This window comes from Phyllobates terribilis, unplaced genomic scaffold (assembly GCF_046119375.1).
Source record: "Phyllobates terribilis strain yellow unplaced genomic scaffold, ASM4611937v1 Scaffold_8__6_contigs__length_399053987, whole genome shotgun sequence".
Taxonomy (NCBI): Eukaryota; Metazoa; Chordata; class Amphibia; order Anura; family Dendrobatidae; genus Phyllobates; species Phyllobates terribilis.
Window position 1 is genome coordinate 295,332,048 of NW_027362768.1, and position 72,089 is coordinate 295,404,136.

General features: G+C 46.4%; 1 pseudogene; it reads right to left on the reverse strand.

The window, feature by feature from the left end:
• Positions 1 to 18,591: 18,591 nt before the first annotated feature.
• Positions 18,592 to 59,399, reverse strand: LOC141156628 (eukaryotic translation initiation factor 3 subunit L-like; annotated as a pseudogene).
• Positions 59,400 to 72,089: the final 12,690 nt, after the last annotated feature.

Here is a 72,089-nt window from a genome sequence, read left to right on the forward strand (position 1 = left end):
GCCCCGCCTCACGTCCGGACGTTGCGTAAGGTCCTGGAAGGAGCCCAGCAGACGCCGACGTCACAGGAGCGCGACGGAAGGTCCTCAACCCTGACGATCCACTGCGGAGCCGCGGCCTACGGAAGAGGATCATCGCAAGGTAGGCCACGGTCCACTAGGGGGGAGGAAGATGTCGGATACGGAGGAGAGCTTCACTGCCTCAACCCCCGCCAGCGCTACCGCTGCTGCAGTTATGCCCTTCACCATGCCCTATATCCCGGGAGCAGCTTGGCTACCCCAGTACTCAGGGGAGTCACATACCCTGCATGACTTTAGAGAAAAGCTGGATAGCCTCTTCCAGGTGTACCCCCTCACAGAAGAGCAAAAAGTGAGCATCCTGGTGGCCCAACTAACCGGGGCAGCCAAAAGGGAAGTAAAATCCTGGCCACCTGGGAGGAAGACTGTCGCAGGGATACTAACCCGGCTGAAGGACACCTTTGATACCAGCACCTCAGCCGAGATTAAGCTTAGATTCTACGGGTGCAAGCAGCGAGCGCATGAGAGTATAAGGGACTATGCACTAAACCTACAAGAGGCCCTGAGGGCCATAAAGCAGACCGACCCTGATGGGGTGGGAAACGAGGACAGGCTGTTGACTGAACAATTTATAGAGGGTTTATATTGCAATGCCCACCGAACCCAGTTGCGGGCAATGGCCTTACAGGATCCCCATCTGGACTTTGCACAGTTCAAGGACAGAGCCATCCGGGTGCTCCGAGAACCGGCACCAGGTGGCGTTGTGACCCACAGACGCCCCACTACCACTTACTACCAGGAGGCGGCGCCCTTGTCAGCAGGGCCTGTGGGAGCTGATGCGCAGGCTTTGGACAATGACCCGGCTCCAGACCTACACCATCAGGTCCAAGAGCTAGCTAAGAGCGTTGCTGCGCTAACCCGAACTGTGCAGTCTTTACAGGTTTCCACCCCAGGGAAGATCCAGCTGGCATCCGGACCGGAGGACATCCCGTGGCGTCGACCAAGGAGGACCCCACCGGCCAGAGGAAGACCCAGTGACCGATACAGTGAGGACGGACGACCCATCTGCCGCCGCTGCAATCAACCCGGACATATGGCAAGGTACTGTTCTTTAAACGGGCACAACCTGGGGTAGAGGGCCAACCCCCAGGAAAAAGATCACCAGGCCCATCGAACTGGCGCGACAGATATGTGGGAGGACGTCCAGTCTTGCCTGTGGTACTGGATGGCATTCCCATGAGTGCCCTACTGGACACCGGGTCACAGGTCACCACCATCCCGTACGTGCTCTTCAAGCAGTACTGGAATGACTCGGATATTACCCGCTACCCCGACGACGACTTGAGTATCATCGCCAGCAATGGTCAGCCCGTGCCACAGATCGGATTTAAAGAGGTGACCATCAAAATTGGTAGAGTCGAACTGGCCGCACAGGGACTGATCATTGTAGATATCGATAAACATGAGAGTCACCCAAAAATAACTCTAGGAACTAATGTAATTGAAAATTGTCTTGCAGAGGTGATTTTCCTTTTACAGCAGGTTGCCAAGAATGCCAGCTCCGGCGAGCAGCGGGTGCTCCAGAAAGAGATCCGGGCACTGATGCAACGGCAACAAGTGGAACTCTCCGGCGGTGAGATTGGTAGCGTAAGAATGTGTGACCCTTTTCCTATTGCCATGCCCCCAAAAAGTGAAATGATGATTTGGTGCTGGGCAGCTATTGGTCTGAGAGGTAGAGATTACCAGGCAATGGTAGAACCAGTTTACTCAGACAGTAGGCCCACCATTTTGACAGCACGGGGGGTGGTCAATGTACGCCATGGGAGGGTGCCCATTCGCATGATAAATATCGGGGAGAGGGAAGTGTACCTGCCCCGGTATGCCACGCTAGCCAAATTATATACCACTAATCAAAGTTCTATACAATCTGTGGAACCCTTGCCTCCATCTCACCCGGAGGAAGGTAACGGCTCTAAGAAAGACATGGAGGACTGGTGTCAGCAACTACATTTGGGTACTGACTCCACTCCCTCACATCAGAAACAAGGAGTCTATCGGGTGGTTCAAGAGTATGAGAGAGTGTTTAGTAAACACCCGTTAGACTTCGGGCGAGTCAAGGGGGTAGAACATCGCATCCCCACGGGAGATCATCCTCCCATAAAAGAGAGGTATCGACCCGTACCCACTGCACATTACCAACACGCCAAGGGGATGCTTAGAGATATGAAGGAGGCTGGGGTAATCCGGGATAGTTGTAGCCCCTGGGCAGCCCCATTAGTTTTAGTCAAAAAGAAAGACAACACCATGAGGATGTGTGTAGATTACCGGAAAATCAACCGTATCACACACAAGGATGCGTACCCCTTACCAAGGATAGAGGAGTCATTGGCTGCTTTAAGATCTGCTAACTTCTTCTCTACCTTGGATCTCACTAGCGGGTACTGGCAGGTTCCTGTAGCAGAGGCGGACCGGGAGAAGACCGCATTCACCACCCCGATGGGACTTAGCGAGTTCACCTGCATGCCGTTCGGACTCTGCAACGCACCAGGAACCTTCCAACGCCTAATGGAGTGTTGTCTGGGCCACAGAAACTTCGAGACGGTCCTGTTGTACCTGGACAATGTCATCGTATATTCCAAGACGTATGAGGACCACCTGAAACACCTGGCGGAAGTGGTCGAGGCTCTGGCGAGTTACGGCCTAAAGGTGAAACCCTCCAAGTGTCACCTCCTGAAACCAAAGGTGCAGTACCTGGGACACGTGGTGAGCGCTGACGGAGTGGCTCCCGACCCCGATAAGATCACCGCAATTAAGGGATGGCCAAGCCCCTCCAGCGTAAAAGAAGTGCGGCAGTTCCTCGGGTTGGTAGGCTACTACCGAAGGTTTATTCCCGGTTTCACCAAAAAGGCAGCACCTATGCAGGACCTCCTGATAGGCCAGTCCCGGAAGGCCAAGAACCAGAAGCCGCCCTTCAGATGGGAAGAGCTGGAAGAAGAGTCCTTCCGCCAGCTGAAGATGGCCCTCACGGGGGACGAAATCCTGGCGTACCCGGATTATAGCCAGCCCTTTATCCTCTACACCGACGCCAGTAACATCGGGCTAGGAGCCGTACTGTCCCAGATCCAGCAGGGGAAGGAACGAGTAATCGCCTACGCCAGCCGAAAACTGCGACCCACCGAAAGGAACCCCGAGAATTACAGCTCATTTAAGTTAGAGTTCCTGGCCGTAGTATGGGCAATCACTGAGCGCTTTAAGCATTACCTCGCTTCTTCCCGGTTCACCGTGTACACGGATAACAACCCGCTGACACACCTGGACACGGCAAGACTCGGTGCCCTGGAGCAGAGGTGGATGGCCCGTCTGTCCAACTACGAGTTCACAATTAAATACCGGGCAGGACGCTCCAATACCAACGCGGACGCCCTGTCCAGGATGCCCAACCTGCCGGACGGAGGAGAAGATCCGGAGGGACTGGAAGAAGTTGAACTCCCTGCGTTCCACCGTCATGGGACTATTCAGTATTCCCACCGGGTAAGGAGTAAGCAGGCTGCTACGTTGAACCCCTTACCCCACTACAACTGGGCGGAAACGCAAGACAGCGACCCTGCCGTCCGACTGGTGAAGGAGATGCTGACTCGGCCGGAGGCTCGCCTTGAACCAGACGCTCCGGAGGAAGCCAAACAACTATGGGCAGAGAAGAGTCGACTGTTCCTTTACAAAGGGAAGTTGTGCCGCAGAATGGTTAACTCCCGGACGCATGAATTACTCTGGCAAGTAGTGGTGCCACGAAGAGACGCAGCCATGGTGATGGAGGCATACCACGACGGAGCTGGACACTTTGGGTGGAAAAAGCTGGAGTTCCTGCTGCGCGAGCGGTTCCACTGGGTAGGCATGAGGGGAACCATCGAGAAGTGGTGCAGAGATTGTGGCCCGTGCAACCTGAGAAGGAAGGACCGAGCCAGCCAGAAGACTCCCCTGCAGTCCATCGTCACCCGGCAACCGTTGGAACTGGTAGCCTTGGATCATGTAAAACTGACCCCAAGCAGAAGTGGCTACGTCTACGCGTTAACCATCGTGGATCATTACTCCCGGTTCTTGGTTGTCGTCCCCGTCAAGGATTTAACGGCTCAAACAGCAGCTAGAGCCTTCCAGCAGCACTTCTGCCGTCCACACGGGTACCCGGACCAAGTGCTGACGGACCAGGGACCTGCCTTTGAAGCGGAGGTCTTTCAGGAATTCTGCAATCTGTATGGCTGCCGGAAGATAAGGACGACACCCTACCATCCGCAGACTAATGGACTTTGTGAAAAAATGAACCAGGTGGTAATGGATCTTCTAAAAACGTTGCCCCTGGAAGAACGCAGTCTGTGGCCTGAAAAGTTGCCCGATCTGGTGGACCTATACAACCACATCCCGGTAGGTTCCACCAACTGTACCCCGGCTTACCTAATGAGGGCAAGACCTGGTAAGTTACCTGTTGACCTGGAAATGGGAGTCCTGACCCCCGAGGACACTTCACCAGAAACAGACTGGGACACAGAGAGGCAGCAGCAGTACCGGAGAGTACAGGAGAGCGTGGAGCGAAGTCTCTGTCAGGCTAGGGAAAGACAAGAGAAAACTTACAACCAGTATGCTCCCGCTGTTCCCCTGGTACCCGGAGAGCAGGTCTTGAAGAGGAAGAGACGGCTCCACAAGTTGGACGACCAGTGGGAGAAGGACCCGTACACCGTACTGCCCTCAAGCCACGAGAACCCGAAGGTCTGTACCATCAGTAAAGACGGAGGGGAAACCACAGCCATTGTATCCCGGGACCACCTGAAGAAGTGTCCCGAACAACTGAGGAACCCTGAAGAGGAACAAGAAGACCATCGACCCGTGGAAGAAAGGGAAGATATGGTTAGTACCGTGCTCGGGGACTTTCCTCAGTCTTGGACTCAAGTCAATGGTGCAGTTGTGGTACCCGTACTCGCCTTCCTCCAACCATCATCCCAAGAACCTACGGAGCAACGGGTAGAGCTGGAAGAACAGCCGGTCCAGGAGGCAGAAGACTCCACACAAGCAGAACAGGAGAATCAACCCTCTGCTTATAGTGAGCCTGCCGTACCCCTAGTGAGACAAAGAGCCGGTAGACAGCTGCCCAGTTTACCCTTGACAGCTCCTACACCCTGTAGTTCAGGGCCAGACAGTCAGCTCCGTAGGTCCACTCGGGCCACTAGAGGCCAGTTACCCGCACGCTGGAGAATTTAAAGTGTATAAATTGTTTTATCTGTGTTTTTCTGTGTCTTGTTGCTTGTGTATAATTTTGTGTTTCTAGTTATTTTTAGGAAACCTTGGTGGATTTACCGGGAATCCTTGTATATAGTTGGAGCGTAACCCAGGATGGACTAGAGACTGTTAAGGACTCGGGGTAGGACAGACCCCTACCTGGTTACGTCTCCCTGTGTTGGTGAAATGGACACCTTTGCTTTTCTTCAAAGACTGCATCCGGTTGCGGACACGCCGTAACCATCTTATGTGTTTTTCTTATAGTATTGTTATAGTTATACTTTGTTATGTTTTTCTAAATGTGTTTAGTCCCGGAGTACTAAATTTCACTAGGGGGGAATGTGACACCCCAGGGGTCTGGTTGCCACAGTGATAGAGATATTATGTCTGAGAGCAGGTGGGAGGTCCTTTGGTCAGGGATCCTGTGCATGCCACACCTCCTGCCCAGTCTTGGGAGGGGAAGAACTTCCCCTGTAAAAACCCGGGGCTGAGGCAGGGTGAGTCAGACAAGGAGAGTGGAGAAGAGAAGCAGCATAGGAAACAGCAGAGTTACAAGGAGTCAGGGGCTGGCAGCTACAGAGCTCGCCCTGACTAAGAAGATTCTTTACCGGACCCGGAGTCCGAGGCTGTGGGGACTAACTCCTACCCAGCAGCAGAATCCGTCGGGCAGGGGATTCCAGGTCCTCTGGCCCAGAAGCCCGAAGGCACGGTCACACGCGTGGGACCAGCACCGCCATCGTGGAGCGGAAGCCATTAGAAGGCCCCGAGTCACCGGCCATACGGGTGAGCACCACACGGTACACTCAGGGACGTGGGCTACTTACATCAGCTTCTAGCAAGGTAGCCAGAAGAGTACAGTCAGTTTGGGAGGCCTACAACTACGCCTGGCCAGGGGAGATCCCATCTGCTCAAAGACTGACCAGGCCCCGTTTGCTAGCAAGTACTCCGGGAGGGTCTGTCGTTGTTACCAGTAAAGACCCTGAACTACACCGTACCGTCTCTGAGTGGTTCCTGCTACCCCCATCATCTACGTCGGCTGCCCTGAGGCCATACCCCTCCCGTTGGGGGTTATACGATCACGCTGCACAATCCTACCACCGGCCTCAGCGGTCTGCCCTGCAGCAGCAGCTTCCTGGCTGCACTCAACGGGTGGCGTAGTCATCAACTATTTACTACTAATAGACTGCCGTCTAGTTTGACTCCCTGGGCACGGACCGGGTCACCGCCACGAGATTACAACCCTCCACGGCTCCGGCTCCGGGTAAGCTCCCGCGTGCGCACCGCAGCGCGACACAGGCCCAGGGGCGCATCACAAGCAGACTGGAGATTTATAGGTTCAAGTCCCACGAGACTACACAATAAAGTAAGTAAAAATGTATTAGAAATTGATATGAGTTTATAGAAGTGTGAGTATGTATGTATATATAATGTAAATGTGTATATATATTTTTCTGGTACATAATATGTAGGCAGTCCTCTACTTAACGAACATTTGGCTTACACGCAACTCGTCTTTATGATAGGAAACATAAAAAAATAACTCATTGCTCACCATCCCTATGCCACCCCGCTTCCCACCGTCCAGTCCTTTTCTTTCCGCTGTTGAGCATCTCATCTCCGGTCTCTTTACTATAGGTCAGGACTTTGTCCATCTCCAGACATCAGAGATCACGGCACAACATAAGATGTTGGCGCGCGTCTTGCATTCCCAACCTTACAACACGCAGTGATCTCCGAGGACTGGATGCGGCTGTAAGTCCTGACCTATAGTGAAGAAACCAGAGGTACCGTGCACAATGGTGAATAGAAGAGGACCGGACAGCGGGGTGACTGGAGAAGTCAGCGCTCAGGTGATTTTGGAATTTTTTTTTTTTTTTTGCCGGCCATATTCTAACTTCTACAAATTGGTGTTATGAACAAACCCACAGAAGCAATCTAATTCGTAACCTGGGACTGTGTGTGTCACTACATGATGGCACTTATTTTATTGTTGGACTACCAACCTGGCCACTGGACCAGAGTCCTATCATCCTTTTTGCTCATGTATAGAGAGAGACGCATAGAGAGTTTTCGGGAGGGGAAATAATGAGCGCAAACACCGTTTTTAGGGAGATAAAAAGGTTTTCTGTCAAGTTGTAATGTCGTATAGTGTTAATTATTTGAGTTATCCAAACTAAACATTTTCTGTGAACATTTATACCTGTTAAGGAGCTTTTAGCAGCAAAGTGTGTGGTGGCACAACCCCTTTAAGTGTTATATATATATAACATACATACAGTACAGGCCAAAAGTTTGGACACACCTTCTCATTTAAAGATTTTTCTATATTTTCAGTGCTAGTGCACAGTTCTCTGCACTGTTCACGGCTGTCTGCGAGGTCTCTGTGTGTGAGTGGAGCTCACGCTGTAGTGTGTTCTGCAGCCACGTCCGGTTGTAGTCCGCTCAGCGTGCGTCACTGTCTCATACATTGCTCATTTTTCTTGATTTCTCCTATTAGTGTGGTTCCATCCGTATCCAGCTAGATTGCTTCCAAAAACACTATATAGGAGTAGATAGAGGAGCCTTTCTGCAGCCTTGTGCCCTGCAGCCCCAGCCAGATTAGTATTAGCATATTTTTTGTAGCCTCATCTATTGAATTGTGGGTTACCTTCCTGCATTGTAATAGCTACAAAAAGTCTGTGATACTATCGGTTTTACATCTTTGGGCACATCCAGTGTCTTTTTGTGAAAAAAAATGTAAATAAAGTTCACCAAACACTCCACTTTACAGTTGTGTAGGCCACATTAGCTCATATTAAAGTCTAGTCCACACTTTAGAAAATTAGTGTTTCTTATACCTGTTAGCAGCTGTTCAGGTATAAGCACACTAAGCCCTTAGTACTTTTCTGCCTATCTTTATCAGTCTACCAAGATGAAGAAGGCAAGGAGTAAGGCGCATGAGCGTGGAGTTTCTGCAGGGAGAGGACGTGGGGATTCTGTGCCTGCTGCGGGCACCAGTGACTCAGCATCCCCCAGTTTTACCAGGCAACAGTCCTTTATGCGCAGCTTTGTAGGAGGTCGCTCTACCCCACTGCTGCGGGAGGACCAAATTGAAGCCGTTGTCGGATGGATGGCAGCTAACGCATCGACTTCAATTAGTTCCAGATCCTCTCAGGTCCTGAGCACTGAAGAGCACCCATCTGTCTCTTCACCACCTGCCAAATTGCCCAGGCAGTCAGAGAGCCCTGGACAGGAGCCATCTCTACTTCTGTTCTCTGAATCTCTTGGCTTGGAAAGAGGGGGCCAGCCAAGCAAAATTCTAGAATTAGAAGAAGAGGTAGTATGCAGTGATGCGCAACTGCTTTGTCTCTCTGAATCTGAAGAGGCGGGAGGGCCAGTGCCTATGGTCAGCACACCTCAGTACGCATCTGATGATGAGACTCAGGTGCCACTTTCTGGTACGTACTGTGCTCTCGAGACTACCCAGGAGAAGCAGTTGTTTCAAGAGGGTTGTGTAGATGATGAGGTCCTTGACCCATCATGGCGTGAGGTACAGGAAGGTGGTGGGAGCAGCTCTGAGGAAGAGATTCCCCGAACGGCCCAGAAAGGAGGGAGAGGGAGGGGGCAGACTTGGTTGCCTATAGCCTCCACTTCGGCACCCATTAGGAGCATGCATCTTCCAAAACCCAAAACTGGCGCTCCCAACACTTGCAGTGCCTGGTCCTTTTTTGACACAGTTGCAGATGACATTTGCTTTGTCAATTGCAAGCTGTGTAATCAGAAAGTGAAAAGAGGGAAAAGTGTCAGCAACCTCAATACCACAAATATGTGGAAACATGTGCGGACCAAGCACGTGGTGGAGTTACAAAAATACACTGAAGACCTAGGCCAACCTACAGCGCCACCTACCACCTCTTCAGCTCGTGTTGTAGCCTCTTCCTCCAGCTCACACACAGCTGGTTCGGCTTCCTCACAGGATCGCCATGGAAGAACCTCTGGCACTGTTGTACAGAGACACAGTGTCATTCCACACACAGCACCACGTTCCCTGTCATCCTCACACTCCCAGGCCAGTCTACAGCCATCGTTAGCACAGGCATGGGAGAAAAGGCGCCCATACTCGGCAAACCACCACATAGCACAGGCTCTGATTGCTGGCATTGCTAAACTACTGTCCCTTGAAATGCTATCATTCAGGCTGGTGGAGACTGACACCTTCCGTAACTTGATGGCATTGGCAGTCCCACAATACAACGTGCCCAGCCGCTTTTATTTCAGCAGGCAAGCCGTCCCTGCCCTGCAACAGCATGTGGAGGGAAAAATTAAACATGCGCTACAAAACACCGTCAGTAGCAAGGTCCACCTGACCACCGATGCGTGGACAGGGACGATACCTTTCCCTCACTGCCCATTGGGTAAATGTTGTGGAGCCGGGTACTGATCTTGAGAGTGGCGCTGTACGTGTTCTGCCAACTCCAAGGATTGCAGGAATCCAGTCTGTAGACATTGACTCCTCCTCGTACTCCAGTTACTCTGAATCAGCGCTGCAGGAGCCGTCACGGTCTACCTCCACATCGACCCGTGAACACCTGTTACGACCGATATGAGCACAGCCGTGGCCAAACGTCAACAGGCCGTATTGAAATTAATTTCTTTGGGGAATCGAAGCCACACAGCGCAGGAGCTCTTGAATGCCATCAAGCAGCCGAGCGACGTGTGGTTTGTGCCAGCGAATCTCCAGCCAGGCATGGTAGTATGTGACAATGGCCGAAATCTGGTGGCAGCTCTGGGCCTAGGCAACCTCACTCACATCCCATGTCTGGCACATGTGCTCAACTTGGTCGTGCAGAGTTTTTTGAGGGACTATCTGGATCTTGATGCACTGCTGCACAAGGTCCGCATAGAGTGCGCTCACTTGCGGCGTTCCAGCATCGCAAGATCGTGCATTGCAGCTCTGCAGCGCCGATTACGCCTTCCAGAACATCGCATCATATGTGACCTACCCACCAGGTGGAATTCAACATTACATATGTTGGAGAGGTTGTGTGAGCAGCAGGCAGCAGTAATGGAGTACCAGCTGCAGCAGGCGCAAACAAGTCGCACTGCGCGCCGTTCACACTTCACCACCACTGAGTGGGCCTCTATGAAGGACATCTGCCACGTTTTACGTGCCTTCGATTATTCCATGCAGATGATGCACTAGTCAGCGTGACTATCCTCCTTATCTGCCTGCTTGAAAAAACACTGCAAGCACTAAGGGAGGAGGTTTTGGAAGAGGTGCAGGATGAGGAGTCACAAATGCCATCTGCTTCTCTACAGTCTGCGCAACGTGGTTCCTCACAAAGGCCTAGGCAGGGGACACTTTGTGAGGAGGATGAGGAGGAGTCAATGGAGGAGGAAGACATCTCTCCAGAGGAATGGAGGTACACAATGCTCTAGTAGTCAGTATCTAGAGCGAGGGTGGGGTGATGCAGAGCAGGCAGAGATCACGCCTCAAGCAGGGGACAGCGTTTCTTGGCCAGTTGGCAGTCTGCAGCACATGGTTGATTTCATGCTGTAGTGCCTGAGAAACGACCGCCGCATCGCCCACAATCTCAACACGGCTGATTATTAGGTGTCCACCCTCCTAGATCCTCGCTACCGGGACAACTTACAAAGCCTCATAACACCGTTGAACCGGGAGCGTAAAATGCGGGAGTACCAAGACACACTGGTGCATTCCATCATGTTCTCCATTCCACCTGAGAGCAGTGCTGCTAGTGCTTTACAAAGCAGCTCAGTGCGTCGAGGCAGTGGAGGAAGCTCTGCACAAAGAGGGAGCAGAAGCAGCGCCTCAGCACAAGGCAAGACCAGTATGGCCCAAATGTGGCAAAGTTTTGTGTCCCCGCCACAAATGTCTACACCATCACAGACGGCTCCAGTCAGCAGGAGGCAACGTTTCCGTCAGATGGTGACAGACTACATGTCTTGCCCTCTCAGTGTACTCCCAGATGGCTCTTCCCCCTTCAAGTTTTGGGTCTCTAAGCTGGATACATGGCCAGAGCTTAACCAGTATGCATTGGAGGTGCTGGCTTGCCCTGCTGCTAGTGTATTATCGGAACGCGTCTTTAGTGCCGCAGGTGGAGTACTAACAGACCGTCGCATGCGACTATCCTCCGATAACGTTGACCGGCTTACTTTTCTGAAAATGAACAAGGCCTGGATCTCGCATGACTTTGCCAGTCCTCTTCCAGATTAAATAATTGGTTGTCAACAGTATCCAGGTCTCCTGTTGTGTTCATGTTTCTACCACCTGAAATGTAATCCCTGGGCTCCAACACCGCTAGTTGCTGCTCAGAAGTGCTGTCTGCATAGCCAACATTTCTCCAGTATTATTGGGGTTCAGTAACGTCAGCTGATCCCCTGCTGTGTGTCCGGCAATTTCTCCTGCTCTGTCCACATTGTCACTAACACTGATTTTAAAGTTGCTCCAATTAGGCCTCTGTCTGGCTCCTCTCTGTTTTCAGTATTTACCCTGGGTTCCAGCACCGCCAGCTGTTTCCCTGCAGTGTCTTTGGCACCGGTACTCCCTCCAGCCCATCCTGGTTCCAGCATGCCAGTTGTTTCCAGGTAGTGTCAACGTCACTTTGCCTCCAATACGTTGTCCTGTCGTGTTGCGGTCGGGTTAGCCGACTCTATGGTGCCTGCAGTTTAGGTGACTCCTATGTGAGCTGCTGGATCTGGCAATGAAGGCTGGTTCCATAGTGCCAATAGGACAAGCACCCCCTGTAGGACTGTGGGTTTCGGTAACTCCGGCCGGCTCATGGCCTTGCAACTTTTTTTTTCATGGGTACCTTCCGCTGCCCATCCGAGTTCCAGTACCATCAGCTGGTTCTCGGCAGTGCCTTTGGCTTAGGTGCCTCCTTCTCGGTATCCGAGTTCCACCAACGTCTGCTGGTCCTTGGTAGTGGTTTCTGGCACAGGTACATCCTGCTTAGTAACCAGGTTCCAGTACCGTCAGCTGGTCCTCGGTAGTTCCATTGGCTCTTGTACCTTCTGCTACCCATCCAGGTTCCAGTACCGTCAGCTGGTTCCAGGCAGTGCCTCAGCCTTCTTGTACCTTCTGCTACATTTCCAAGTTCAAGCTTTTTGAAATGGTTTTTGGTAATCACTCTGGATCTCCCTGACGAGGACCCCGAAGACGAGGACCCTGAAGACCACCCCGAAGACGACGAGGATCCCCAAGACGACCCCGAAGACCACCCTGAAGACGACGACCCTGAAGACGACGACCCTGAAGACCACCCCGAATATGAGGACCCCGAAGACAGCGACCCTGAAGACCACCCCAAAGAAGACCAAGAAGATGACCCTGAAGAAGATGACCAAGAGGACAAAGAACAAGAAGACAACCACCAAGATACAGAAGAACAAGAGACAGAAGACCAAGAAGCAGAAGAACAAGAAGCTGCAGAACAAAAAGCAGAACATTAAGCATAAGACTAAAAATCAGAGCAAAAGATATTATCTAAATTATAAGCAGAAGAAGACTAAGCAGTGTATGGGGTGAGTCTGTTCCTCCTCATGGTGCCCCTGGAAAAGACCTGCTGCTGCAGGCCAAACTGAACGCGGACAAATCCTGTTGTAAATCTTTTGTGACAGGCAGAACGGAAGGTGTAATCTTCAAACTTTCATAGATAAAATGGGAGATTACTTCCATAGGGGATCGCACTTCCCACATTGAAAACAAGATGGAAGAATATGCCAGAACGATCAATGCCTTGGTAGATGAAAATGAGGCCCTCAGGGAAGAGATGTCTCGAGTCACTGATAAAATTTATGACTTAGAAGATAGATCCAGACGTAACAATGTGAGGCTTAGGGGAATCCCTGAAGAAGTGCCAGATAAGGATCTCTCTGAGTTCATGCGACGCTTCCTGGTGGCTGTATTACCTGAGGTTGCCCCTAATGAATTAATGGTGGACAGGATTCACAGAACACCGAAGCCCAGACACGTAGATCCTACCCTGCCTAGAGATACCTTGGCACGCATTCATTTCTTCACTACGAAGGACATGTTCCTATACCAATTAAGGAAAACCCCCAGGCTGCCTGAGGAATTTCAAAATCTGCAGGTCTTTCCAGATATTTCTGCGGCTACCCTGGCAAAGAGAAGAGAATTTGCCCATGTGTGCAGGGCATTGAGAGAGGCCGGCATACGGTATAGATGGGGATTCAACCCAGTAAAACTACTAATACTCCGTGACAGTGGCGTGGTAGCGTGTTTTACCCCTAAACAAGATTGGTTTCCTGGAAGATTGCCTATGTTCCTAGACAACCTGCTAAGGGCAAGAAAATTGTGTAGAAATGGGTATCGACCTGAAAGAGAGGCGAGGACGCTATCCTGGCTGAGATGGAGCTGTTAGAGGATTGCTGACCTTTTTTTTTTCCCTTTGTTCTTGTTGTTCGGCGGAAGCCTTCTAGTTGGTGATCCTCTGGACTGTGAGAAATCTTGCTGAGTGACAGCGAGATTTGAAAATCTCACGGGACCCCGTGGTCAGATTTATGTCTGAAGAATTTACTTTTTTGACTGAAGTTTTCTCTGTTTTTTTCTGTGGACTTTTTTCCGCTGTGTTTTTTCCTTCTTTTTACTGTTTTTATTTTTTTTCCAATTTAACTTGAGGTGTATTTCCCCTATTGATGTAACTGCTGATTGTTCTAAGAACATATGTGCTTTTTTCAGTGAATGGCTCATGAGGGGTAGTGTTGGGTGGGTTGGGGTGGGGGTGGGGGAGGGGGGAGAGAAAAATTGGATTTTTGTATGCGGCTCATAACAATTTCCTCCTTTATGTGTAACTATGAGTATACAATTTCTCTCGTTGAATGTGAAAGGGTTAAATTCACCTGCCAAACGCTCTATGTTGTGAAGGGAGGTGAGGAAATCGAAGGCAGACATTGTGTGTCTGCAGGAGACGCATTTATTGGCAGCTGATAATCATAGATTGCATCAGGCACAATTCCCCCATATATTCTTTGCAAATGCCCAGACTAAGACAGCAGGAATCTGTATTATGATAAAAAATTCGGTGGCCTTCCAGAACATTCAGATGTGTGCAGACCCCATGGGTAGATACTTGGTGTTGGTGTGTACATTGAATGGGACCCCTCATACGATTTCAGCACTATACGCCCCAAATTCTGCCCAACTCCCATTTGTGCGAAAAGTCCTCTCTACCATTTCAACACTTAAACAAGGGGAGGTTATTGTATGCAGGGATTTTAACATGCCAATGGATGGTACTTTAGACTGCTCATCTAGATTGGGTCGCCCTCGGAGAGAATTGGGCAAGTTGGTCCATGAATTTGGTCTGCACGATTTTTGGAGATACTCTCATGTCAGTGAAAGGGACTATACTTTTCATTCTCTCCGACATGGGTCACATAGTAGGATTGACTTACTCCTAGTAGACAATAGAGCTCTCAATAGATGTATATCTGCGGAGGTTGGAACGATTACGTGGTCTGACCACGCACCGATCTACCCGTGTACATCTTGCGCACCAATTCAACCCAAAACCACACTGGCGACTAAACACCTCTTTATTATTGAATGACTCTATAATGACAAAAGCAACAGCAGAATTGACATCTTATTTTGAATTAAATGACAATGGCACAGTTTCCAACGAGACTTTATGGACAGCGCACAAAGCGGTGATACTGGGAGTCTTCTTACAACAAGCGTCACAATTGAAAAGAAAGAGGAAGCAACATAGGAATGACCTCCTGACTGAGTTGAAAAAGCTAGAAATATTAAATAAAACCTCCCCCTCACCGGCTACCACTGAGGCCATATATCAGCTCAGATTTAAACTGCGCTCTGATATGCTGGCAGTATATGAATATAACCTCCGCAAGTTCCAACTTAGTCACTACGCCATGGGAGATAGGCCGGGAGCCGTTTTGGCCAGGCGGGTCAAGAAAAGGGCTGCAAAATCCAGAATAGATCATCTACGGGACTCGAAAGGGTTGATAGCCAGAAGTCCGAAGGACATAGCTACAGTCTTTGCTGCATACTATAGATCTTTATATAACCTAAAAGATGATGTTGATACCCCACAGCCACAACAGATATTGATCAATATTTGAGTGATTTGAAGCTCCCGAAGGTTTCCCGGGAACAGTTACAAATATTGAATGCCCCCTTCACAGAAGTAGAACTGAAAGATGTTATTAATTCATCCAAATGTCACAAGACCCCTGGCCCAGACGGCATGGCTAATGAGTACTATCGTGGTTTCCAAAAAATTCTTACCCCATACCTTATCAGGTTATATAATACCTGGAGAGACTCGGGAAAGGTAGCAGTACCTAATTTGGAGGCTACGATCGTCAAATTGCCTTAGCCTAGAAAGACCCCCGATTCTCCAGGTAATTTTAGACCAATAGCACTTTTGAATAGTGATGTAAAGATCTTTACCAAGCTCTTTGGCTGTTAGACTAAATCGTGTCGTTCCTTCCCTGATATCCTCGGATCAAGTTGGTTTTGTAGCTGGTAGGGAAGCTAAAGATGGTACGAGGAGGATGTTGGATCTGATCAGATCAGAGTGGCAGAGTTGAGCGACCTCCCCAGTGCACTCCTGTCGCTAGATGCTGAGAAAGCGTTTGATAGGGTGCACTGGGGATACCTTAAAAGTGTTTTGCTTAAATTTGGACTAAAAGGACCTATTCTGTCTGCTATTAACGCATTGTACTCCACTCCTTCCGCTAAGGTTTTGACGTCTGGTTTCCTCTCTGAATCCTTCCCCATAACAAATGGGACATGGCAGGGCTGCCCCTTATCTCCAGTCATATTTGCTTTATGTATGGAGCCCTTGGCTGAAAAGATTAGAAATAACTCAGAGATTTCGGGCATCTCGGTGGGGGGGGTCCTCCCACAAAATCGGTCTTTATGCAGACGATGTGGTTATCCCGTGCACTGATCTGGACAGGTCCTTCTCTGCCATTATGTCCGATCTCAAAACGTTTACGAACATCTCGTATTATAAACTGAATGTAGCTAAGATGGTTGTCCTGCCGATTTTTGTTCCGTTGTCACTTAGGCAAAGACTGGAAGGGGCATACCCTTTTCAGTGGGCGCAGGAAGGAATGACGTATTTGAGTATCAGCTTAACCCTTTCAAAACAATTAGTGGAAGTAAATTTTACTAGACTGATAAATACGGTGCGGGAGGAGCTGGCGGTATTACAAAACGTTGTTGCATCGTGGATAGCCAGGATAAATATTTTTAAAGTGAAGGTCCTTCCAAAAATGTTATACTATTTTAGGTGTATCCCAATTAAAATCCCTTCTAAAATCATAAATACCCTTCAAAGACTGGCTAATAATTACGTTTGGGACAATAGGAGACCGAGGGTGTCTGGTAGACTTTTGTATTATCCATATGACATGGGAGGGATGGGCATGCCCAATCTCATAGCCTACTATACAGCGGCGGTCTTGACGGGAATCAGGGACTGGTGGAACATGGACAGTGGCCACAAATGGTTGCAAATAGAGTACTTACTTGCCCGAAACCATTCTACCAGATTGATATTGGAGACAGAAGTAGTGAAGCAAAGCACTATGGTCGCCGTGTTACCAACATCGGAGGCTACTATGCATTGTTGGAGGAATTTGGCATCCAAACTGCTGTTACTCCCCAGGACTGAGATCTCTTTACGAGCTCTAGAATATCATATTCCATATATTAACCTTCAACGTTGGGTGACAGCTGGAGTTCAATCGCTAGCAGACCTGTTGGAGGACAATGTAATAATTCCTTTTGATAAACTAGTTATGAGATTCCCGGACCTACGGCCCTTGTTTTACCAGTATTGCCAAATAAGGCATTTACTTCACTCTACACAGACATCCCCCTTTTTTATTCTACCTAAGGATAAAAGAGCTATGGGTTATTTTCTCCACTCTAAGACCGGTTCTAAGGGGGTTTCTATACTTTATAGGGCTCTAAACGACCCAGATCTGGACGATAAATTGACGTATATGACTCGTTGGGAACAGGATCTAAGAATTTCGACGGACCCTCAGGACTGACGGGATGGTTTGGATGAGGTCCAGCGAGTTTCGTCGTGTTTAAACCACCTAGAGCAGCTTAAAAAGACGCACATGAGGTGGTACTACTACCCGGCACAGATGGTACACTTCGGGTCTGAATCATCATCTTTATGTTGGAGAGGATGCAATGGGGAAGGCTCGTTGGGCCACATGTGATGGTTTTGTCCAAAACTTCAATCACTATGGGGGGCATTGGATAATTTGATATGGGATGTACTGGGGACTCACCTGGAGATAACACCTAGTATGGGAATACTTCATATAGGATTAATGGATGTCCCCTGGGAAATTAGAGGAATTTTGTCACATATTCTGATCGCAGTTAGATCAGCTATCGCGGCTAAATGGAAAGGAATGGGCATCCCTACGGTGGGGGAGATAGTGACCAGACTAAACACGAACTGTCAATATGAAAGGGCTCTGGCACACACACTCAAGGCAAAGAAGAAAACTGATAAAATATGGGAACCTTGGTTAAACAGCCCACTGTTTATACATGGGAACGTTGAGGAAGCGAGATATTTTGTGCGCCGTTCTGAGTTTGGGTGACGCGCGGGACGATTCTGGGCCCCTCTCCCTACCTTGCACCTCCGATCTTGCAATAGAGAAAATATGAGCCATGCGACATTCACAGCTCACAGTGAGCTTGGTGCCTGTAGGCGGGTGTATACTGCGGAGGAGGAGCCATTTTCATTTTTTTGCATAGTGTCAACCTCCTAGCGACAGCAGCATACACCCATGGTCCTGTGTCCCCCAATGAAGCGATAGAGAAATATGAGCCATGCGACATTCACAGCACTTACGGATATAAATTATTTCTCACAACCATCTAATATATGGGGAGTTTAATGTAATTAATCCATTTTTTTTCTTTTATGGATATGTATTTTCCTTTTATTTTATTTTTATACTGTTCATTTTGTACATTTTGTAAGCCCAGAGGTTGGGGCACAGTTTTGGGCATATGTTGGCCCTATAGATTGTATGTTCTGATTTTTGTGCAAAATTCAATAAACACATTGTTTAAAAAAAAAAAAAGGATTAGATTACCTAAGATTAGCGTGCCTACACAAACTACGTGGTGCAGAAAACATGGCTAAAGGCAGAAAAACATTTACTCTGTAAACTGGTTTTGAAAGTTTTTAGATTTTTTATTAAAACATTTAAGTCCACTTGATAGCGCCAGCAATGTGTGGGGAGATGTAGGTTGACCTTCAGTCCTTATAAATATCTTGTCTACTTGAACTGCTTTCAAGGTTTCTGGCTCATCTTCTGCAAAGTTTTGTCTAGCTGTAAAACAGAAATCTAAGTTTCAGTCACATAATACAGACGTACTGAAGAGGCTTTAGAGGCCTCACCTGCACTCTTTAACGTGCATTAAACTAGTCCAATATGGCATTCTTGTCTAAGTTTTTGGATCTGTGCATATCTCTAGTAAAAAATCCTTAATGAACCTTGGCAGTAAATGAAAAAGTACAATGATATAATTTCCAATTATTAGACTCCAATAATATACTATACACATGTGCACCTGAAACCAGAAGAGCTTAAATCTCCGAATACAGCTACATAACAATTAACCTATTAATCATAAGATTAAAGGGAACCTGTCAGGTCAGATAACGCTATTAACCTGCAATAGCTTTATGAGGGTGCCCGGCAGCAGTACTGAAAATGCAGCACCCAGGAGAAAATTAACTTTATTTCTCCCGGGAGCAGCCGGCTTTCAGTCATACCAGCTTGCTAGCATGGCTTCAGTTACCTCTCACAGCACTGTGAACCTGTCACCACGACACAGCATTTTGACTGACAGCTGTCACTGATGAATCGCAGAGCCTGCTGTCAGTCAGTGCCGGTCCATGCTTACAGCTGCTGCTCTCAGTGCTGTGAGCAGGGACTGTAATTGCTCCAGGCTTGACGGAAAGCCAGCAGCTCCATGGAGAAATAAAGTTCATTTTCTCCCGAGTGCAGCACTTTCAGTACAACGGCTGGGCACCTTCATAACGCTATTAACCTGCAGATTAAACCTATATCTGCAGGTTAATAGAAGTATCATACTTGACAGGTTACCTTTAAAAAGAACGCTAAATCTAAAGAAAGCATGGTCACAGGAGTCAAATTTAGAGCTTTTTTTTTTCTTTGATTTAAAGGGGTAATCTTGTTCGGCTCACTTCCGTATCGGTAGGTGAGCAGATATCTGACTGGCGTGCCTGAGCGGCAGGTATTGGGCACCTGTCCCATTCTAACTAATAACCTTATGTGGACTACCTGTATGTCCATTCTAGTGAAATAATTCCAGTTGGCATCAGAGATGAATTTCAGCTTGTGCAGGCAAGTGAGGAGAGGAGAACGATATCAGCCACAGATGCCCACAAGCTGTAAGATATCTGAAGGTGTGACATCAACGGCCCCACTCGCCTCCAGATACAGCAGTGAGCGGAACCGCCTTACTGCTTTACAGCGCTAGAACATGAGCCCTTATAATTATAGCAAACCCTCACCTCTTCAAACTTGTGTATCTGTCGTATAAAGAAGTCTCAGTAGCGTCAGGCGACTTTGGTATCTGCAATGTGAATCATGTCCTAAAGGAGAATGGAATCAAAATAAATTGAAGAAGGTCAGTTACACATAATATAGGAACGACAACAACTATGCGGATAAGACAAAAACCAGAATGCCATCCAATGTATTATTAAATGTGTAAAACTTGGATAATCACACAGCTGAATACTGTACCTTATCTATGTAGAAGTCCACTTCTGATGCGGACTGAAATTCTCCCTCCAGTGCAGAAATGCCGCTAGTCCACACGAGGTTCTTCATCTTATGCTTGAAAACGAGAAGCTGAATGCGAAATTCCTGTTCTGGTAAATCCAAGAATCCTGCCAGCTTGGCCACGGGCATAGTGGTATATAACTTCAGGAAACTGGGAGGGAAAAAAAAAAGCAAACATGGTGAAAACGCAATTATGTGAGGTCTCTGGACATCTTTCTACCCCAACATTCTCCGCTCGAAGGAATGTCCCCAGGACGACATATGATCAAGCACTTTGCCGTTTAGGTCTTGCTGACTCTTGCTTTGTAAAAAATAAACAATATATATTATTGTGCCTGCGTATGATCCTGCATTGGTACAACATGGGCTCATTGGATACTATAAGCAGGACATTCAGGATAATTCAGCATACTGCTGCGTGCAGAGGCGCGATGTGGCATCTTACACCAGTTCCAGAATGGAGACGCACCTGCGGATGGTGGACAGCTGTGCCTGCTGCTGGACTTCATCCAGAAAGACTTTAAGTTGCTGAAGATAAGGTTCTTTGTGAGAGTTGGGGTGAACATTATCATACTTGGGGCAGGCGTAATTAAAGAGCTCTTCATAAATCTGTGCATCGCTGATGAGTAGAAGAAAATTTACACGTGGTCAGAAATTACAAAAACGCTCAATATTTACTTGTATTACATACCCAAATGTTGTAGATCATCCAAACCCTCGGACACATTTCTATCTGAAATGTGTACTGAGCCATCTACTCTAATCACAAGTTTAATGGCGTTTTTCACTTATAGGAAATTTCAAGGGGGAACTGGAAAAGGTTTCCCCAGAAGAAAGCTGTAATTTTTATTTTAAAATTTTATAAATGAAAACCAAACTGTATGGACAAAAGTATGAAATACAGGTTTATCATTTAGCCTTTACTAACATGTCTTGGAGAAAACTTGGCGCTCAGGTAATTGATGACAGAAGATAATTTTATTGTGTGCAGGCAATCCAAAATAAAGAAGGTCATTGCATGGCCTAGACGTCATCAGTAGTGTTGAGTAGTGTTGAGCCACCCCCGTAGTGTTCGAGTTCGGTTCGGTTCGTCGAACACCCGTGTGTTCGCCGAACTGTTCGTCGAACTGTTCGTCGAACACCTTCGAACACCGTTAAAACCAATGGCAGGCAAACAAAAACACATAGAAACACATAGAAAACACCTTCAAAGGTGTCCAAAAGCTGACAAACTGCTCAGAAGACATAACTAACACATGGAAAAGTGACAAGTACATATAGTCATGCGAAAATAAAAGAGGTGGAGGAGTAAAAGGAGGGGGAGACACAGATATAGGCATGTCATGCCCTTCTAAAATCCAAAGAGTGAGAAGCCGACACGGCCAGTCCGTTCCTACCCGTGCCACCTCCGTGTCGCCGGGTTTGTGCCAGAGCCGTGGTGGACCCTGACGGCCAGCCCCCCTCTCCTAATACTGGTGCCTGTCCGCTGGTGGGTCGAGCCCCCCGCGGTGGGGGGGGAGTAACATCTGCAGAAGAAAGACCATCTTCCAGCCAAACTAACATGTCGACTTCTTTTCGTGGACAATGTGATACGATCCCTTTGTTACGGACACGCCCATCGCTACAAATTCCAGATGAGGCACAAAAACAGCAGGTGCTTCAGCGGATATCAAGTGCTCCTTCAAGTGGGCTCTCCTCCACCTCAACTTCAACATCACAAATACTCCAGTCCTCAGAGGTGTCACCCCAATCGCACTTGCTTCCTCACAGCTCCCAAGTCTCCAGCTGCCCGTCTGAGTATGGGGTAACACAGATGGTTGAGTCTGCACAGCTGTTTACTCATACTATAGCCTGGGAAACGGAGGTCTGCTCCAGAGCTTCTGTTAATCCAGACGAGGAAATGATCTGCACTGATGCCCAGAATCTTTATAAGTCGGATCCAGGACCAGATGAAGAAGGTTCTGAGCATAATGTAGACCCTCGTTCCCAAACTGTAACTTCTGTTGGTGGAGACAATGATGAAGACGATGATGAGACTCAAATACCTGATTGAAGCGACAACTTGACTTTTCGGTCAGGGCAGGAAGAGGTTGGCTTTGAGGACGACGGGTGTGATAACACACAGGGTGATGATGACAAGGTTGGAGATCCCACTTACTGTCAACCCACAGTCAGCCAGTCGATGAGGTCACCCGGGCCTTTGCCTGGCCTTTGGGATGTCGCGGTGGTCGGCTCCCTGGCCCGTACCCTGGGGTCACTCTTTAAAAGGGTGGATAATTGTTAATTTTAAAAGAGTTTGTGACACCACCTGTGGTATCTGGTGAGAAGCACCAGCGCTGCAGCAGTCCACTGAGGCCCGTGATAAGGCAGCTCGATGGTATAGCTCCCCACAGGTGGAGCTAGGTCTCAGGGCAGCGTATGCAGGGGGAATGCAGGACAGGCGAGACCCAGCTGGGTCAGAGCAAGAACAGAAACGGACACGGTAGTCACTTCAGTACCTTTTACTGGAAGAAATTCAGGCACATCCTGGAGCACTGTAGGGTGAAGGGTGCATATCAGGATCCTCCCCAATGAGCGGGTGTAGGGCCTCCTGTTTCTTGCCTCTGCGCAGTAAGTTTCTGACCTGCCTGGAGCTAGGCCTAACTTTGTCTCTGTCCTGCGCTGGCTGACCTTGTGGTAGGGCCGTCTCTAGAAGTTCACGCTCCCAGTATGCGGGGCCTAAGAGTCTCCTGGCTCTGTTACGTATCAGCACCTTAGCGATCCTGGGACTTGTAGTTCTCCAGGGATTCCGGTTATGCCTTACTGGGTCATAGAGATCCCGGTAAGCTCGGATCCGGTGTCCGGTAAATGCTTCGGGGTGAGCTGGTTAAGCTCCTCTGCCCCTTATGTACTAACTCGCCACTCGCCTTCGGCCTACTCGGGCCCTCAATAGGCTATACACACTAACGGCAGCTTGCCGCGCTTCACCGATCTTATGACACCGGCACACCTTAAGCTCTATCTGGGCTCCCTGAATCTAGCTAGCAGGAGCCTCGTGCTCCACTGCTGAACTATTAACTGAGTTCTCTAGACTAGACTGAGCTCCACTGCAGACTGACCTCTCTTAGGCTTCTCTACTGCAGGAACTCTTCAGAGGAACTGAACTGCCTAGCTCCACCTTCCCTATTTATATCCCTAACGGGCTCCCTCTGCTGGTCTGAGGTGGAAGGTGGAGATGTGTGAATGTTTATGGGGGCCTCTTGTGGAGGATTCCATCAATACACTCTTCTAGGATCTGTGATACCAAGCGCAGCGGGGCGTCACAGATGCTATTGACAACGAGGTTAGGTTGCGCCTTCCTGGACAGAGAAGGAGTACTGGAAGCACGTCAACAACTGCATCCTCAACCACAACTCCGCCTCTGACCACAAGTCGTAGTGGCTCTTCAGGTCGCATGGGCTCTAAGCCTTGCATAGCCTGGGCATTTATTCAGATCGATAAGGATGACCCAACTCGTGTTATCTGTAATATTTGTCACCAAAAGCTAAGTAGAGGCCAAAAAATCCATAGTTTGAGTACTTCATGCATGTACCGTCACATGGATATGAAGCATAAGTTGCAGTGGGAAGCTCACTGTGCTACAATGTGGCCTAGCAGGCTGGGCCAACCACCGTCTGCCCCATCTTGTGCATCCGCGGCCTCTTCATCCTCTGTGACTGGGGGGACAGCAGTCACACATGTTTTTGGACGCAGACCTGCCACCTCTTTACCTGCAACAGCCAGTGTGATTGGCAGGTCGTCAGTTCATTGGGAAGTGGAAACACCTGCTGGTGTTGAGAGCTCTCTGACATCGAGAGCACCACCTTTGGATAAAGGCAACCTAACATGTCCGCCTGCATCTTCCTCACAGACCGGCAGTTTGCCAGGGACACCCTACTCAACCCCGTCAAAGCACAACAGCCAGCCCTCGGTCCCTCAGATGTGGACAAGTAAAAGACCATTTCCTCCTAGCCATGAGAAAGCTAAGAGGTTGAATTTCACCATCTGCAAGCTGTTGGCTACAGAAATGCTGCCTTTCCGCCTGGAGGACACAGTGGATTTTTGAGACCTTATTTCCGTCGCAGTGCCCCAGTACCAGATGCCCAGTCGGCACTACTTCTCAAAGAAAGGTGTGCCTGCGCTCCACCAGCATGTCGCACACAACATCACCGCTTCTTTGAGAAACTCTGTGTGTGACAGGGTGCATTTCACCACAGACACTTGGACGAGTAGGCATGGACAGGGGCGTTACATGTCGCTGACAGGGCACTGGGTAACTATGGTGACAGCAGGACAAGGGGCTGCTGTCCAAGTCTTGCCGTCCCCGCGAGTTGTGCGTCAATCCTCTTTATCTAGAAGTTCCTCCACTGCTTCTGCCTCCTCAACCTCCTCTCGGTCCTCCACCTGCACCCAAAGCCTGTCTGGTAATGCCACCTGCTTTCTAACTGCGCACCTCCTTACTATGCTGGCAGCAGGGCTCAACGGCATCAGTGTTTACTTTGAAATGTCTGGGAAATGTGAGTCACACAGCTGAGGACTTGTGGTCAGCTCTGGAGACCCAGTTTCATGAATGGTTGTCTCCACTGGACCTGCAACCAGGGAAGGCCGTGTGCGACAATGCTGCAAACCTGGGTGCGGCCCTTCGCCGGGGCAATGTTACACACGGGCCTTGTATGGCTCACGTGTTGAACCTGGTTGTCCATAAATTTTTAGCCCACTATCCCGGACTAGATGGCCTTCTGCAGAGGGCACGGTCGCTGTGTGCTCACTTCCGCCGTTCGCATCCCGCAGCTCAACGACTTACATCTCTACAGAAGTCGTTGGGCCTGCCAGTTCACCGGCTGAAATGCGATGTGCCGACACGGTGGAATTCAACTCTGCACATGTTGCAGCGACTGTGGCAGCACCGACAAGCCCTGGTGGAATAGTTTCTGACGTATAGCCTGGGCCAACGAGATCCAGAGGTGGGGCAAATCACACAGCAGGAGTGGTCTCAGATCAGGGACCTATGAAGTTGACGCGCCCCCTGGGCCGTGGGGTACCCAGAGCCGGGCCGGTAGACGCTGGGGGTTGTAGTCACTGTGGCGGTGACCCGGTCCGTGACCCAGGGCGGTCAATCCAACGGTAATTTGTATATATGGATTTTATAATGTCCGACTACGCCACCTGTGGAGTGCGGCCAAAGGGGCCGCCGCTGCGGAACAGTCCTCTGAAGCTGGTGGTTTTGCTGCAATGGTATTATTACTCACCACAGGAAGAGTGTAGCTTCAGGGCAGTGTGGGTGGATGATGGTGGTTGTAGTGCAGGGAGTCAGTAATGAACACAGAGTCCGTGTGATGCAGTCCCAAGATCTTTACTCACAGTTGTTGCAGTCCAGATTACAGGTACCAGAGCTATCTCACCCGTCGTGCTGTGCGTACTCAGTGAGGGGCTCAGTCCACCCCCAGATAGCTCCGGAGTACTTAGCAGGACCCCCTTCTGTGTGTCCTTTCTCTGGCCTTCTCCCTGCACCTCACACCCAGTGACACTTCTATCCGGTATCCTCGGGCCTTGGCGGGCGACTTGTGTTCCGTCCCCTGGGTCCTATGTGGCTACCTTCTTAGTGAGACTGGTGTGGACTTTTGCCTGCAGTACATGAAATGCTGCAGCCTCCGGTTTCTAGTTGAGCCTTGCTGTTTCTCCTCTAGTTGAGGGACCGGTTCCCCTTATCTGGCCTGACCCCTCTACCTCCTGGTAGCAGCGGGAGTACAGGTGGCCTTCTGCACGGCCCGTAGCCCTAGGGTCCCTTCGGTTCCTGGAGCCTTCCTGCTCCCACTCCTCTCTTCTCTCCTTCAGTCCTGGGCTTCCCAGGCTAGGCCCGCCTCCGGAGCAGAGCTCATGCCGAGCCTCTGCTCCTGTCACTTTTCCTCCTCTGACTGGCTTGCTCTTTTTAAGATGGCTTCCTATTTATACTCTCCCTGTCATGTGCTCCCCTAAGCTGCTCCCCTAAGCACCCACTACATAGGATCCTCCCACCAGCTAGGGACCTGGGACTGTGCTCTCCCTTAGGAGCAATCTCGCCCTAACCCCACTGCGGGTATGTGTTGGATGCAGGTGTTAGGGTCCCGAGCCATACGCCTTCCTTACCTGAGGGTGAAATACCACACCTCTGGGTGAGATGCAGTAGCTCTGTGGTGACTGCACCCTCAGGGGCGCCACACACCTTTCTGCACAGTTTTGAAATGGTGACGAAGATGTTTAGTGCTGACGACGATGCCATTATCAGCATAACTATTCCGGTGATTTACATGCTGGAGCACACATTAAACAGAATTCAGAGTCAGGTGGTCGGACAAGAGGAGGTGGAGGAAGTAGAGGAGGGGTCGTATGCGGAAGGGATAACATCTCCAAGGTCCAGACGGTTGGCAGCACCAAGGAGGCAGGCATGGGAGGGTGGGGGAGAGGGATTAAACAGGGCGCATGGTAGCAGCCAAACTGTTGAGGAAGGTGCAGGAGCCGAGGAAGAAGTGGAGGATGAACTGGCGATGGGCATGGAAGACTCATCAGATGAGGGAGACCTTGATCACATTTCTGTTGTGCGAGGTTGGGGGGAGAGGGCAGAGGAAAGAAGCATGATTCTTACCTCGCCACCAACACAACAAGGACTTGGTCCTCCTGGATGCGCAAGACACATGAGTGCCTTCTTGCTGCACTACCTGCAACATGACCCTCAGATTGCAGAATTCGAAGTAATCTCGACTACTGGGTTGCCACACTCTTAGATCCCCGGTACAAAAGTAAATTTGCCGAAATAATTCCTGCCATAAAAAGGGATTGACGCATGCAGGAGTATCTGCAGACGCTGTTGCAGAATCTTACATGTGCTTTTCCACAAAACACCAGTGGTGCACGAAGTGAATCTCACAGTTCTAACTTGCCAACCGCGGGACTGTCGAGTCTTCATCACTCAAACCGTAACAGTAACACAGTATCTGCTGGTAACAGCAATTTTGTGAAATCGTTTCACCACTTTTTTAGACCATCCTTTGCAAGGCCACAGGAGACAAGAAGTCTGACACATAGTCAATGCCTAGAGAGGATGGTGCAGGAGTATCTCCAAGTGAACATCGAAGCCATGACTGTGTCACTGGACCCTTGCTCATTTTGGTATTCCAATCTGGAAAAATGGCCGGAGCTCGCCACTCACGCCTTGGAGATCTTGTCATGCCCTGCAGCCAGTGTTCTCTCTGAACGTGTGTTCAGCGCTGCTGATGGTGTGCTGACAGATAAGCGCACGCGGCTGTCCACTGAGAATGTAGACAGACTCACGTTCATAAAGATGAACAAATCATGGATTCGCAAGGACTTTTCTAATCCTGTGTTATCCTTGGGAGGCTAAAAGCTTGAGGATTTGGTAATATCATCTCACCAACCGTTTTAAGCAACTGTGGGGCAATTGATGCCACTTAACCCTAGAACGCATGACCATAAAAATCTACACTTTCATATACCTGGGGCCTTTTAGGCCCGTGTGCAAATAACATTGAATAACTCAAACTCAAATGACAAACAACTATATACATGAAGAATACCTAGAGTTTCAAAATTCTAACTAAAGTAATCTTGCAGAAAATAGAAAACAATTAACAGGGCGGGACTGCGAGGCCCCAGGTATGCGTTCTAGGGTTAAGTGGTGTCTGTGCCACAATTTTGGGAAAAAATGGAAACTCTTTTTGGAGTCCCCTTGCTGTGTCTTACGTGACGTTGGCATCGTCAATTCCAGGTGGGTTGGGTCGCTCCCCCCCCCCCCCTTTAACTGTAAGAAACTACATACACTATGGATTGTTTGCATTCTGTGCAATTTAAGGGTGTGGCATCCCCTTTGTTGAGCTGATTAGTATATATGTAGCTTACCACGGGCCTAGGTGGTCTGGAGTTGGGACCCGGTCCTATTTGTCTACCCTTTTATATGCATTACTTCAACTTTGATATACAGTAAGCTTTTTAATATAGGCAGTATAGGTACCGTCCCAATTTAGGGTCACCTTGCCGCTGGTGGGACGGCTTGTATACTTTTTTTGATCAAAAATAGTTCACTAAGTACCCTATATTTATTATGCAACTTTGCTTTACATTTATATATAATGATGGTAGGGTATGAGATATATTTTTGTCTTTTGTAGGTTTTGCTTCTTTTTGCTAGTGTGAACATGCTCCTATTTCTTGCATGTCTACCATCTTAGACCTCAGTTCACATTGCTTGGTTTTTTGTCTTGTTTGCATTCTGTGCAATTTAAGGGTGTGGCATCCCCTTTGTTGAGCTGATTAGTATATATGTAGCTTACCACGGGCCTAGGTGGTCTGGAGTTGGGACCCGGTCCTATTTGTCTACCCTTTTATATGCATTACTTCAACTTTGATATACAGTAAGGTTTTTAATATAGGCAGTATAGGTACCGTCCCAATTTAGGGTCACCTTGCCGCTGGTGGGACGGCTTGTATACTTTTTTTGATCAAAAATAGTTCACTAAGTACCCTATATTTATTATGCAACTTTGCTTTACATTTATATATAATGATGGTAGGGTATGAGATATATTTTTGTCTTTTGTAGGTTTTGCTTCTTTTTGCTAGTGTGAACATGCTCCTATTTCTTGCATGTCTACCATCTTAGACCTCAGTTCACATTGCTTGGTTTTTTGTCTTGTTTGCATTCTGTGCAATTTAAGGGTGTGGCATCCCCTTTGTTGAGCTGATTAGTATATATGTAGCTTACCACGGGCCTAGGTGGTCTGGAGTTGGGACCCGGTCCTATTTGTCTACCCTTTTATATGCATTACTTCAACTTTGATATACAGTAAGGTTTTTAATATAGGCAGTATAGGTACCGTCCCAATTTAGGGTCACCTTGCCGCTGGTGGGACGGCTTGTATACTTTTTTTGATCAAAAATAGTTCACTAAGTACCCTATATTTATTATGCAACTTTGCTTTACATTTATATATAATGATGGTAGGGTATGATATATATTTTTGTCTTTTGTAGATACACTATGGCTTGGGGTAACACAGATGATTGAGTCTGAAGAGCTGTTTACTCAGAGGTCTGATCCAAATCTTCAGTGTCTGCTAGTCAGCGTAGAATTTTTAACTGCATCTAGCCTAGGCAATACTTTGGGCGTAGTAGCCCAGCTGCGAAGCAAGCTGCACCGCCTGTGTATCTAATAAGAATTTTTAAATGCATCTAGCCTAGGCAGACTGTGGGGACCCCCAACCAAACCCAGACGCTCAGCCCCCCTACAGCCCCCCTTTCCTTGACAATACAATAATGTAACTCTTACAACTGGATGGGTGAGGATCGGTCACAGCTTTATTAACTCTTTATACTCATTCCATTAGAAAGACATTTTATTTCTAAAATAATTCAGCTTGTTGCAGCATGCCCTGGGTCTCCACTCCGGCAACTTGGCCAACAAGTGTAACTCTCCAACATGTCCTTTCTATTTCCAGGCCACGGAGGATCCTGCGTACTCGTATGCAGGACTCTGACCCCCACCCATCACTCTTAACGCTTGTTCCACTCCGTCCTGGAGTCCTGACAGGAATATGTCCAGTCCAATATCCATTAAGTGAACACTGTCGGGCCGTATGAGGCCTGCTTTATCTCCTTCCAGTTGTCGGTGTCGTACCACTACACCGCCTCTGTCTCTTCTAAATTTTGCCATCCGAATATTTATTACCCGCCTTGTCCGTTCGATGGCCGTGATGTCTCGCGCACCTTGCCATACCGCTATCGGCACAATCTCTGACCATACTATAGCTAGTTTTGTGAAAAATTCTCTGAAGCGCTCAGTGTCTAGTTTCATTATTGCCATTAGTTATGCGCTCTTGTGATGACCTAGGTTGTTTCCCCCGGCCTGTATAACTAAGATGACCAGACATCTTGCCTCTCTCCCTACATTGATTACCTCCATTAGTACCTGTGGCCATAGCAGGCCTCTAATACCTCTCCAGTTGAAATATGTGTTATGAAACTCTAATTTCCTCCCGCCTGGGCAGACTTTCGCCCTTTAATCTGCCCAATATATATACGAGTGGCCTATCACCCACACTGTCGGCTTAGCGTCACCTATAAAAGAAACAAACCACGTTAGGATAACAAGTCCGGTCTTATGTATCTTGCCAAACACGTGGATCACCATCTCTCTATCCTCTGAACTTCCGTTTCTGACAGTCCTGCTCTTGCTGCTTCTGTGGCCGCGCCTATGCGGAATGAGTGTGTCCCGTAATCTTTGGGGTGGTTCCCTGCCGATGTTATGCATTTATTAAATATAGCTTGGAACTGGTATCTTGATAATGGCGTCCCATCAATGTGTGATAGGAACAAATTACTTTGTGATCTGATGGTTAGATATGGTTTTACTATTGTTACCCGACTCAGTGTACCGTTTGTGGGTTGTAGAAGTACCCAAGTGCCCCTGCCCGCTGGAACCATTTTCGATTTGTGTATGCGTAGACGTATTACATTATTGCCTATGACTACGTCCTGGTGTAATAAGCCTCCACTGGTGCTAATTTTGGATTGAGGGACTAATTCGCTTATGCATAGCGCCCCGAAGAAGGCGATCACAAATGCAGTAGACAGTAGTGTTGCTTCAAATTGTGAGTGTCATGTTAATGGTGTTAGGGATATGATGTGAGAAATCAGTTTTAGTGACACGGGACGGGACGTCTACACTCCTGACTTGGCTGACCCCTTTTCCACCCTTTTATGGATTGTCTGATGATGAATCTTTGTCAGATCTCCCCAATTCAGTAGTTGGAAGTGAAATGCTACTCCCGTCAGACACCGCTGCGCTGACGCCCCTGATATGCCCCTCATCATTAGTTGGTGGAGAAATTCTATGGTGACTTGTGATCTGGCTTGTTCACATTGGTCAACCCGTCTGCCTGCTACTAGTCGTGTCCACTCTTCCCATGCCTTACCGTATGCTTGCCACGTCGACGGGGCAACTGACGCTCTGATTAATGGCATCAACTATTCGCCACTAGATCCCATAGGGAAGGTGGGCAACTGTTGTCCCGATGGGTGGGCATTGTGGAAGAGCTCTGTGAAAATCTGCCAATTGAATTGTTATAAAGCGTTAGCAGCAGCTTTAGACCCCTCAGCATAGTGGCTAGCGCGGACCCATACATTGTGTTTTAGGCACAGGAATGCTAGCCTGGGTAGTAGGCCTAGCACTGGGAGAGACGATGATGCCATCTTATTAATGCAGTGCGCTAAGCTGGTGTTTTTTGTTATGAAGCGTATATTTTTGTAAGCCAGGAGCGCGCCCCATATTTCTATTGCTACCACTATTGGGAAGAAAAATTATTTTCAGGGCTAGATGCAGCGAAAAATTATTATTAATTGAAAAGCTGGTGGAGCTTGGTACAGATGGCCTAATACAATGAGACCCACACACTGCTAGAAGGCCAAATATTTTTTCAGAGTTAGATGCAGAAAAAAATTATATTCAGTTTGCAACCTGATGGAGGTCAGTATAGATGGACTAATAGAACAAGTCCCACACACTGCTAGAAGGCCAAATATTTTTTCAGAGGTAGATGCAGACAAAAAATTATTTTGAATTTGCAACCTGATGGAGGTCAGTATAGATGACTAATAGAACAAGTCCCACACACTGCTAGAAGGCCAAATATTTTTTCAGAGGTAGATGCAGAAAAAAATTATATTCAGTTTGCAACCTGATGGAGGTCTGTATAGATGGATTAATAGAACAAGTCCCACACACAGCTAGAAGCCCAATATTTTTTCAGAGGTAGATGCAGAAAAAAATATATTCAGTTTGCAACCTGATGGAGGTCTGTATAGATGGATTAATAGAACAAGTCCCACACACAGCTAGAAGCCCAATATTTTTTCAGAGGTAGATGCAGAAAAAAATATATTCAGTTTGCAACCTGATGGAGGTCTGTATAGATGGATTAATAGAACAAGTCCCACACACAGCTAGAAGCCCAATATTTTTTCAGAGGTAGATGCAGAAAAAAATATATTCAGTTTGCAACCTGATGGAGGTCAGTATAGATGGACTAATAGAACAAGTCCCACACACAGCTAGAAGGCCAAATATTTTTTCAGAGGTAGATGCAGAAAAAAATTATATTCAGTTTGCAACCTTATGGAGGTCAGTATAGATGGACTAATAGAACAAGTCCCACACACAGCTAGAAGCCCAAATATTTTTTCAGAGGTAGATGCAGAAAAAAATTATATTCAGTTTGCAACCTTATGGAGGTCCGTATAGATGGATTAATAGAACAAGTCCCACACACAGCTAGAAGCCCAATATTTTTTCAGAGGTAGATGCAGAAAAAAATATATTCAGTTTGCAACCTGATGGAGGTCAGTATAGATGGACTAATACAACAAGTCCCACACACAGCTAGAAGCCCAATATTTTTTCAGAGCTAGATGCAGAAAAAAATTATATTCAATTTGCAACCTGATGGAGGTCAGTATAGATGGACTAATAGAATGATGCTATGCCCAAAAGATTTTACTTCACTAGGTGCAGTAAAAAAATTGGTATTCTATACACAGGTGGTATATCTTGCAACACAGATAGGCTACTCCACTGACTAACACACTCTGCAATAGGCCAAAAAGGATTAGCTTTGCTAGATTCAGCCAAATGCTGTGAAAAAAACTTGCACAGCACTGGCACAGTCCTGCCTGGCAAAAACTGATAGGAACTGATGTAACCTAGTCCTGAAAAGGACTCCAATTACAATTAGTCTTTACTCCCACAATCTATCTATTTAAGAGCACAGACCTGCCTGATAAAAGTCGTAGGAAATGCTGTAACCTAGTCCTTAAAAGGACTGCAATCACAACTATTCCCTACTCCCAAGCTATCTGTAGATTTGTGCGAAAATTGGCTTGAAATTAACAAGGTATAGCGCACACAGCAACAGCGGTGCCGTCTAACACGCAGCTGCAGCAGTGAGAAAATGGTGGCGACGGGGAAAATGGCTTGGTCTTATAGGGCAAGGACATGTGACATACACTGCCAATGACACATGCCCTTGCTTGTGTGAAAAAAAGCACTTCGCTCCGTGTGTGCGCTGCTGATAGGCTGACAGATTGCACCTCCCCACTGTAAATGCGGGAAAGAGAAAAAAAAATGGAGATCTTCATTGTTCCTGCAGAGATCCATCCCCTGCCCCTCCCCCCACCCCGCTGTACACTCAAACTGCGTATTAACATTAATTTTCATCATTACTGAGAAAAAATCCAGTTATGATTTTGGTGCACGAACAGTTATCGAACATAACCTCGAACAACCGAATTTTTCTCAAATTGTTCGTGTTCGCCAAACGGCTCGAACACCGCCCAAAACAGCTCGAATTTGAGATTGGCGAACAGTTCGAGTAGAACAACTGTTGGTGCAATAGTAAGAAAATGGAAGAAATACAAAATGACTGTCAATCGACATTGATCTGGGGCACCATGCAAAATCTCACCTCGTGGGGTATCCTTGATCATGAGGAAGATGAGAGATCAGCCTAAAACTACACGGGGGGGAAGTTGCTAATTATCTCAAGGCAGCTGGGACCACAGTCACCAAGAAACCCATTGGTAACACATTACGCCTTAAAGGTTTAAAATCCTGCAGTGCCCACAAGGTCCCCCCTGCTCAAGAAGGCACATGTGCAGGCCCGTCTGAAGTTTGCCAATGAACACCTGGATGATTCTGTGAGTTATTGGGAGAAGGTGCTGTGGTCAGATGAGACCAAAATTTAACTTTTTGGCATTAACTCAACTCGCCGTGTTTGGAGGAAGAGAAATGCTGCCTATGACCCAAAGAATATCGTCCCCACTGTCAATCATGGAGGTGGAAACATTATGTTTTGGGGGTGTTTCTCTGCTAAGGGCACAGGACTACTTCACTGCATCAATGGGAGAATGGATGGATAACCCTTCTAATGGCTGCCAAGAACTTTTGGGACATCTGGATAAGAGAACTACTGCAGGTCTTGCTCGAACTTAGATTTCTGTTATCTGTACTGTCAACCATGTAATAATTTCTTACTACTGTTCAGTTGTTCTGGAAATATAGTGTATGTCTGATCTTCTGCTTGCAGAGTATGTACTTCCGAGTGCCGGAGTGTCGGGTGACCACGTACTATTATGTTGGCTTTGCCTACCTTATGATGCGAAGATATCAGGATGCCATTCGTGTGTTCGCTAACATCTTGCTATATATCCAGAGAACCAAGAGTATGTTCCAGAGAACCACATACAAGTATGAAATGGTAAGCCCCTTATGTGTTCTGCCATCTCTTATATTTTTATTATCAAATTATAAATGATCGCTGGATTTACAAACCTTGTATTCCTTCTGCACAGATTAACAAGCAGAATGAGCAGATGTATGCACTGCTGGCCATCGCCCTCACCATGTACCCCATGCGCATTGATGAGAGTATTCACACTCAGCTGAGAGAGAAATATGGGGACAAAATGTTACGTATGCAGAAAGGGTAAGGAAGTCTTAAGCTGCATGACTGTGTTTTTTATGGTGGGCGTCTGTTCTCCTTAAATCTATTGGAGTCTCTGTATTATTGATTCTGATTCCAAATAGCTAAAAAATATATATATATTTTCCTCTTTTTTGCATTGCAATTTGGAAATATTTGCTCAATTATTTTTTGGGGTTGCAGAATATTACGCATCTGCAAAAAGCCCTCTATATGGACAGGTACAGCAGGGCCTCAGTTTTCTAACCATAAATATGGCATATCACTAGGGCTCCCATCTAAAGCTAGAATAAAAAGGTCATGGGCAATTTGGCATTTTCTCTCTTATAGCTCCTAGATAAGCATGGAATAGGGCAGAGAAAAAATACATGGTGGTTGCTGGGCTTGACCTAGGTTTTGCATTAGTGTAAATGAAGGTAGGTTTATTCCGCCACCCCCCTAGTGACGTGGTACTGGGATAAGCGCTTGACATGTATAAATGGGAACATTTTCCATTTAAATGTCCAGGCTGGATTATTGGTGCTTCATAACCCATGCCACAAGCAAAGGAAAATAAACGGCCTTTCAGTGCAGGCAAAACAAAGTAAACTGTTCCAAGACAGTCACTTTAGAGACAGTCCAGGACACACAGGCTGGATAGCATCCAGTATACCGGCTCAGACTGGAGACATCACACAGGAGGTCTTCTCAGTTCCAGACACAGACCACTTGTCAAACAGACTCTATTTTATTATGTGAAGCACACCCAGAGGTGGGGTATGTGGGCAGCCAGACCCACCCGTCTCTCAGGCTGCCCGTAAAACCTGCCCCAGATGCACCCAACAAGCCTCTTAGTACTATGTGTCCGTTAGCCACCTTGCAGTATTAATGTGGAGTTACAAGGAAAAGGCAGGCTGGTCGGCACTCCATATGGTTCTTCCTCTGGTCAAGGAAATGCATATCAAACCAAGTAGGATCCCGGCACTCACATGTGAAATAATTAGCCATTTATTGTTGTCTCAACATACAAGTCATTAGCCCCTTCTGGGCTTTTTTCAATTGAGAAAAAAAATTAGCCGTTTATTGTTAAGACTAATTATTTCACATGTAAGTGCCGGGATCCTACTTGGTTTGATTTAATATGGATTTGTTCCTACTTTGCAGCTATAACGGCTCCACTCTTCTGGGAAGGCTTACTGCAATATTTAGCCGGTATTTCTGTGTGAATTTTTGCTCATTCATCCAGAAAAGCATTTGTAAGATCAGATACTTATGCTGGCGAGAGGGCCTGAATCTCAATCTCCTTTCTACATCATCCCAGAGGTGTTCTATGTATTTGAGGTCGGGGCTCTGTGCAGTCCAGTTAATTTATTTCACACCAAACTCTCCCAACCATGCTTTTATGGACATTGCTTTCTGCACTGGGCACAGTCATTAGGAACAGAAAAGGGCCAACCCCCCCAAACTGTTAACACAAGGAGCTACAATCATACAAAATGCTGTGGTATGCTGAAGTATTATTATTTCTCTTCACTGGAATTAAGGGCCCAAGGCCGACCCCTGAAAAACAACTTTATAACGTTATCCCTCTTTTACCAATGTTACAGCTGAATCAGTGTAGTCAGTCAGGTAACGTTTTCCTGGCCACTCACCACCGCAGCGTTCTCTGCTCAACCAGAGCGTTTGCTGTGACCTGTGTCCTTATACACACAGCAATCTAACTGATGACTAGAGATGAGCGTTGTTCTACTCGAACTGTTCGCCAATCTCAAATTCGAGCTGTTTTGGGCGGTGTTCGAGCCGTTCGGCGAACACGAACAATTTGAGAAAAATTCGGCTGTTCGAGGTTATGTTCGATAACTGTTCGTGCACCAAAATCATAACTGGATTTTTTCTCAGTAATGATGAAAATTAATGTTAATATGCAGTTTGAGTGTACAGCGGGGTGGGGGGAGGGGCAGGGGATGGATCTCTGCAGGAACAATGAAGATCTCCATTTTTTTTTCTCTTTCCCGCATTTGCAGTGGGGAGGTGCAATCTGTCAGCCTATCAGCAGCGCACACACGGAGCGAAGTGCTTTTTTTCACACAAGCAAGGGCATGTGTCATTGGCAGTGTATGTCACATGTCCTTGCCCTATAAGACCAAGCCATTTTCCCCATCGCCACCATTTTCTCACTGCTGCAGCTGCGTGTTAGACGGCACCGCTGTTGCTGTGTGCGCTATACCTTGTTAATTTCAAGCCAATTTTCGCACAAATCTACAGATAGCTTGGGAGTAGGGAATAGTTGTGATTGCAGTCCTTTTAAGGACTAGGTTACAGCATTTCCTACGACTTTTATCAGGCAGGTCTGTGCTCTTAAATAGATAGATTGTGGGAGTAAAGACTAATTGTAATTGGAGTCCTTTTCAGGACTAGGTTACATCAGTTCCTATCAGTTTTTGCCAGGCAGGTCTGTGCCAGTGCTGTGCAAGTTTTTTTCACAGCATTTGGCTGAATCTAGCAAAGCTAATCCTTTTTGGCCTATTGCAGAGTGTGTTAGTCAGTGGAGTAGCCTATCTGTGTTGCAAGATATACCACCTGTGTATAGAATACCAATTTTTTTACTGCACCTACTGAAGTAAAATCTTTTGGGCATAGCATCATTCTATTAGTCCATCTATACTGACCTCCATCAGGTTGCAAACTGAATATATTTTTTTCTGCATCTACCTCTGAAAAAATATTGGGCTTCTAGCTGTGTGTGGGACTTGTTCTATTAATCCATCTATACAGACCTCCATCAGGTTGCAAATTGAATATATTTTTTTCTGCATCTACCTCTGAAAAAATATTGGGCTTCTAGCTGTGTGTGGGACTTGTTCTATTAATCCATCTATACAGACCTCCATCAGGTTGCAAACTGAATATATTTTTTTCTGCATCTACCTCTGAAAAAATATTGGGCTTCTACCTGTGTGTGGGACTTGTTCTATTAATCCATCTATACAGACCTCCATCAGGTTGCAAACTGAATATATTTTTTTCTGCATCTACCTCTGAAAAAATATTGGGCTTCTAGCTGTGTGTGGGACTTGTTGTATTAGTCCATCTATACTGACCTCCATCAGGTTGCAAACTGAATATATTTTTTTCTGCATCTACCTCTGAAAAAATATTGGGCTTCTAGCTGTGTGGGACTTGTTGTATTAGTCCATCTATACTGACCTCCATCAGGTTGCAAACTGAATATATTTTTTTCTGCATCTACCTCTGAAAAAATATTGGGCTTCTAGCTGTGTGTGGGACTTGTTCTATTAATCCATCTATACAGACGTCCATCAGGTTGCAAACTGAATATATTTTTTTCTGCATCTACCTCTGAAAAAATATTGGGCTTCTAGCTGTGTGTGGGACTTGTTCTATTAATCCATCTATACAGACCTCCATCAGGTTGCAAACTGAATATATTTTTTTCTGCATCTACCTCTGAAAAAATATTGGGCTTCTAGCTGTGTGTGGGACTTGTTCTATTAATCCATCTATACAGACCTCCATCAGGTTGCAAACTGAATATATTTTTTTCTGCATCTACCTCTGAAAAAATATTGGACTTCTAGCTGTGTGTGGGACTTGTTCTATTAATCCATCTATACAGACTTCCATCAGGTTGCAAACTGAATATATTTTTTTCTGCATCTACCTCTGAAAAAATATTGGGCTTCTAGCTGTGTGTGGGACTTGTTGTATTAGTCCATCTATACTGACCTCCATCAGGTTGCAAACTGAATATATTTTTTTCTGCATCTACCTCTGAAAAAATATTGGGCTTCTAGCTGTGTGTGGGACTTGTTCTATTAATCCATCTATACCAGGGGTGGGCAATTAATTTTCCCGAGGGGCCACATGAGAGACCGTGCCTGTTGGGGAGGGCCGAACCAATAGGCTGAAATGAATTCTGCTCAATTTTAATATTAACATGAGCATGAGCCCCACACAGCCTCCCCATGTCCAGCATGAGCCCCACAAAGCCCCCCATGTCCAGCATGAGCCCCACACAGCCCCCCCATGTCCAGCATGAGCCCCACACAGCCCCCCATGTCCAGCATGAGCCCCACACAGCCCCCAAGTCCAGCATGAGCCCCACACAGCCCCCCCATGTCTTGCATGAGCCCCACACAGCCCCCCCCATGTCCAGTGTGAGTCACACACAGTCCTCCCGTGTCCAGCATGAGCACCACACAGCTCTCCTGTGTCCACCATGAGCTCCACACAGCCCCCCATGTCCAGCATGAGCCCCACACAGCCCTCCGGTGTCCAGCATGAGCCATACACAGCCCCCCATGTCTAGCATCAGCCCCACACAGCCTCCCATGTCCAGCATGAGCCCCACACAGCCCTCCCATGTCCAGTATGTGCCCCACAGAGTCCTCCCGTGTCCAGCATGAGCACCACACAGCTCTCCTGTGTCCACCATGAGCCCCACACAGCCCCCTATGTCCAGCATGAGCCCCACACAGCCCTCCCGTGTCCAGCATGAGCCATACACAGCCCCCCATGTCCAGCATGAGTCCCACACAGCCCTCCCAAGTCCAGCATGTGCACCACCCACCCCCCCATGTCCAGTATGAGAGCTCGAGAGCCTCCTCATGTCCAGCATGACAGCCCTTCCAAGTGTCCAGCATGACAGCCCTTCCAAGTGTCCAGCATGACAGCCCCCCAGTGTCCAGCATTAAAGCCCCCCATGTCCAGCATGAGAGCCCCCCCTGTGTCCAGCCTGACAGCCCTCCCTAGTGTCCAGCATGAGAGCCCCCCCTGTGTCCAGCATGAGAGCCCCCCCTGTGTCCAGCATGAGAGCCCCTCTGTGTCCAGCATGGCAACCCTCCCTAGTGTCCAGCATGAGAGCCCCCCTATGTCCAGCATGAGAGCCCCCATGTGTCCAGCATAGAATCATAGAATGGTAGAGTTGGAAGGGACCTCCTGGGTCATCTGGTCCAACCCCCTGCTCAAAGCAGGATTCACTAGATCATCTCAGACAGATGTCTGTCCAGCCTCTGTTTGAAGACGTCCATTGAAGGGGAACTCACCACCTCTCGTGGCAGCCTGTTCCACTCATTAATCACCCTAACTGTCAAAAAGTTTTTTCTAATATCTAATCTGTGTCTCCTCTCATTTAGTTTCATTCCATTGCTTCTAGTCTTTCCTTGTGCAAATGAGAATAAAGATGATCCTTCTACAATGTGACAGCCCTTGACATATTTGTAGACAGCTATTAAGTCTCCTCTCAGTCTTCTTTTTTGCAAGCTAAACATTCCCAAATCCTGCAACCGTTCCTCATAGGACATGGTTTGCAGACCAGTCACCATTCTGGTCGCTCTTCTCTGAACTTGCTCCAGTTTGTCTATGTCTTTTTTAAAATGTGGTGCCCAAAACTGTACACAGTATTCCAGATGAGGTCTGACCAAAGAGGAGTAAAGACCGATAATGACTTCACGTGATCTAGACTGTATGCTTCTGTTAATACATCCCAGAATTGTATTTGCCTTTTTTGCTGCTGCATCACACTGTTGACTCATGTTCAGTCTATGATCTATTAGTATACCTAAGTCTTTTTCACATGTACTGTTGCTTAGCTCTATTCCTCCCATTCTGTATATGCTTTTTTCATTTTTATTGCCCAGATGTAGTACTTTGCATTTTTCCCTGTTAAAAACCATTCTGTTGGTTGCTGCCCACTGCTCCAGTTTATTTAGGTCTTTTTGAATCCTCTCTCTCTCTTCTCTAGTATTAGCTATCCTTCCTAGCTTTGTATCATCAGCAAATTTAATCAGTTTACCCTCAATTCCTTCATCTAAATCATTGATAAAGATGTTGAACAATACAGGTCCCAGGACGGAGCCCTGTGGTACCCCACTTGAGACATTCATCCAGCTGGATGTGAAGCCATTTACAACCACCCTTTGAGTCCGATCACTAAGCCAGTTATGAATCCACCTAACAGTTGCCTGGTCCATTGCATACTTGGTCATTTTTTCAATAAGGATGGTGTGAGATACTTTGTCAAATGCTTTGCTGAAGTCAAGATATACTATATCTACAGCATTTCCCTGATCCACCCAGTCAGTGATTCTGTCATAGAAGGAAATTAAGTTAGTCTGACATGACTTGTTAGTTACAAACCCATGCTGACTCTGGTTAATCACTTCATTCTTATCCATGTACTTACATACATGTTGTTTAATAATTTGTTCAAAGATCTTTCCTGGTATAGAAGTCAGACTCACCGGCCTATAGTTCCCTGGGTCCACCTTCTTCCCCTTTTTGAAGATAGGAACAACATTTGCTCTTCTCCAGTCTTCTGGGACTTCTCCTGTTCTCCAAGAATTTTCAAAGATTATGGAGAGTGGTTCTAAAATTTCTTCTACGATCTCCTTCAGTACTCTGGGGTGTAATTCATCTGGACCTGGTGACTTGAACTCATTTATGTTGGCTAAATATTCCCTCACAATCTTTCTGTTTACAGATAACTTGGATTCCTCTATTCCTTTAAAAGGACAGTGAAGATCAGTTGATGTTACATTTTCTTTCTGAGAGAAAACAGATGCAAAATAGGAATTAAAAAGTTCGGCCTTCTCAACATCCTCTCTTACCATTTCTCCATTTTCATCCTGTAAAAATCCTATAGCATCTTTGACTTTTCTTTTACTTTTGACATACCCCCAAAATCCTTTTTTATTGCTTTTGACATCTCTTGCAAGCCTTAATTCATTGTCAGCTTTAGCTAACCTGATACGTGCCCTGCAGGATCTGCAGACTGCATTATAATCTTCTTTAGATATGCCTCCCTCTTTCCATTTAATAAACATTTCTTTCTTTCTTTTTAGCATGTGTTTAAGTTCTGTGTTCATCCATCCTGGTTTCCTTAAATGCTTCCCATTCTTCCTACTTTTCAGGATTGTTAACGATTGTGCTTTGAGAATCTCATTTTTAAAAATTTCCCATCCTTCCTGGACATTTTTGTCCTTAAGGACATCCAGCCATTGGATCCCTCCTATTCTCTTTCTGAGTCTCTTAAAATCTGCCTTTCTAAAATCTAACCTTGAAGTTTGAGTCTTCACATGTCTTCCTCCTCTAGTTATCCAAAATTCTATAATAGCATGATCGCTGCCTCCTAGGGTCCCAGCCACCTTTACCTCCTCAACCATTTCCTCCCTGTTTATAAGGATTAGATCCAAAGTAGCAGATCCCCTTGTTTTCTCCCCTACCTTTTGGAAGATAAAGTTGTCAGCAAGAGAGGATAAGAATTTGCTTGACCTGTTAGTTTTACTTGAGAGAGATTCCCAACAAATGTCTGGATAGTTGAAATCTCCCATGACCACTACGTCATATTTTTTGGAGAACTTGGTCATTTGATACATAAAGAGTTCATCCATATCTTCAGCTTGCCCAGGTGGCCTGTAGTAAATGCCTACAATGGTGTCCTTTCCGTTGTTCTCTCCTTGTATTCTTACCCAAACAGTTTCCACAGAACTCCCAGTCTCTGAAGCTTCCATCTCTGTGCAGATATACGCTTTTCTAACATACAATGCAACACCTCCTCCTCGTTTATCAAGTCTGTTTCTTGCAAATAAGTTGTATCCTTTTAGCCTTTTATTCCAATCATGTGTATCGTCCCACCAAGTTTCAGTGATTCCAATGACATCATATTCCTTTTCCTGCATTAGTATTTCGAATTATCCTTGTTTGTTGCCCATGCTTTGTGCATTTGTATAAAAACATTTTAGTTTGTGATTGGTTTCTCTTCCTCCCATATTTTTATTATTTAAATTGTTTTGTCTTTGTTCTTCCTTTCCACTTCCAGTAGCAGAGATCTCAATAGTATTTGTCAGCTGTATGGCTTTTTCTGGCCTTTTGCTTCCCTTCCCACATTGTTCTAGTTTAAAGCTCTTCTGATGAGTGTAGCAAGGCGACTTCCAAATACATGTTTTCCAGTCTTCGTAAGGTGCACCCCATCTCTAGCAAGTAGTCCATCGTATAGGTAATTCATTCCGTGATCCAGAAATCCAAATCCTTGTTGACGGCACCATCGACGTAGCCAGTTGTTCACCTGTAGAATCTTATTCCGCCTCATTGTTCCATGGCCATCCACTGGGAGGATGGATGAGAAGACCACCTGCGCTCCCAATTCTTTCACTTTCTTGCCTAAGTCTTCAAAGTCACTGCAGATGGTTTCCAGGTCCTTTCTTGCGGTGTCATTTGTCCCCACATGTATTAGCAGGAATGGGTAGTGATCTGTAGGTCTGAAGAGTCTTGATATCCTGTCAGACACATCTTTAATTTTTGCTCCTGGAAGACAGCACATTTCTCTTGAGGTTATGTCTGGTCTGCAGATAGCGGCCTCTGTTCCTCTTAACAGGGAATCCCCCATGACCACCACTCTCCGTTTTTTCTTCACAACATTCTTCTTTCTCCATCCAGGAGGATTCTGAGGGCTTACAAGGTTATTCATTGCTGGCAAAGTCTTATCTTGCTGTATTTCTTCATGGTGCTCCTGCGAGAGAGCCTGGTACTGGTTCCTGAGCAGTATGGGTGCTGACTGCCTCTCGATCCTCCTGCTTCGGTGGGTCACATGCTTCCATTCCTCTGTTTCGTCAGGTGCAGTTCGAATTTCTTCTCTTTCTGAATCATGAAGAGATAATTCTGCTCTGTCTAAGAACTCTTCACCTTCCTTAATGATTTTCAAGGTAGTTAACCTCTCTTCTAGATTTCGCAACTTTTCCTCCAACAGGGACACAAGCTTGCATTTCTGGCATGTGAAGTTTGGCTTTTCCACTGGCAAGTCTGTGAACATGTAGCAGGATATGCAGCTCACCAAATGGCTCCTGGACTCTTCCATGTTCTTATTGTTAATGTTCTGAAAACAGTGAAAAAAGCTTAAAAAAAAAGCTTCAAAATGCGCGCGCCGGTAGGCGCGCGGTTTACCGATGTCCTCTTTTCAGCTCCAACAGCCAAAATCCAGTGTTCTTTGAGCTCGCGGAGACTCTTCACTTACCCCAAAATGCAGTGGGAATATGCAAATTATCTCCTCAGGACTCCTCCCCTGGTTTACCGATGTCCTCTTTTCAGCTCCAACAGCCAAAATCCAGTGTTCTTTGAGCTCGCGGAGACTCTTCACTTACCCCAAAATGCAGTGGGAATATGCAAATTATCTCCTCAGGACTCCTCCCCTGGTTTACCGATGTCCTCTTTTCAGCTCCAACAGCCAAAATCCAGTGTTCTTTGAGCTCGCGGAGACTCTTCACTTACCCCAAAATGCAGTGGGAATATGCAAATTATCTCCTCAGGACTCCTCCCCTGGTTTACCGATGTCCTCTTTTCAGCTCCAACAGCCAAAATCCAGTGTTCTTTGAGCTCGCGGAGACTCTTCACTTACCCCAAAATGCAGTGGGAATATGCAAATTATCTCCTCAGGACTCCTCCCCTGGTTTACCGATGTCCTCTTTTCAGCTCCAACAGCCAAAATCCAGTGTTCTTTGAGCTCGCGGAGACTCTTCACTTACCCCAAAATGCAGTGGGAATATGCAAATTATCTCCTCAGGACTCCTCCCCTGGTTTACCGATGTCCTCTTTTCAGCTCCAACAGCCAAAATCCAGTGTTCTTTGAGCTCGCGGAGACTCTTCACTTACCCCAAAATGCAGTGGGAATATGCAAATTATCTCCTCAGGACTCCTCCCCTGGTTTACCGATGTCCTCTTTTCAGCTCCAACAGCCAAAATCCAGTGTTCTTTGAGCTCGCGGAGACTCTTCACTTACCCCAAAATGCAGTGGGAATATGCAAATTATCTCCTCAGGACTCCTCCCCTGGTTTACCGATGTCCTCTTTTCAGCTCCAACAGCCAAAATCCAGTGTTCTTTGAGCTCGCGGAGACTCTTCACTTACCCCAAAATGCAGTGGGAATATGCAAATTATCTCCTCAGGACTCCTCCCCTGGTTTACCGATGTCCTCTTTTCAGCTCCAACAGCCAAAATCCAGTGTTCTTTGAGCTCGCGGAGACTCTTCACTTACCCCAAAATGCAGTGGGAATATGCAAATTATCTCCTCAGGACTCCTCCCCTGGTTTACCGATGTCCTCTTTTCAGCTCCAACAGCCAAAATCCAGTGTTCTTTGAGCTCGCGGAGACTCTTCACTTACCCCAAAATGCAGTGGGAATATGCAAATTATCTCCTCAGGACTCCTCCCCTGGTTTACCGATGTCCTCTTTTCAGCTCCAACAGCCAAAATCCAGTGTTCTTTGAGCTCGCGGAGACTCTTCACTTACCCCAAAATGCAGTGGGAATATGCAAATTATCTCCTCAGGACTCCTCCCCTGGTTTACCGATGTCCTCTTTTCAGCTCCAACAGCCAAAATCCAGTGTTCTTTGAGCTCGCGGAGACTCTTCACTTACCCCAAAATGCAGTGGGAATATGCAAATTATCTCCTCAGGACTCCTCCCCTGGTTTACCGATGTCCTCTTTTCAGCTCCAACAGCCAAAATCCAGTGTTTTTTGAGCTCGCGGAGACTCTTCACTTACCCCAAAATGCAGTGGGAATATGCAAATTATCTCCTCAGGACTCCTCCCCTGGTTTACCGATGTCCTCTTTTCAGCTCCAACAGCCAAAATCCAGTGTTCTTTGAGCTCGCGGAGACTCTTCACTTACCCCAAAATGCAGTGGGAATATGCAAATTATCTCCTCAGGACTCCTCCCCTGGTTTACCGATGTCCTCTTTTCAGCTCCAACAGCCAAAATCCAGTGTTCTTTGAGCTCGCGGAGACTCTTCACTTACCCCAAAATGCAGTGGGAATATGCAAATTATCTCCTCAGGACTCCTCCCCTGGTTTACCGATGTCCTCTTTTCAGCTCCAACAGCCAAAATCCAGTTTTCTTTGAGCTCGCGGAGACTCTTCACTTACCCCAAAATGCAGTGGGAATATGCAAATTATCTCCTCAGGACTCCTCCCCTGGTTTGGGCATGACAGCCCTCCCTAGTGTCCAGCATGAGAGCCCCCCCTGTGTCCAGCATGAGAGCCCTCCCTAGTGTCCAGCATGAGAGCCCTCCCTAGTGTCCAGCATGAGACCCCCCCCTGTGTCCAGCATGACAGCCCTCCCTGTGTCCAGCATGAGACCCCCCTGTGTCCAGCATGAGACCCCCCTGTGTCCAGCATGAGACCCCCCTGTGTCCAGCATGAGACCCCCCTGTGTCCAGCATGAGAGCCCCCCCTGTGTCCAGCATGAGAGCCCCCCCTGTGTCCAGCATGAGCCCCCTGTGTCCAGCATGAGAGCCCCCTGTGTCCAGCATGAGAGCCCCCCCTGTGTCCAGCATGAGACCCCCCTGTGTCCAGCATGACAGCCCTCCCTGTGTCTAGCATGAGAGCCCCCCACTATGTCCAGCATGAGAGCCCCACTATGTACAGCATGAGAGCCCCCCTTGTGTCCAGCATTAAAGCATCTCTTGTGTCCAGCATTAAAGCCCCCCTGTGTCCAGCATCAAAGCAAAGCCGTCCCTGTGTCCAGCATTAAAGCCCCCCCTGTGTCCAGCATATACTTACTTCACTCCCCGTTTCCCTACGCTCCTGTCTCTGATGCACTGACTCTCCACAGTGTGCAGGCTGATGCCATTGTGTCAGCTATTTCTAACGCTGATTGGTGGAAGAGGGAAGTGGCGGCCCCTCCTCCACCAATGCATTCACCGCGGATTGAGACCACGGATTGAGACAGCGGTGACGGTGTGCAGGCGGGCAGTGACGGCGAGCGGTGACGGCGTGCGGTGCAGTGCGGCCCGTGGGCCACTGTTATCAGCCCTTCGGCTGTCTCGGTCCGCGGGCCGGACTGGAACAGCCAGAGGGCCAGATGTGGCCCGCGGGCCGCACGTTGCCCAGATCTGATCTATACAGACCTCCATCAGGTTGCAAATTGAATATAATTTTTTTCTGCATCTAACCCAGCCAATAGTTTTGGCCTAATACCACAGTTTGGCCACTCAGCTCTGCTCGGTTCCCATCCATTGTTTTTTTGTGCAAACAACTCCAGAGTTGTGAATTAGTTAACCACCAAAATGAGTGGAAAAAGGCCTGCTGCTGGTGGAAAGGGGAATAGGCGTGTTGGGAAGGGGAAAAAAGGTTGTGTCCGTGGGGTAGGTGTTAAAGCAACAGTAACATCTGCAGAAGAAAGACCATCTTCCAGCCAAACTAAAATGTCTACTTCTTTTAGCGGACAATGTGATAAGATCCCTTTCTTACGGCCATGCCAATCGCTACAAATTCCAGATGAGGCACAAAAACAGCAGGTGCTTCAACGGATATCAAGTGCTCCTTTAAGTGGGCTCTCCTCCACATCAACTTCAACATCACAAATACTCCAGTCCTCAAAGGTGTCACCCCAATCGCACTTGCTTCCTCACAGCTCCCAAATCTCCAGCTGCCCGTCTGAGTATGAGGTAGAACAGATGGTTGAGTCTGCAGAGCTGTTTACTCATACTATAGCCTGGGAATCAGAGGTCGACTGCAGCGCTTCTGTGAATCCAGACGAGGAAATGATCTGCACTGATGCCCAGAATCTTTATGAGTCGGATCCAGGACCAGACGCAGAAGGTTCTGACCATAATGTAGACCCTCATTCCCAAACTGTAACTCCTGTTGGTGGAGACAATGAGGAAGACGATGATAAGACTCAAATACCTGATTGGAGCGACAACTTTAGTTTTTTGTCAGGGCAGGAACAGGTTGGCTCTGAGGACGACGGGTGTGATAACGCACAGGGTGATGATGATGAGGTTGGAGATCCCACTTACTGTCAACCCACAGTCAGCCAAGAGATGAGGTCAGCAGAGGAGGTGGAGGAAGATGCTAGTGACGACGAGGTCAGGTTGCGCCTTCCTGGACAGAGACGTAGTACTGGAAGCACGTCAACAACTGCATCCTCAAACACAACTCTGCCTCTCACCACAAGTCGTGGTGGCTCTTCAGGTCGCATGGGTGCTAAGCCTTGCATAGCCTGGGCATTTTTTCAGATCGATAAAGATGACCCAACTCGTGTTATCTGTAACATTTGTCAGCAAAAGCTAAGTAGAGGCCAAAAAATACATAGTTTGAGTACTTCATGCATGAACCGGCACATGGACATGAAGCATAAGTTGCAGTGGGAAGCTCAGTGTGCTACAATGCGGCCTAGCCGGCCGGGCCAACCACCGTCTGCCATATCTTGTGCATCCGCGGCCTCTTCATCCTCTGTGACTGGGGGGACAGCAGTCACACCTGTTTTGGGGCGCAGACCTGCCACCTATTTACCCGCAACAGCCAGCGTGATTGGCAGGTCATCATTTTCTTTGGAGGTGGTAACACCAGCTGGTGTTGAGCGCTGTCCGACATCGATAGCACCACCTTTGGATCAAGGCAACCTAACATGTCCGCCTGCATCTTCCTCACAGACCGGCAGTTTGCCGGGGACACCCTTATCAACCCCGTCTAAGCACAATAGCCAGCCCTCGGTCCCTCAGATGTGGACAAGTAAAAGACCATTTCCTCCTAGCCATGAGAAAGCTAAGTGGTTGAATTTCACCATCTGCAAGTTCTTGGCTACAGAAATGCTGCCTTTCCGCCTGGTGGACACAGAGGATTTTCGAGACCTTATGTCCGTCGCAGTGCCCCAGTACCAGATGCCCAGTCGGCACTACTTCTCAAAGAAAGGTGTGCCTGCGCTCCACCAGCATGTCGCACACAACATCACCGCTTCTTTGAGAAACTCTGTGTGTGACAGGGTGCATTTCACCACAGACACTTGGATGAGTAGGCATGGACAGGGGCGTTACATGTCGCTGACTGGGCACTGGGTAACTATGGTGACAGCAGGACAAGGGGCTGCTGTCCAAGTCTTGCCGTCCCCACGAGTTGTGCGTCAATCCTCTTTATGTCAAAGTTCCTCCACTGCTTCTGCCTCCTCAACCTCCTCTCGGTCTTCCACCTGCACCCAAAGCCTGTCTGGTCATGCCACAAGCTTTCTAACTGTGCAGAAGGGATCCTGCACACCTCCTTACTATGCTGGCAGTAGGGCTCAACGTCATCAGGCGGTTTTTACATTGAAATGTCTGGGAAATGTGAGTCACACAGCTGAGGAGTTGTGGTCAGCTCTGGAGAACCAATTTCATGAATGGTTGTCTCCACTGGACCTGAAACCAGGGAAGGCCGTGTGCGACAATGCTGCAAACCTGGGTGCGGCCCTTCGCCGGGCAATGTCACACACGTGCCTTGTATGGCTCACGTGTTGAACCTGGTTGTCCAGCAATTTTTAGCCCACTATCCCAGACTAGATGGCCTTCTGCAGAGGGCACGGTCGCTGTGTGCTCACTTTCGCCGTTCGCATCCCGCAGCTCAGCGACTTACATCTCTACAGAAGTCGTTGGGCCTGCCACTTCACCGGCTAAAATGCGATGTGCCTACCCGGTGGAATTCAACTCTGCACATGTTGCAGCGACTGTGGCAGCACCGACAAGCCCTGGTGCAATACGTTCTGACGTATAGCCTGGGCCAACGCGATCCAGAGGTGGGGCAAATCACGCTGGAGGAGTGGTCTCAGATCAGGGACCTATGCACCCTTCTGCACAGTTTTGAAATGGCGACGAAGATGTTTAGTGCTGACGATGCCATTATCAGCATGACTATTCCGGTGATTTACATGCTGGAGCACATGTTAAACAGAATTCGGAGTCAGGTGGTGGCACAAGAGGAGGTGGAGGAAGTAGAGGAGGAGGAGTTGTATGCGGAAGGGCTAACATCTGCAAGGTCCAGACGGTCGGCAGCACCAAGGCGGCAGGCATGTGAGGGTGGGGGAGATGGTTTTACCAGGGCGCATGGTAGCAGCCAAACTAGTGAGGAAGGTGCAGGAGCCCAGGAAGAAGTGGAGGACGAACTGATGGAAGACTCATCAGATGAGGGAGACCTTGATCACATTTCTGTTGTGCGAGGTTGGGGGGAGAGGACAGAGGAAGGAAGCATGATTGTTACCTCGCCACCAACACAACAGGGACTTGGTGCTCCTGGATGCGCAACACACATGAGTGCCTTCTTGCTGCACTACCTGCAACATGACCCTCGAATTGTGAGAATTAGAAATAATCCTGACTACTGGGTTGCCACACTGTTAGATCCCCGGTACAAAAGTAAATTTGCAGAAATTATTCCTGCCATAGAAAGGGATGCACGCATGCAGGAGTATCAGCAGAGACTGTTGCAGAATCTTACATGTGCTTTTCCACAAAATACCAGTGGTGCACGTAGTGAATCTCACAGTTCCAACTTGCCAACCGTGGGACCGTCAAGTGTTCAGCACTCAAACCGTAACAGAACCACAGTATCTGCTGGTAACATCAATTTTGCAGAATCATTTCACCACTTTTTTAGCCCATCCTTTGCAAGGCCACAGGAGACAAGAAGTCTGACACATAGTCAACGCCTAGAGACGATGGTACAGGAGTATCTCCAAGTAAACATTGAAGCCACGACTGTGTCACTGGACCCTTGCTCTTTTTGGGCTTCCAATCTGGATAAATGGCCGGAGCTAGCCACTTACGCCTTGGAGATCTTGTCATGCCCCGCAGCCAGCGTTCTGTCTGAACGTGTGTTCAGCGCTGCTGGTGGTGTGCTGACAGATAAGCGCACGCGGCTCTCCACTGATAATGTAGACAGACTCACGTTCATAAAGATGAACAAATCATGGATCCGAAACGACTTTTCTACCCCTGTGTCATCCTGGGGAGAGTAAAAGCTTGATGATTGGTTAAAATCACCCTACCAACCGTTTTAAGCTTTCAAATTACTAATCATGTTTATCTGTATCTTGGCTGGAAAATAATTTGGGCTTTGTAGCAGTGTGCAGCACTGATTCTATTAGGCCATCTATAATAAGCTCCACCAGATTTAAAATTACTAATCATGTTTATCTGTATCTTGACTGGAAAATAATTTGGGCTTTGTAGCAGTGTGCAGCACTGATCCTATTAGGCCATCTATACTAAAGCTTCACCAGATTTAAAATTAATAATAATTTTTAGCTGCATCTAGCCCAGAAAATAATTTTGGGGCTCCGAGATGCGCAAGACACATAAGTGCCTTCTTGCTGCACTACCTGCAGCATGACCCTCATATTGTCAGAATTCGAAGTAATCATGACTACTGGGTTGCCACACTCTTAGATCCCCCAAACTTTTCGATCAACCTTTTCATTTTAATAAAGACCAAAAAAATGGTCATTTTTGAAATTATAAGCATTAGCAGGTTGTTAGAAACTGAAATCAAACAGTTTTCAACTCAAAACTTTATTCTAGGTGATGTTACATTTTCACATAGGACCCCTTGTTCGAAAGGAGCTTCTGAACTCTCTCGTCCATTGAATTTGTCAGGTTTTGGATGGTTTCTGCTTCAATTGTTTTGCATGAGGACAGAATACCCTCCCAGAGCTGTTGCTTAGATGTGAACTGCCTCCCGCCATCATAGACACTCCTTTTAATGATGCTCCAAAGGTTCTGAATGGGGTAGAGGTCAGGGTAGCATGGGGGTCACACCATAAGTTTGTCCCCTTTTATGCCCATATCAGCCAGAGATGCAGATGTTTTATGTGCAGCATGAGATGGTGCATTATCATGCAGAAAAATGATCTTGCTGTGAAATACACGGTTCTTCTTCTTGAACCATGGCAGGAAGTGCTGTTTGAGAAAATCCACATACATTATGGAGTTCATCTTTAGCGCCTTCAGGGATCCTAAAGGGGCCGACAATCTCTCTCCCCATGATTCCAGCCCAAAACATTACTCCACCTCCTCCTTGTTGGCGCTGTAGCCGTGTTTGCGTGGGGTGTCCATCAACCAGCCATCCTCCACTCCATCCATCTGGACCATCGAGCGCTGCACGGCACTCATCCGTGAACAAAACAGTTTTGAAATCAGTCTTCATGTAATGTTTGGCCCACTGGAGCCGTTTCTGCTTGTGTGAAGTGGATAGAGGAGGTCGACAGGATGGCGTATGCACAGCTGCAAACCTCTGAAGGACCCTGCATCTTGTTGTTCGGGGGACGTTGGAGGCACAAGCAGCTTCAAAAACTTGTCTGCTGCTATGACAAGGCTTTTTTGCCGCTGCTCTTTCAACCTGACGTAATTGCCTGTAGGAAAGAGTGTACTGTGAATCAGCTACATACTTCTTGATTGCCAAGACACTTCATCCTGATCATCGCACAATGTTGATTGTAGTCATGCCTTGACCTAAACACTCCACAATTTGTTGCTTCTCAGCAGCCGACACATCCTTTTTCTTTCCCATTTTGGCAGAAAATGTAGGCTGCTTAATAATGTGAGACACCCTTCTTAAGTAGTCTTGCCTTTCATTGGACACACCTGCCAAACTAATTAGCACAGGTGTCTGCAATTGCTTACAGTGATATAAAGAGCCCTGACACACATCACCATCAATGAGTTTAACTGACAAACAAACAAATTCTTCCCTTATCACTCCTAAACACTTTTTGCATAATAATTTGGAACACAGTGTACATGTGCTTTTCCACAAAACACCAGTGGTTCACGTAGTGAATCTTACAGTTCTAACTTGCCAACCGTGGTCTGTATGGAGTTGTTCAATAAAGGGCCCAAAATTAAGATAACATAGATGGGAGAGGTCTCTATGAATAGGAATTCCTAAGTATTTGATACCCTGTGAGGGCCAGGCAAAGGGAAAGTTGGACTGGATGGAATCCTATATGGATTTGGGGAGGGAGACATCGAGGGCCTCAGACTTCGCTGCATTGATTTTAAAATTTTACCATGTAACAAAGTGATCTATTTCAGCCATAACAGCATGGATGGATATATGTGATTGAGTGATATATACTAGGACATCATCAGCAAATAGAGAGCACTTGTACTCGGTGCCTCCCACCTCAATCCACCTAATATTGGGGTTATGGCGAATTGATGAGAGCAGGTGCTCCGTCACTAGGATGTATAAGAGAGGGGACAGAGAACATCCCTGCCTTGTCCCATTGGTGATTGTGAAAGGTGATGAAAATGTTCTGACGCGCCCCCTGGGCCTTGGGACACCCGGAGCCAGACCCTTTTTGGTGGATGCTGGTGGTTGTAGTCTCCGTGGCGGCAACCCGGTTCCGTGGCTCAGGGCGGTCAAACCAGTGGCGGAACTATTTATGTGGTTTTGATGTTTAAATGTCCGACTACGCCACCCGTGGATTGCGGTCAGAGTGAACCGCCGCTCCAGGGCAGACCGCTGAGGCTGGTGTTGTGGGTGCAGCAGAGCGTAGCATAACTCCCCACGGGAGGAGTATAGCCTCAGGGCAGTGTATGCGGAGGATGGGGGTGATGGTGCAGGGCAGCAGCAGTAATGACACGGAGTCAGTGATGCAGTCCAGGGCCTTTACTCACAGTTCTTATTATCCAGACCACGTCTGCAGGTAACGGCTGCCCACGTCGTACTGTGCTCACCAGGTGAGGGGCTCAGACAACTCCCAGGTAACTTTGGAGTGCTTCACAGGACCCCCTTTGTGTGTCCTTTGTCTGGCCTTTCTTACCAACCCTTCTGTCCGGCTGCCTCGGGCCTCCTCTTGGTAAACTTGGCGCCAGTTTCCCTGACCCTATGTGGTGCCTTCCTAGCGGGTGTAGCGAGGGGCTGCGCCACATAAAATGTCACAGCCTCCTGTTTCTAGCTGAGGGTCGTTTCCTGCCTCCACTAGTTTCGGGGACCGGTCTCCCCCTTTGGCCTGACCCCTCCACGCAGGTGGATTCGGGCGTGCGGTGGCGACTCGCCCGTCCGCACCCCTGAGATCCCTTCGTTCCTCGTTCCTGGAGCCTTCTCCGCTCCTCTTCCTTCCTTCTCCCTCTTCCAGGCCTGGGCCTCTGTTACTAGGCCCGCCTCCGGAGCAGAGCTCATGCAGAGCCCCTGCTCCCTGCCACTTCTGCTCAGACTTCTCTGCACTGAACTAAGATGGTGCCCACCTTTTATACTCCCTTCTCAATGCACCCAGGAACTGCTTCCTCCCTGCTCCTGCACTACAGGGTTCCCCTTCCTCAGTGTTCCCTCCCCCCACTCCAGCCAGGGACAGGGACTGTCGTGCCCATCTCAGGGGCATATTGGTCGCCCTGCCCCACGGCAATGTGGTGTAATGCATGCAGGTGTCGGGTCCTGATCCACACTACATCCTTACCTGAGAGTGAGATATCACACCTCTGGGTGAGGTGCAATACCTCTGTAGCAACCGAGCCCTCAGGGTGCTACAGTTCCATTTATCTTCAGCCTAGGTGATGTATTGCGATACAGGGCCGTGATTTTGGCTATAAAAGGGTCCACTAGACCCCTACCCCAAGCTTTTTAAGAGAATCATATATGGCGTGCCAGGAGACTCTATGGAATGCTTTCTCAGCATCCAACGAGAGTATCTAATTACAAATTTTTAACTGCATCTAGCCCAGGAAATACTTTGTGCCTAGTAGCAGGGTCTGCTAGTCAGCGGATTATCCCGGCTGTTAAGCAAGCTACACCACCTGTAGTTTGGACACTTCATTTTTTCAAAGGAAATGCTTCGGGACCACGGGATACTCAGTGAAGAGCATCAGGAGGCACCCCAAGGCATAGGGGCTCGGACTGGCAGTAGGATGCCTTGCGGTGGACAGCCGAGCTCGATCCTTATAAAAGCTTTTTAACTGCAGCAGCTTTAGTGGACGCTACTGGAGCTGGAATTACGCGGCTGCTGGCATGAGACTTGCCCTCCAATAGATCCTTGTAAATGGATTTAAAGTGTATTTATTCAAATTAGAGAGACAATTTAAATTAAAAAGCTTAGAGCTGCCTCCACCACAGGGGGGCTCGCTCGACCCACCAGCGGACAGGCACCAGTATTGGGAGAGGGGGGCTGGCCGTCAGGGTTCACCGCGGCTCTGGCACAAACCCGGCGACACGGAGGTGGCACGGGCAGGAGCGTACTGAATGTGTCGGCTTCTCACTTTTTGGATTTTAGAAGGGCATGACATGCCTATATCTGTGTCTCCCCCTCCTTTTACTCCTCCACCTCTTTTCTTTTCGCATGACTATATGTACTTGTCACTTTTCCATGTGTTAGTTGTGTCTTCTGAGCAGTTTGTCAGCTTTTGGACACCTTTGAAGGTGTTTTCTATGTGTTTCTATGTGTTTTTGTTTGCCTGCCATTGGTTTTAACGGTGTTCGAAGGTGTTCGACGAGCAGTTCGGCGAACACACGGGTGTTCGACGAACCGAACCGAACTCGAACTCTACGGGGGTGGCTCAACACTAGTAACTATGTACTACAGCAGACCATCAAATACTGCTAGTTAGTGGGGCTTAAAAGTGAGTTAACAAGGGGACATTCATTACACTGATATTTCTCCTCTATGAAGGAACGTCAACCGAGTGCAGAGAGTCATCTGACATATTTAGATCCACTGAAGAGCAATTAAGCAAAAGTAAATGAGTACTTCTAATCAGGGCTGTGCAGTCGGAGTCATGGAGTCGGTGTTCATTTTGGTGGAGTCGGAATAAAATGGACCGACTCAGACTCCTAAACTATATAATAAATTGGGTTCAGTAGTTCAATGCAGTTTGTGGGGAATATTTTTTCATAAGGATTTGGGAAAGTTATGAAATGTCCTATAAATGTCTGACCTATTCCTGATCTAAGGGTGTAGACTTTTAGCTGAGATGAATCTGTGCTGCTGTAAATTTATCACTTAAACATGAGCCATGTATGAGGGAGTCGGAATCGTGGAGTCGGTGTCATGGAAATTGAGGAGTCGGAGCTTTGGCTTACCAACTCCACAGCCCTGCTTCTAATTACTAAATATTTGTAGAGATCAAGCAGACACTGCACAGAAAGAATTAAACGTTTCCCAGAATAAATAGGCAGGTACCTCACTGAAATTAATTATCCAGACTTGGAGTGCAACTGTGCAGTCACTCCGTGACTGCAGATTTGTGAATCTGCAGAGTGCGCGCTGGATTCTGGTGCACGAAGCGAGCGGGCTCGTGAATGCAATTTGCATAATGTGGTCACGTACCGACTAGATGTGTGTGGCCTGGCTTAATTCAAGTCAATTAAGGGAGGCCGGACATGTCTAGTTGGAATGTGGCTGGAAATATGCAAATTGCATACTTGCATTCACAAGCCCGCTGTAGATCCTGACAGTGGGCAGTGAGAGGATTCACAAGTCTGCAGTCACATAGAATGGCTGCAAAATTGAGCACCGAGCCTGGACATCACCATTGATAAAAATAAACAACTGTCAGTGGCATAAAAACCCAGGCAGATTCTGTGTCGAGAACACGACAGGAACATGAGCCAAAGACACCAGGCATCAAGTACAGCTCTATCCCTGACATCAACTGGTGTAAATCCCCAGCTGCCGGTTAATGTTGGATTTATCCATTAGAGAATGTAACACATTAAGGACGCTGTGAACGTTCCAGATCTTGGGGTTGGAACGCAGGAATTCAATTTCTTCCTCTGATTTCTTTGCGGTCTTACACCGATACTGGCTGAATGACTGAAACTGCATAGTGCAGAAATAGACAGATTTAACCAAGAGTGAAAATATTAGGTCTGCATGTTCAAAGAGAGACGCGTGAGCAGAGCGCAGCGGGAGAAAGTCTACAGGAAAATATCTGTACCTGGTAAATGAATTCATCAATAATATCCCACAGCCACTGGTTAGGCAGCTCCAAGGGCGCAGGACCATCAGCATCTACAAGGAAGTCATCAGTGTCAATGCAAATAATATCGCACCAGCAACACAACACAAGCCACAGACAAAACTGTCATGTCATTCTTAGAGGGGTTATCGCACAAACAATGATCATATAGTCACAGGATTCACATGCATGTCCATTACTGCCATATGTGATTGTGGCACCCCAGGGGTCTGGTTTCCACAGTAACAGCAATGTTATGTCTGAGAGCAGGTGGGAGGTCTCTTGGTCAGGGATCCTGTGCATGCCACACCTCCTGCCCAGTCCTGGGAGGGGAAGAACTTCCCCTATATAAACCTAGGGCTGAGGCAGGGTTAGAGAGTAGAGAAGAAGTAGAGACAGAGAAGAGAAGCAGATATAGGAAAAGAACATCAGGAGCTCTGTGGGCGCAGTGCTACAAGGAGTCAGGGGCTGGCAGCTGCAGAGCTCGCCCTGACTGAGAAGCTATCACCGGACCCGGAGTCCGAGGCTGTGGGGACTAACTCCTATCCAGCAGCAGAAACCGACCGGCAGGGGATTTCAGGTCCTCTGGCCAAGAAACCCGAAGGTATGGTCACACGCGTGGGACCAGCACCGCCGTCGTGGAGCGGAAGCTACTAGAAGGCCCCGAGTCACCGGCCATACGGGTGAGCACCACACGGTACACTCAGGGACGTGGGCTACTTATACCCGCCTCTAGCAAGGTAGCCAGAAGAGTACAGTTAGTTTGGGAGGCCTACAACTTCGCCTGGCCAGGGGAGATCCCATCTGCTCAAGGACTGACCAGGCCTCAATCGCTAGCAGTACTCCGGGAGGGTCTATCTTTGTCACCAGTAAAGACCCTGAACTACACTGTACCGTCTCCGAGTGGTTCCTGCTACCCCCATCATCCACGTCGGCTGCCCTGAGGCCATACCCCTCCCGTTGGGGGTGATACTATCACGCTGCACAATCCTACCACCGGCCTCAGCGGTCTGCCCTGCAGCGGCAGCTCCTTCGCTGCATTCAACGGGTGGCGTAGTCGTACAACATCTACCGCTAATACAGCGCCACTTAGTCTGACTCCCTGGGCACGGACCGGGTCACCGCCACGAGACTACAACCCTCAACAGATCCGGCTCCGGGTAAGCTCCCGCGTGCGCAACGCTGCGCGACACAGGCCCAGGGGTGCGTCATGATCATGCATGTGCACTACTGATCTATCCACACTCAGCACACAGGATTAGCTTTGTGTCTTCAGTGGGTGGGAGGGGGTTTGCAGTGGTTATACCCCCCTCACTGATCTCACCTGTTGATACATAAATGCTTTTGTGAAAACACCTTTAAAAGAGGTAGTCCGAAGGCCAAAGAAATTTTCATCTAACTCCCTATCTAGTGCTGTAATTTAAACCCATTTCAATTAGGCTTACATTAAAAATTCCCTACCGTCCCCTAACTACACTAACTGCTATTACATCTTTTTTCCCTATTTCCCATGCGCTGACGCTTCGTGTGAGAATCCCAGTGCATGATGAGATACTCAAACAAAGAGTCATAAGAGGGTAGAGGCTGCGGTCACTGCTGCAGTCGCAGCCCCCCTCCCTGCAACCAAGAGTCATCAGTGATGTCCATTTCAGGGCATGGGCTAGTCCGTGCACGCTGTCATTGTGCGTTGTGCAGTCATAGCATGTGCTCTGTGTTGTCAGCTAAGATCAGTAATAATGAGCCAACACCACAGAGGAGAGTGCACTGTCAGAGCACGACGTCAGAATACCCGGCGGCGTGCAGAGAACAGCACCGTCCCCACAAGTGACACAGCGATCAGGGACTAGCCCAGCCCCTGAAATAAGCGTCACTGATGAAGCTTCAGTTCAGGGAGGAAGCAGGGGCTGTGGCAGCCTCTCCCCCTAATGAAGCTTCATTTCAGTATCCCAGCATGCACATAGCGTCATCAAAAAGCAAGTAGGGAAAAAAAAAAAACAATAGCAGTTAGATAGTGAAGTTAGGGGACGTTAAGGAATTTTTAGTGCAAGCATATTAGAAACTAGTTTGGATTACGGTACTAAATAGATAGGGAATCCGATAAAAAAAGGGTGGTCCGAAGGCCAAAAAAACCTTAACATTTACAACCTAAGGCCATGTTCAGTTTTTTACCTCCGTATTTGTAAGCCAAAATCAGGAGTGGAACAATCAGAGGAAAAGTATAATAGAAACACATCACCACTTCTGTATTTATCACCCACTCCTGGTTTTGGCTTACAGATACTGATATGATATACTGACCAAATACTCAACGTGTGAATGTGGCCTAACAGTCAAACTTAAGGCCCCGTCACACTAAGCGATATCGCTAGCGAGATCGCTGCTGTGTCACGGTTTTGGTGACTCACCAGCGACCTCACCAGCGATGTCGCTATGTGTGACACTTTGCAACGATCAGGCCCCTGCTGTGAGGTCGCTGATCGTTGCAAAGTGTCCTGGACCATTTTTTGGTCGTTGGCCTCCCGCTGGCCAGCACACATCGCTGTGTGTGACCAGCGGGACCAACGATCAGGCTGGTAACCATGGTAAATATCGGGTTACTAGGGGCACGCGCGCACTTAGTAACCCGCTTTTTACCATGGATACCACTCTGCTACAGTGAGCGGAGGCTCCCGCGCACCGTAGCAGAGTGGTATCCATGGTAAACAGCGGGTTACTAGGGGCACACGCGCACTTAGTAACCCGATATTTACCATAGTTACCAGCCTGCTCCTGCTTAAGCAGCAGGCTGGTAACGGGAGCAGGACATCGTGGAACGATTCTTTCCATGATATCGCTGCTCCCCTCATCGCTGGTGAGCCTGCCTGTTTGACAGCTCACCAGCGATGTATTAGCGATGCAGCAACGATCCCTGACAGGTCGTATCGTTGTCGGGATCGCTGCTGCATCGCTTAGTGTGACGGGGCCTTTACTCAAAATGTAGTTGAAGAGATTGCAGTAGTTGTAGTAAGATTCAAAACGCTGCTCCAATGTGGGTCCCTAAAGAAAGGACAAGAATCAGTGTTATTGCATCCCCCCAAATACAACTTATGCACCGGTGTCCAAATTAAAGCGGCAGAACGAATTCTTACTCTAACTTTGGCGTAGATGTGTCTGTAATATAGCTCCTTATAGAGGATTAAGAACACCGCATCTGAAAGAGAAGGGAACTGGTTATAAACACCCACACATTAAGTTTAGATGGTTGTTTTAGATTTCTAACAAAGTCAGAAAAAAAGAGAAACAGTTATCAAAACCACAAGAACAAAAGTGGATAAAGTAGCATTAGCAAGTAAGAAGTGGTCAGCATTTATTTTTCTAAAATGGAAAACTGCTTCCTTTTCTATTGCACTAAATTTAATTGACTCTTTTGACTGCAAAAGCATCTCAGCCTATAAAAAAGGGTGCAAATAATAACTCATGAGGGTATGGGCACACAACGTCTTTCAGACAGATTCAGCCTAAAGAAGCACTATAAAAAAATGCACAGCAATGTTAAAACTTCTGTTAATTCTTTTAACCACTGCAAGTTTGAAAACCGGGATGTGGACGCACGTTCAATATTTGGGGGGCTTCTGCTTGGAAGCTGCTAGCTATTAAAAGGACGGAAAAAAAAAAAGCCGACAGTAAAACTGGTGCAAAAATGCCAATGAAGACGCTTTGGGAAAAACACCGCCGTAATTTTCCTGCACAGTCTTAGCCTTTGATAACTTAGCAGGTACACTGGCGAATAAGAGATGTCATGTGCACCTTCCCCAAGTCATACAGCCATCAGTAACGTAAATGCCCACACCTACCATTCCCAACTTGCGGAGCGATTGCTTCTGCTTCAGGCCATGGGGAATTCTTGAAGAAACGTTCAGTTAACTTTGTCCAGCTGCAATGAGAAGAAAGCAGTAAGTCAGTGAGAAATAACGATGGTCGAGTCAGTCATGAGAGTAGCAGCTGCAAAAAACTGATCACACTGTCATATGAACCTCCATGCTGCAGAACCTGTTTACCTGTTCTCATAGATACTGTATCTTGTATCTCGTACACCTTCTGGTCGATGACATCGTTGGACACTCGGCTGGCCTGCAGCTCGTACACCTTCTGATCTATCAGGTCAGACACTGTCTTGTGGAAGTACTGAATAAAGTTCTTTATCACTTCAGGGATGACCTGATAGGTTTGCTGCTCATACTGGCGTTCATATGCCAGGTCCTGCTTGGGGTCACCTGTGATAAAAAGTGAAAATGCTTATCAATACTAAATAATATAGAATAACTCACACATACTAGTTCGACGTTTTGGTGGGATAAGTGAACGAGGCTCCAAGAAATATTGAGCGATTGGTGATGTAATATCCACAATTTGCTGCTGATGTTTTTACAGGAGCATGGTTAGGCTCAATGGACATAATGGAAATCACCAATACAATTCTGCCTCATCTCATCGGCTGACGTGTAATATACAAGAGACATACGAAGCATGTTATGTTTCTAAAGGGAACCAGTCATGTCAGATTTTTTTTTTAAGTAAATTTATTGCTTTTTCATTTAGTTTTACAAATCAAAAAGAGAAATAATATAACATGTTACAAAAGACATCATGTTTACATTCATGAGCGCACTTCATATATCACACTTAAAAAATCCTATATAACTGTTAGACTTTTAAAGGGAATCGGTCATGTGAAAAATGCTATTAACCTGCAGATTAATAGCGTTCTGAACCTGCCTGGTACCAAGAGGAAAGGAACTTTATTTATTCGGCAGCATTCGGGTTTCAGGCACGGGGGCAGCGCCGGTTCAGTCACCGCTCTGTGAATGTAGAGCGATGGCTCTAACTTTGCCCCCGGCCCTGACAGCTGGACCTAATGCTGAGCTGCTGTCAGTCAGTGTCGGGGTGCAGTTACAGCCGCTGATCTCTATACACAGAACGGTGACTGAACCCGTGCCGGCGCTGCCCCCGTGCCTGAAACCAGTACACTATTGGGAGGTATAATGTTAATTTCCTCCTGACAGCGTGGGTCTAAGTGCCAGCACCAGGCAGGTTCAGAACGCTATTAACCTGCATATTAACCCCATATCTGCAGGTTAATAGCGTTTTTTTTTCACGTGACAGGTGGGTCATTCCACATCAAGTGGACCAGTTTTAAAAATCGTCCCAACTCGACCTTCTGCGATTTTGTTGAAAATTTATAAGGATGTACATGTATGTTTGAAAAGAGGTTCTGTAAATTTTTAGGGCCAGATCTCAAATACATTGGGCACTGTTGACCTTTCACTGGAGGTTCCACCAAGCCTGCGGCTTCAGCTAAGAGGATTTTGCAAACTTTGGCACATAGCCATTAGAGTTCTATGCTGGCTATGATGCTGAAATTTGGCATACTAGCTCAACTTTTGCTTCTAAACACGATAAAATTATTACTGGCTATGACAAAACAATATTTCGGCCGCAATTTTGTGTCAAAGTAGCTTGTAAAAAGCATCGCATAAAATTTATGCCAAACTTTGCCCATATATAACTCAAGACCAAAAGCCAATAGTAACTGGTGCTTTGCCCTGTACACCAAACATCTACATGACTTTGCATTGCTGCAATATCACGGTCAAACCATATGTATTTGTGGAAATATTCACACCCACATATGATGAAAAACTTAAAAAAACTGAATTTTACCTATTTTTAGGTCAAATTTCTCAAAAAGGGTACCCCTAAAATATATTAATTCTGATATCATTAGAAAGGGCACATTTTTCTCTACAAGGATCATTGTTTTTTTTTTTTTGGAGTCTCTCAGTTTAAGAAAAGAAAAATGCCACTGAACATGGTGTTATTTATGCGCGTAATGCATTGATTTTGTGTTTGATTTTCAGATTATTATCACATGTTACAGAGTTGTATTGTTGCTAGCAATGTCTATTATAATCAAAAACCTATAAACCTTTTTGTTTATGAAAAGTTATTGACTATTGTTACGTTTTAATGCATATATTATTTATTTTTTAGCGATGGAAAATGAAATTGATGAAGAATCCGCCCAGTGCTCTATCGGCCTTGCGAACAATTCGAAGTGCCACCTTAAGACATTCACCCATAGCAAGGATGAGTTGAAATTGTTTACAAGCTTTGGATTGGATGAACAGAAATTGCTGCGTCGACGAGTGGGACTAAATTTTGACGAACATTCACAAATCTGTTTACACCATGAAGCTTCATTCTTGACCAAATATGAGCATTTGCAAAAATCGGGTTGCAATCCTTTTGGGAAGAAAGGTCATAACACCAAAAACAATTTGCGAGCTATCAATTTGTTAGCAGCTGACCAATTGAACAAATTTACAAAGAATGATGTGAAGCCTGGCCAGAAGATGTGTGCATCATGTCGAAAAGAATTTGCTAACAGGAAAAAATCAGCTGATCCAGTTTCCTCTGAATCAGATCCAGATGGAATGGAATGTTCTCCTGAAAGTCTAAAGTCAAGCTTAACATCCATTGGCATCTCTCCTCTGAAATATCCACGGGTAAGCCAGCGGGATTCACTTGGATATGCAAGGAGAAAGATAAGCCAGGTACAAAACGCATTTTCTAGCAAGATTGCTTCAATTGGAGGTTTTGAGCCGAAAGACATTGAGCAAACAAAAACAGCACAGTGCAAAATGTGTCTGGATTACAATCACCTTTTGGCAGATTTGAAGCAAAAGCTGCAGGTGTTCAGTCGGGCAGAAAAGGTCCAAATCTTGACATTGGCACCTAAAAGTTGGTCCATTAAGGCTATATCAGACGAATTCGGTGTCTCTGAACGAATGGTCAAGCAAGCTCGAAAGCTTAAATGTGAACATGGGATCTTAGCCTTACCTAGAATCAAGTGTGGCAAGAAAGTTTCTGAGGAAGTGAAGAAAAAGGTGCAGGCATTTTTTGAGGATGATGAATTTAGTCGAATGTGCCCTGGTAAAAAAGACTATGTATCAGTGCGAATAGCAGGAGAAAAAAAAAAAGCAGATGCAAAAGCGACTATTACTGAGCAATATGAGGGAAATGTTTGTTGCCTATCGGGATGGGAATGGCCCTGAAATTGGATTTTCCAAGTTTTGTGAGCTTCGGCCAAAGTGGTCCGTAACCGTTGGATCTGCTGGAACACATTCTGTTTGTGTGTGTACCATTCACCAAAATGTCAAACTAATGCTTGCAGCATGCCCAATCAATGATGACTACAAAGAGCTCATATGCAAAATGGTCTGTGGAATTGAATCCAAGGACTGTATGCTTGGCCGTTGTGATAAATGCCCGGGTCCTGAAGTTTTAAAAGAATTTCTAGTCAATGTGTTTGTCAACAGTGACCCTGAAGATATTATTGAGTTCAAACAATGGATTCACACTGATCGAGACACGCTTGATACCAAACAACTGACTATAGAAGATTTCATTGAAGAATTGGTTTTGAAAATTTCTAAACTTTGTAGCCATCACTACATCGCCAAGCATCAAAGTAGCTATTTGAAATCGTTGAAGGAGAGCTTGTGATCCTTATGGACTTTGCTGAAAATTACTCATTTATTGTTCAAGATGCCATTCAAGGTTTCCACTGGGAAAATAGTCAAGCTACAGTACACCCATTTGTAATTTACTTCAAGGAGTTAAATGGTGAAGCTGCGCAGAACATCAGCTTGTGCATACTCAGTGATTGCTCACGACATGACACAGTTGCAGTCCACACTTTCTTAACAGTAATTGTGGAGTATCTCAAGACTCTCATCTATGGGATTCGTCATATCCACTACTTCAGCGATGGATCTGCAGCCCAGTACAAAAATTTCAAAAATTTTCTCAACTTGTGCCACCACAATGCTGATTTCAATATCAGCGCTGAATGGAATTTTTTTGGTACCAGTCATGGAAAGTCGCCCTGTGATGGGATTGGAGGGACAGCAAAGAGGTTGGCAGCTCGTGCCAGTCTTCAACTCCCAACTGAAAACCAAATACTGACCCCGGTGGATTTATTCAACTTTTGCAACGAGCAACTGCATGGAATCAAATTTTTTTTGTTCCAAAAGAAAAAATTTACGAAATACGGGTAGTTCAAGAGGAAAGGTTCAAAGAAGGACATACAATTGCTGGAACAAGAGAAAATCACCAGTTTGTGCCAATTGATGACAAAAAGATTCGCATTTCAAGGGTGTCAAATGACCCATCATCTTTCATTGCCCATGTAGATAGATCTGTCAGATCAGAAATGCCTTTTGTGCCAATTGCAAACCTCCAGCCAGGGCAATACGTTGCCTGCATTTACGATAGGAACTGGTGGATTGGAAATATTTCTGAAATTTCAGTCGACGACCATGATGCATTAATAAATTCTATGCATCCTCATGGACCAGCTAGCTTCTTTCACTGGCCTGTGAGAAATGATACATGCTGGATTCCCGAGCAGTCAATCATTGCAATAATTCCAGCACCAGCTGCAACAGCAATGGGCCGACAATACAGCTTCTCTGAACCGATTATGTTGCAAATTCAGCAACAATTCCAGACCACTTAGACTGAACATTATGGCTTGGGAACCAAGAAAAGATACCCAATATTAGGCTTGGGATCCTAGGCAAAGACACCCACCCTCAGGCTTTGGAACCTGCGATAAAGAGACCGCCCGCGGCTGGCCTTGCACGGCTATCGGCCATGGCTCCTAGGCGATGGGGCTGCCAATTCTCGAAAGACAGCATTATTACAATTCTTAAAAGGATTAGAATACCAATTCTTAGGGAATTGGTTGTGGTATAACCACCATGGACCAACGCAAGGGTTTGAATAGTGCAGTTACCATTCATTGCTTATTAATAAATAACACCATGTTCAGTGGCATTTTTCTTTTCTTAAACTGAGAGACTCCAAAAAAGAACCAATGATCCTTGTAGAGAAAAATGTGCTCTTTCTAATGATATCAGAATTAATATATTTTAGGGGTACCCTTTTTGAGAAATTTGACCTAAAAATAGGTAAAATTCGTTTTTTTCAAGTTTTTCATCATATGTGGGTGTGAATATTTCCACAAATACATATGATTTGACCGTGATATTGCAGCAATGCAAAGTCATGTCAATGTTTGGTGTACAGGGCAAAGCACAGGTTACTATTGGTTTTTGGTCTTGAGTTATATATGGGCAAAGTTTGGCATAAATTTTATGCGACGCGTTTTACAAGCTACTTTGACACAAAATTGCGGCCGAAATACTGTTTTGTCATAGCCGGTAATAATTTTATCGTGTTTAGCAGCAAAAGTTGAGCTAGTATTCCAAATTTCAGCATCATAGCCAGTATAGAACCCTAATGGCTATGTGCCAAAGTTTGCAAAATCCTATTAGCTGAAGCCGCAGGCTTGGTGGAACCTCCAGTGAAAGGTCAACAGTGCCCAATGTATTTGAGAACTGGCCCTAAAAATTTACAGAACCTCTTTTCAAACATACATGTACATCCTTATAAATTTTCAGCAAAATCGCAGAAGGTCGAATGGGGACCACTAGTCCACTTGACATGGAATGACTCAGGTTCCCTTTAAGTCCTCAAGACAGTAACAGCATTTGGAATCTTTGTGACACCTTCAGCCTTCCCAATTTACCGTCTAACTCTTCGATACCTTCCTTTCAGTGTGTATAAAAGCTTGTACTAAATGTTTTATCTCTACAGCACTATAATACGTCAAAATAAACTTTATTCAATTATCAAGGAAAAGCTTAGTTTTTCTTTTATCGCGTTCTGTTTCTATCCACTCTATGTTCAGCAAACATCTTAGTTTGTCTCAAATCAAGTGTTATGAAGGTACTGATTGCGATAACCAATCTTTTAAAATGGCCTTTTCTAGAGATCAGAAAAATGGAGTGTATGAGAATAGGAAAGCGACCAGAGCTTGTGCTCCCATGCACTCCTCCTTCTTTATGAAATATTGCTAACATAGGGCTTACCTACAATATTATATTCCAAATATGTTCTACACTTGATTGGATTATGCTCAAGAACGTTTGGACTATACTACACTGCCATAGTCTGTTTTGCAAGTCTTACATTTAGGGCAATATGAGATTCTATCAGTCTGAAGTGTACCTGATCACGCTATTAACATGCAAATACAGGGATAATCTGCAGATTAATAATGTTATGAAGGTGCCCAGTCGTCGTACTGAAAATGCAACACCTGGGAGAAAGTGAACTTTACTTCTCCCTGTAGCCGCTGCTTTCAGTCATACCGGCGTCTCCGGAGAAATTAGTCACCGTTCACAGCACTGAGAGCAGCGGCTGTAAGCACGGACCGGCACTGACTGACTGTCGGCTCAGAAGTGCATCAGTGTAGAGCTGCCACTCTCTGCGCTGTGAACACTGACTATAATTGCTCAGGACATGGCGGTATGACTGAAAGTGGCGGCTCCAGGGAGAAATAAAGTTAAAACCAATTGGGAGAAAATTAAGTACAACGTCCAGGCACTTTCATAAATATCCCTATATCTGCAGGTTAATAGTGTTATCTGACCTGATAGATTTCCTTTAATGAGGCTGGTGGAATATGTAATGCAAAATCAACAGGGTAAAATCACAGCTAGTGTGCTGGTTTGTTTGTTGTATCAGAGGAGAAAGAGGTCAACTAAATAAGAGCACAAGGTGACGGTTACAGGACCACGTGGGCACGTTTGTGTGTGGTCAGAAGAAATAGCAAGAAGAATTTCCTCCCCTTCTTCCAAGAACCTTATCTTTCTCATTTTTCTGTTGGCATAGCAGTATGAGGGCTTGCTTTTTGTAGGGTGAAAATTCCAACAGGGGTAAAATGGTAAGAACAAAAATGCAAATCCGCCATTGTATTCTGGGGCTTGTTTTTACAGCGTTCATTGTATGGTTAAAAAAAAAAAAATTGACCTGGCAATATGATACTTCACGTCAGAACGATTACAAAAGTATACATATTGTTAGGGAGGTGCATCAACCAAAAAACAGCAATTATTTTCTCTGTACGGTGCTGACCATATGGGTTAATTACAGCAACTTATATTTTCATTTACTGAACTTTTACAGACGCAGCGATAACGAACGTCACTTTAAAAAAATAAATAAAAAAATCATATCTACTGTATTTTTAGTCCCCTTCAAGGGCATGAATCTGATCTACAGTATATAGAAGACATGATGATCACTTCTGAAGCCCAGTGATTAACAACAGCATTTATGTGGTTAAGGAGGACCAACCACTATGTCAAAAGTGGCCAATTTTTGCTTTTATTTAATTCTCGCTGCTCCAATAACAATCTGGCACCTGCCTTGTATAGAGACCACTCACACTTTACCCACATCTGACATAGGACGAGGTAGATCCTATGTGGGGAAGGGACAGACCATAGGAAAGTCATCAACAATTTCTAATGATACAGCGACATTTAGGAAAAGGTTTCTAACAGCAGAGACCCTGCAGACACAAACTGCGCATGCAGAGTGCCGGGTGCCCCAGCCAAGGCATCTGAGCAGAGGGACTTTGTAGCCAATGCTAATTAGTCACATCTGGTGAGACGTGGAGAAAAAAAGTGGCCTTGTGAACCTCCACTGACAAAAGATCAATATAGAAATATATGAAAAGTTAGTAGCACTGAGAACTGGAAAACACCACAAACTAAAAGGTGTTGAACTAAATGGGTGATCGCGTTCAGAAAATCATCTTCCTCCAGCTGCAGTTTATTATAACAGACCCCTCTTTCCTCACTGTCTTCAGGTCCTGGCACAGAGTCTCTGCAGCTGCTCCAGTGCCTAACACGCTGACGTCACAATGACAACGCTGCAGCCAATCAGTGAGCTGAGTAGTTTGTACAGTCAATCTGAGAAAAGCCACTAAGCTCACAGGTTGGCTACAGTGGCGCCTACGTAGATCTCAGGCTACAGAAAATTCACCATGATGTCAGCGCTGCAGACAATCACAGACACCAGGAGCAGCAGCAGAGACTCTGTGCTGGATCTGAGGAGGGTGAGTGTTATAAAACTGCAGCAGGAGGATTGCAGTTTTCTTAAGGGGACAACCCCTGTAATGGTAGGTGATTCCCAGTGTGCACATAGGAGACAGGAGCAATAATCCTACCTGTGTGCGTGTCATAGTCCGCCTGGCAGCTGTAGGGATCATATGGGGTCTGCAGAAAAACAGATCAGAGGGAAATGAGCACAAGCAATAATAACCCATCCACACTGGGATAACGACAGCCGTAAAGAGAGCAATCACACGGGACTCGCCCCCACACCACTACTGTGATTGATTCATCATCTATTCCACAGCCACTCACATCGTAATCCTCGTACGACATGATGAAGTCTGCAGAGTGGCCACCGGCAACTGCAGCGCGAACAGGGGGGAAAGGAGAGACCAACTTCCGGCGACTTCCTAAGACCGCACTGCCGGTGTCACGGGCACCCAATCAGGGCCGCTTTTACATTTCTGCTTCAGCACGATTCTTTGCGACCTTGTGGCTGATTGGCTTTTCTTGGTCACGTGTGTTGCAGGCCGCTCTTGCGTGTAGCTGGCTCTACCACATGGAGATGGTTGTTATCTAGTAGCAGACCTTCTGTGGCAGCTCCTGGATCACAGCTCTGATTACTGCAGAGCTCCTCAGGCTTAACATTAGGATCTGTTGTACTGCTGATAAGTGATCCAAGGTCTGGTCATTTCTACACACTATTCAACTATCAGGCGTAAGGGGGTGACATACTTTTTTAGGTTGTGTTCATACTGAAGTTTTTTAGCGGGTTTTCAGAGCTGTTTCACTCTTAGGCTATGTGCCCAGGATGCAGAAATGAAGCAGAAATTTCCTCAAATCCACAAAGATCAATTTCTCTTGCGGGTACGCTGAGTTTTTTGTCCCTTCTTACTGGGTCATATTTTAAATAAAGCTGCATTGTTTTTGATACTTCCTGGTTGAGATTCTTATGTGCGGATTACATATGTGATTGATGCATTTCTGCCGCGGACACACACTAAAGACGCATGTGTGATTTTACCTGATTTTCTGCATGTAATGCAACTTTATAGGAAATATTTACACACAAAACTCAGCGTACCTGCAAGAGAAAATGTCCGGCTGCTTATTTCAAACACGCACCACAGGTGAGGTTACATTGAGTAAAATAAAAGCACAGTGGGCAGGAGATTTCTATAAATCCCATCCACTTTGCTGGATTTGTAAGATGCTTCGTTTTTGATGCAGCAAAATATGCAGCATCAAAAATGCACCAAAAGCTGATCTCTGGAACGTAGTCTTATACTGACCCATCTCTTTTTTAACTCCAGAAACTGAAAACACATCTGATTGTCTTTAAACTTTAGTATGTGGTGTTATTAAAGGTATAACTCACAACTGTCCCGGATTCAGCGGGACTGTCCCGATTTGAGGGCTCAATCCCGCATCCCATTCCATCACATCTCAGCTGTTCTCCAGACTTTTATACTCACCTCTCCGACGACGTTTTCATCGCTCCTGTAGCTTTTCCCGGGGCGGGGCTTCTCGGTGCATAAATTACATTCTTCTCAGGGGCGGGGTTGCTCGCTGCATAAATTAAATTATTCTCCGGGGGCGGGGCTGCTCGCTGCATAAATTAAATGGTATATTTACTTCTTCTGCCTCCTGTGATCTGGTGGGAATCAAACTCACATCTCTATGTTCATCTTAGTGTTCATCGGCTGGTGCTCTACCAACAAGGCATACCCCACAATGTTATAGATAGGAGAACTTGGTTATCTTGACCTCTATTGCAGGCAATGCACCCAGAAGCAGAGTATAAATATTCTTAGAAATACATTGTATATATAACAATATATTTTTATGTTGCCTGTATCCTGAGGTGAAGAAAACTTTTTTTTGTTCCTATATAAGTATTAAAATTAATTAGCAAATACAAAAAAAAAAATTCTGCGACTCATTCCAGGTCTTGTGCTCACAACCTTTACATTACAGATAAGGGGCTTTAAGCTGCTGAACCACAAGTTCTAATGATGTCACTGATCTGTATTGCAGGCTCGGCCTTCAGGCAGATGATACTGATTGAAATACACTGCTGTGTACAATGGACGGTATGTATTTTTATTCTACAGGGAGAATAAGAGATTTTTTTCATCCTATAAAATTGTTAAAAAATAATGAAAAACACATGATAATGAAAGACATATTGTCATTTTAATGCATATTTTTTAAAATAATGAGCATCACAAATCAGCACATAACACGGACATATTTGATGTCCCTGTAATCGTAACGACCCTCACAACACAGTGATCAGATTATTTACGGGATCAGTAAATGACGTAAAAAATTGGCGTGATTGATTTTTTTTTCTCTATTAAACCCATAAAAAATATAATAAAACTGTAATGCTGAGGCCGTGTTCATAAGTAGCGTAAATGCTGCGTTCTTTCTGCTGCTTTTTGTCTGTAGGTGTTCGCACCACACAACGCAGTAACAATCTTCTCTGATTATTGTGTGTTTGCTGCTTTTCTTCTATGCGTTTTCCCTCTTATTTGATGCGATTACGGTACAGATATGAAGCAGAGTTTTTAACGCTTTTTAATAGTACAGAAAAGTTTTGATTCTACACTTAAAAATACAGCGGCATTTTTTTCTTCGTTCTTTATTTTTTTTTCAGAAGGAGATTATAGAGAAAAAATGCTCCAAAACCGCAGAGTTCAGCAGCTTCTTCAGACCACAGAGCGGAGATTTCATGGAATCATGTCCACTTTGCTTTAAAATTTAGACCGTGTTCACTTGTAGAGTAAATGCTGCTTTTTTTGCATACAAATTTTGCTGTGTTTAACTGTCCAAGCAAAGTGGATGTGATTTCATGAGAACAGCGCCCGCTCTTAGAATTCAAACAGTATTTTACATTATTTAGAAGTTAGTATTTCTCTATATTCCTGTCTCTCCACCTGTTTTACAGGCGTTCTTCCTTCCCCTTTTCTTTCCTTGCCTTTCCCGTTCCTTTTCTTCCCCCCTATTAAATGTTTTATATATAAGGTATCGTATATGTGTATCATAACCCCTTTCCTTTGCCTATCCTGTACATATCAATCTTTTTCATTTTCCTTCTATCCCTTTAATTTTTTCTTTTCCCTTTTTCCCATTTTCCTTAACCCCTTTACAACCCAAGGTGGTTTGCATATTAATGACCGGGCCAATTTTTACAATTCTGACCACTGTCACTTTATGAAGTAATTACTCTGGAACGCTTCAACGGATCCCCCTGATTCTGAGAATGTTTTTTCGTGACATATTGTACTTCATGATAGTGGTAAAATTTCTTTGATATCACTTGCGTTTATTTGTGAAAAAATTGAAATTTGGTGAAAATTTCAAAAATTTTGCAATTTTCAACATTTGAATTTTTATGCCCTTAAATCAGAGAGATATGTCACACAAAATAGTTAATAAATAACATTTTCCACATGTCTACTTTACATCAGCACAATTTTGGAACTATCATTTTTTTTTATTAGGGAGCTATAAGGGTTAAAAGTTGACCAGCGATTTCTCATTTTTCCAACAAAATTTACAAAACATTTTTTTAGGGACCACATCACATTTGAAGTCACTTTGAGGGGTCTTTATGACAGAAAATACCCAAAAGTGACACCATTCTAAAAACTGCACCCCTCAAGGTGCTCAAAACCACATTCAAGAAGTTTATTAACCCTTCAGG